The 60,948-nt window shown below is 47.6% G+C and overlaps 1 protein-coding gene and 1 long non-coding RNA gene across 8 annotated transcripts in view; one reads left to right on the top strand and one right to left on the bottom strand.

Annotated features, from left to right (window-relative positions):
- LOC144155062 (putative phospholipid-transporting ATPase IIB) overlaps positions 1 to 28,458 on the top strand; it is a 64,726-nt gene extending 36,268 nt beyond the window's left edge. For all 7 annotated transcript variants that reach the window (XM_077686294.1, XM_077686291.1, XM_077686290.1 and 4 more), the window contains 12 exons: positions 2,638 to 2,799; positions 5,048 to 5,140; positions 5,424 to 5,507; positions 8,056 to 8,226; positions 10,051 to 10,239; positions 13,870 to 14,014; positions 16,545 to 16,698; positions 21,028 to 21,159; positions 23,678 to 23,786; positions 23,906 to 23,963; positions 24,058 to 24,261; positions 27,927 to 28,458. In XM_077686294.1, the coding sequence (XP_077542420.1) occupies positions 2,638 to 2,799; positions 5,048 to 5,140; positions 5,424 to 5,507; positions 8,056 to 8,226; positions 10,051 to 10,239; positions 13,870 to 14,014; positions 16,545 to 16,698; positions 21,028 to 21,159; positions 23,678 to 23,786; positions 23,906 to 23,963; positions 24,058 to 24,261; positions 27,927 to 28,060 (1,635 nt within the window). In that variant the 3' untranslated portion in view covers positions 28,061 to 28,458. The remainder of the gene's footprint in view (positions 1 to 2,637; positions 2,800 to 5,047; positions 5,141 to 5,423; positions 5,508 to 8,055; positions 8,227 to 10,050; positions 10,240 to 13,869; positions 14,015 to 16,544; positions 16,699 to 21,027; positions 21,160 to 23,677; positions 23,787 to 23,905; positions 23,964 to 24,057; positions 24,262 to 27,926) is intronic.
- Positions 28,459 to 33,330: 4,872 nt separating this feature from the next.
- LOC144155063 (uncharacterized) lies at positions 33,331 to 37,851 on the bottom strand. The gene is made up of 3 exons (XR_013319498.1): positions 37,529 to 37,851; positions 36,527 to 36,655; positions 33,331 to 33,920 (listed from the first exon to the last, which is right to left on the bottom strand). It is a non-coding gene; the product is annotated as an uncharacterized LOC144155063 (long non-coding RNA).
- Positions 37,852 to 60,948: the final 23,097 nt, after the last annotated feature.

The following is a 60,948-nucleotide window of genomic DNA, read 5'->3' on the forward strand; positions in this document are numbered from 1 at the left end:
TTGCCACCTGACCAGTTTTGGACCGGCCCGACCGGTTTTTAGGCAGTGGGCCGGTTGCCGGTCTGTTCCTAAAACCGGCCGACCTTGGCCGGTTTTTTGGCCATGGTGCCGCAGTTATTTCTTTTTTGGCCTTTTGTAAGCGTCAATACAGCAGCCATGACGATAATGCAAAGACACGCGAGCAGAGAAAATAGGTGGGCGAGCGTGATTCCCAAGATAGAAGTGGCCCAAAGGAAGGAACAACGCAACGAAATGCGGTCGGCATGGTCCGCAAGTGTGGTTTAGTGAAGCACATTCAGAGCAATAGCCAAAATCTCAACCACTTTTAGTACAAAGGTTATGTTGATTTCTCTGTAGGAAAACACTACAGTAAATGGCATTGCATGGCAAAAAAAAAAAAAACATGGCTCCTTTTTTTTCAACAGAAATTCAGCCTTCTTTATACCATGCCCCCCACCCCCGAAAGGCCGGTTTTTTCTTTGGGGAAAGGTGGCAACCCTACGTCCATGCCCTACAAATTACTGTGCCATTCCTGTTCACTTCTTCTCAGTTGCCACACTGCTATCTACCCCGGTCAGCCATATGCCCTTACGCCGCTTGCAGTGTCACCCACTTGAGGCTTCTTGCTGTACTGGAAGTGTATGCGTTGAGCTGGACTGTTCCTCTTTCACTCATTTATGGCGTGACCACAGACTGCTCAACAGACCCTGCATCAGTGTGTACACACCTGTTGTACATAACTGTAGATATGTGTGTATGGCCCCATATTGTGCCTTTTGAAAATCTTGCATAGTTCTTTTTGCACGTTTTCCTTGCACATCACATAGCTCCATCTCCATGCCTTTCTTTATTGTTATGTGCCCTTCACACAGCGCTCACCTAATTTATTAGCTGCGTGCTGTGAGGGGAGCCCTGTAGTGGCATCATGTCAGCACCCCATCAATGCGATCACTCATCGCACATGATCTCGACGTGGATGCCCTAGCCACAAGAAGAATATAATATTCACCGTTCACTGTGCTGTGGGGCCACATAATAAAGGGGCTGTCCTACTCGCGAACCCATGTCACTGTAATGACCATCCTATGAAGAAAACCCGCCGCGGTGGCTCAGTGGCTAAGGCATTGCGCTGCTGAGCACGAGGTCGCGGGTTCGATTCCCGGCCGCGGCGGCCGCTTTTCTGATGGAGGCGAAAAGCAAAAACGCCCGTGTGCACGAGATTTCGGCGCACGTTAAAGATCCCCAGGTGGTCAAAATTAATCCGGAGCCCTCCACTACGGCGCGCCTCATCGCCTGCGTTGCGTCGGCGCGTTAAACCTACAATCAATCAATCAAATCAATCCTATGAAGAAATCCACATTGACACATTGATTCATGACCTTGCACCTCATGTGAGGCAGTGGTGGGTCATCCCTCCCCTCATGACACATCCCACTCCTCATGGCATACTTGTGGATCATCTCGATCCTCATGACAGTTGTGAGGTCATCCCACCCCTGACGACACAGTGGTGGGTCATTCTGAGGCAGCTTTGAGTTCACCCAACCCCTCACGAGCATGAGAAACAAAAGTAGCGGGATTGGCATCTCACTCCTCTCAACAGACAGTGGGCCATGCATGCTCATGGGCAGACGATTCACGTTCTTTGACAAGTGCTACTATAACAGCGGCCCTTCTCAATGTACCAGTCTTCAATTCTCCGCGAGCAGTCTAAGGACTCGTCTTAGGCAGGAATTCGTGTAGAAGATGCATGGGAAAATCATGTGCAGCATTGCGTCTTGGACCGGCCACGGAAAGCTCGGGACTCATAATTGAGGTGGCCCAGTGCTTCCAGCTTTCAAACACCCTAGCTTCACATTCAGTGTTTCACCCCATTCCTTTCAAAGAAAAGGAATTCAAGTTTTTGAGTAGTGCATTAGTGCATGTATTACAGTGACATTTGAAAAATTGCATGTTGGTGAATTCAATGACAAACTAGTATTATCTGCACTGCAAAACAGGTTCTCCCAGCAAACCTAAATGCTTGAGCAATGATGTCAAGGCTACCTGCACACCAATTTGAAATTTCACTGAATCACAGTTCAGTCTGTGTTGATCTCCCCCTTTACATTTGGTTACGATTACAGTAGGGCACGCCCATGGGCATTTCACCTGTATAGTGTGGCTGTGATTCAGATCTCTGTTATGACTTCTCTGCACAATCAGAGCTGAAAGTCTGCTAATTCTTTATTTCAAAACAAACCTTATGCACATTTGAGGCAGAACATGGGTGCTCAACATAGGTAAGCAAAGATTCGTTGGTTAGATATACAAAGCAGTGGTGCATGCATGGGATACTTATGGGTGTAATTATTGTTAATCACACTATGCTGACTCCCTTTATTTGAAATGAGACAAATTAACGATGATTGCTCGCGGTGAGTACTGTCTATGCATTTGAGCCAATCTGTGTTTCGCATCACTTGTGCAATCACCAGAAGGATTTTGTGGGGGGTGGTTTTACTGCTTATATTGCAGGTCTATTTTCTGACACAACAGTATCTGAAATGCCGCTTTAATGGCACACAAGTAGTAGGAAATTATTGCAGTTCCCCATATTAAACAAATAACAGTCTGCTTTTATGGCACTTTTTTCAGGTGGCATTAGTGACCTGGACTGAGGACGTTGGCCTGGAGCTTGTCTACAGAGATCTCAGTACAATGAAATTGCGCACTCCAAATGGCAGCATCCTGCATTACACCATACTGCAAACATTTCCCTTCACGTCGGAGAGAAAGCGCATGGGCATAGTGGTCAAGGTGCATTGCATTTGCTCTCTGCTTTTCTGTTGTCTATGGGATGGCAGTGTATATCTAGGTGTTTGAATTATAGGTGTGTTGATATTTGAAACTTCGAATACTTGACAAATGGGGTTTGGTGTTCCATGTGGTGCACTGCTCATTTTCATCGTTTAAAGTATTCGGTTATTTTGGACTGTTTGAAAAATTGTGAATAACAATGAAAACTGGGCAGGGCGAGTGAGGCAATCACGTGATGTTACGTGAAATGATGGTGCAGTTATGGGGAGGGTGAAATTTTGAAACCAGAAATGGTCAAACAGGGCACAGGCCGAAAGAACCAAATATATTCTCAAACACACAATGCATGAACCTCTTCATGGTGCCACTAGTTTTGGCATGTGTGCGCCGTGATGTTCTCGAGCTAAAGCAGTTTCACGACATGCCACTGGTCCTTCACGGTAATGGCGTTTCCCCATGGCATACTGTCAGTCCATTCTCGCAGATTTTTCGGTGCTTTTGTTCGGTCCGGATCCCACGAGAGTTCGGTCCGGATCCCATGAGACAATCCTTGTAATGTTCAGTTCTCTCTTCTCTCTCGGTGCTTTTTATGATCATTAACACGTCAGTGCTTCTGGTATGTCTTTTCTTGCTTGGACATCCTCTTCAGTCGCCAAATTTTGTTGCCACAATAAGAAATACGTGGTGCAGTTTAAACGAAGGATTCCTTGGATGAGCACCTGCCATAATGCAAGTATGCTTTCCTGGAGGCAGCTGGGTGGGGGCATAAGGAAAAGGTATGGTGGTGCAGCCAAGCAGTGTTACTTGACTGAACACCAATTGTCACCGGAAGTGCACCATTGGAATCGCATCTCTTGGGGAGGCGCCCTAGTGAGGAGACGGGAAAGAGCACTTTCACATTCTACTCGAAGGGGCAACTGCGAGAATAGGTGCGACAAGTTTTTGGACACACCTTCACCATCAACACTAACAATAACTTAACAGCTCCACTGTAAAGGTTGATTTTGCTTCAAGATACTAATTTTTTGTTAAAGGAGGGGCTAGCTTTTTGCAGGTGCAGGGCAATTCAGTGTGCTTGAAAAAGGATTGTTAGGCGGCATAGCACTGGCTTCCAAAAATTCCTAAGAAGAAGGCTGTGTGTCTCCAAGTACAAACCACAGCCTTGCCTGAAGTGCTTGCAGTCATGTCCATTATGGATGGATTAGAAACTGTGAATTTTTTTCTCGCCTTTGTCTTGCAAATGCTGTGTGATGTTTTCTTCATGCGAGTATCTAATACCATGAATGAAGTGTCGGCATAGTTCTCTCTGGAAAGCGTAGTTCTGCATTGTGTTCAGACTGATGCAGCTGACGCTGTAAAGCAGCTTCTGTCTCCTGTGGAGGCAAATGAAGGAAGAAGAAAATAATTGTGCTTCCGCAAACAAAAACTAATAATTGAAAAAATAGGCTGCGCTCTCAGATGCAGTTGTTAACTTCCGAGGAAATTGGTCTGTCCCGCGGTTACCCGGAGTGTGGAGCCTTTACATGCACTAGCTGGACCATGGACCAGGCCATCACACAGTTGAGCCTGTGTAGCGCACCATGATTACGTTTTATTGTTAGATCTTTTTAACATTAAGCTTGCCAAAGTTATCTGACAAATCATTAGGCAGTAGACAGAATTCTGTGGTCAGTGATATTCCGTATTCTGTTTCACTTGCTCACTGTTCCACCGAGACAAGGAGCAGGTAACATTTGCGTTGCACCCACGCAGAATGCACCCCACAACATATGGTGCTGCCATCGCTGTCAGAGTTGGGCTTAGGTGTCAAATGAAAATGTTACATATTCAGGTATTGAGGTACCTAGAAAAAACAAAAACAAGGAGTAATGGCCTGACGGTAATGGTGGAAATCAACATTCCCACCCTGATTCATTAAATCACGTGCTGATGCATGCATTGATGTAACTTTTGTTTTGTGTCTTGATGACATTTTTCATCACCTACATGTTGAGGCCGTCACGTCCTCTCATGTCCAATACCATTGATGTTTATTGATGTTATGCTACGTTAATTGTTTAATAGTTGGATAGTACCAAATGCCTAAATGTTGGAAACTTTTATGGGAAACAACAAATCCTGTTTTTATTGGGAGCAATATTTCTCCTTGGCCACTGTTTTATTAACCACTGCAGAAGCATTTTTAAGTAACACATGTGAATAGTGTCACGAGACTTGGGGTTTATTTTAGAACTGATATTATTTTCAGGATGAAGGCACTGGGGAGATTTTATTTTTCATGAAAGGAGCCGATGCCGTTATGAGTGGAATCGTCCAGTATAATGACTGGCTGGATGAAGAGGTGAGCAGTTTAGGTGCCCTAATTAAGTGGTGCAGTAAAACCTCATTACAAGAAACACTGTTACAAAAGACACTTGAATATTATAGTTATTTGAATGAAAGTGGTTTGGTTGGTTTTTCTATGTTTGCCATGTTATCAACATTGCATACAAGAGATATTGGTTACAAGAAACACGTTTCCCGGGTCCCTTAAGTGTCTCTTGTGATGAGGTTTTACTGTATATGCACCATCTAACAAGTGCCCGTGCTGTCAAATTGCCCGACACTTGTCTGATTGTTTTCAGTGTGGGAACATGGCACGAGAAGGACTGCGGACCCTTGTCGTGGCGAAAAAGAATCTCACCGAAGAACAGTATCTCGAATTTGAGGTATGGGCTGACACCAATCTCACTCCAAGCAAGCTGTGCTGTGTGCCATGTAAAATCGGGTTCCGCAACCACAGTTACGACATGGATGTGATGCAATGGTGTACACACCTGCCATGCTAAGAATAAAGCACCCTCACACATAGCCGTGCCTGCATGACCAGCACAGAAGCAAGGAATGGGTGGCCAGAGCAACGTGTCTTTGTTTTGCGTGACCTCACTGCGCAGTGCCTTCCCTTCGCTGGTAGCGACACGTGTGATCAAGTCTCCTGCTGATGCATGTAGGAGAATAAATAAGTGCTTGCCAATGCACTTTATTTGCTTTGACCATGAAGCCCTCCATGTGTCCCTCTGATGCTCTTTCTTGTATGATCTCTGCCGCAGTTTGTTTTACCTGAGATGCAGCATCATTGCCTTACTGCGCGTTGGGGAGGCTGGACACTTTAAAGAGGCCCCAAAGAGCAAGAGCAAGCTTACCCAAGCCAGTAGATTGCAGTGCTGAGTATGCAAATAACATCATTCATAGCGGCGCTAGTAGTTGCTTAGTACATAATGAAGAAAATGCCAAAGCCTGAAAACATTTGTAATTGCCTCATACATTTTTGGACACTACAGTTTGTTACATTAGAAATTGCAAGGGGTGAAGTGGGATTGGCAGAGCTTGTGAGGCATTTTTCTGAAAAGAAGAGGTATGTAGGAACATTTTAATGTAAAGAAAATGTCTGGCAGCTTTTGCTGAACTAATGCCATCAGCGAGAGCCAAACTTCAGCCAGTAAACGTTATCAAACGGGCTGTCTCACTACTGTAAGGCTTTATTTTAGTTTTGATTTAGGTTAAATACTCTGCTGTTAGTAACGAGTGCAGCCAAAAAAATTTATGTGAGACCAATAGTCTTTTTGTACTGCCAGTGCTTTTTGCATGAGAGCTATAGTCCCCTCTTACTGCCCATGCGTGCATGCTTGCGTGTGTGTGTAAGGGGGTGGGGGTGCATGTATGTGTAATATGCTGTTGTTAACCTGGACCAAGATCTTTTAAGAGGCCAAGTGCTCCAGCAAAGTCTGACCTCCTGCATATTACAGGTTGTCACATGTAGTTACAGCCAGTACTTTTTGCATTGCTAAAAATTAGTCACCGTATTATTTTTAATTAGTCAGCCTTTTATTTATTTGCTACAGTGTGAATATAAAGTTGTAGAGCACTTCGAAAAACCCACAAATCAGGCATTTTTATGGTAATTTTGTTTGCATGGTGGTTTTTTTGGGGGAGAAAAAAGGAAAGCCCGCAGAATATAAATGGATGCACACTTGCGCACTGCTACCCAAGCGTGCTTCTAAGCAAGCTTTGACGGTAAACAGCTGCTTTCCTTTATGAGTGCTCAGGGAGGGTGTGACTTGAAAGGGGGAAATCACAACAGGGCACTTACAACCATTATTTCGCACTCCTCTTGTTTGTGCAATAACTGCACTGGGAATGTACTTTTTTTTTCTCTTATAATTTTGGCGTATTAGATGCTCTCAAAATTTTTTTCGGACGCACATCCCTTCTAATTTGCTCTGGCTGAGATGTATGACAGGTGGGTATTGTCGATGCAGTTAATGGTTTTTGGTTGGTGTTTTGATGAGTCAGTCAACCCATCCTAAATGGCGTGGCCTTATGCATCACGAACAGCCTTATCCATTGGTGATGCAAATAGCTGTTCAGCACAATGTTCTGGTTGGGACTATCCAGAGGTGTGTGTGGCAAGGGAAGAGGTGGTTGTGGTTATCTCATTACTTCATATGGCTTAACACAAATGCATGAACAAAAAATCACCTTATTTTTTTCTGTCCTGTGGCCAAGTTAGAGGGGAGCACCATGCCTGTTGAATGGCTGATCCCCCCCCCCCCCCCCTTTTTTTTCTGACCTTGAAACAACGCCTCAGCTGTTCCAGTTGGTCAGTGGGCATCCCAAGGAACTGCACTATAACTGGTGTCATGCTTGAAGAGACTGTGTTTGAAGAAGTGTGCCTTTACATGGTGTCCACTGATCCACTGACATACAAACAATCTACATTGGTGGCAAAAGTGAGAATAGTGTTAGGACAGTCATTTGTGCAGCCAATCTGGCAGTCAGCTTCACTGATGACCACTGTGGGCAATTGTGCTTTCTACAATTTTTTCTGCACCTAGAAGGTGTTTTCTACACCTTCTTCGAAGCGGCATCACTGCAGTGGCTTGGTCGGACTAGTAGGTGGTTGCTTGGCTTTGTTTGTGCCGTGGTCTTTTATGACACAAATGAAGGAATTGAAACGGGGTGGAGCTGTGATTGTTATTTCTAGCTAAACAAAGCATCGTTTCATGATTGAGACGTAAACTTTTTTGCCGAACAAAAGCTTGAAAGAGCCATGAAAGATGTTAAACAAAAAGTTGTTCAGCCGTTCAGCCTTTACTGTGTCTTTAATGTGTAATAATTTGCTCACTACGTTGCCTGGTATGGTAGATTGATCCTAAAGGTCAAACCGCTTGCTTGCTGTGATGAGATTCATGTACACTTCCTTCGCTTGTGTTTCAGGCTCGTTACAACCAGGCCAAGGTGTCCATTCAAGACAGGACTGCCCGGACAACCGCTGTCATCGAGACACTGGAGCGAGACCTTGAACTGCTTTGCCTCACTGGAGTCGAAGACAAACTGCAGGACAAAGTCAGACCCACCCTTGAGCTCCTTCGCAATGCTGGAATCAAGGTTGTGCCCACTTTCTTGACACCAATGTGTGACGTGTCACACTGGGTGGTGCAAGGGTAAAAAATTAGCAGGCTTAAAATAGAGTGAATACCTGTTCAATTTGCTATACAACCAAATCAATAATGCTTGGATTTTTATTATGGTTGTAAATGGTTAACTACTGGTAACTAATAAAGAACCATTGAAAACAGATGTCATTTTCAAAGGAAAAATATGTAGCTTAATTTTATACCGCTTTAAAGTAATGCAGCTGTGAAAATCTGCATTATAAGCAGCACCACACCATAACCAAAACAGGCACTAAGCTATATATATATGTACAACCTACCTTTTGAGCATTCTTTACTTGTCTACTCGAACAATGGCCATATATATATATATATTCAGGCATGGTGTTAATTTAACTTTTTTTTTTTTTCGCATCAGCTGCTGCTGCACATTTTTTCAAAATCACGGACACAGCGTTAACTTTATTTTTTAATTTTTTAAAAGAGCGTGTTTGCCATGTCGTGGCGCTTGGAAGAACAGATGCCATAGTAGCGGAAGCCCTGGTGATATTTAACGCCGGTGAAGTGTGATCAGGACACAAGCCTTTGTTACTTTTTTTGCATGCTACCTTGTTTGCTGGAAATGCGAAAGGTGGTGTCTTATTGGCACACTGTTCCAGTAGAGATAACTTGCTGCTTAGCGTTCATTGTAGCAGCGGCTAGCTACTCCCAAGGGGCGAAAAAGGAAAGAGTCGTTGTGGATTGAGCAGGGTGTTCTGGTGCAGAGATTGTGACATGGCAGTTGACAGTCACCCGTGTTGTGCAAGGGGAAAGGGCGGCTAGTTATCATGTGACTCCAAACGTAATGCACAAGCAAAAGCGCGTTTTATTTTTTTCCTGTTGTGGTATCAAGAAAGAGGGGAACATATGCCGAGTCCGATGGCCTATTCCTCTTTTCTGGTATTGGGCTTCTGGCGGCCGTGTTTGAAGTTGCATGTGCTTATGTGTAGAGTTTTTTGGGAGGTGAACGGCATATGCCTGGCCCCTTACTGTAAGCGGTGACTTTATAAATGGTTCGCGTTATATTTCGACGCAGGAATTCAGTGCAAATAAAAGCCGTGCCCTACTGTGTGCGCACGCAGGCATGTAGCTTTTGTTTGAGCATGAACAAAATGTGAAGGGCACAACAAACTGATTGTGACAGTAGCTTGTATTAAGTAAGCGTGGCACTGCGTTGTGTTGTTTTATTCATGCTCAAGCCAGTTCTCATTCAAGGCTATTTATATTACATTCAAGAACTGTCGCTGCTGCATTTTTATTTTATTTCTATAAAGTGCTATTGGTGTGCCCTCTCTGCATGGGTACAACGGTAATGCAGAAAATCACAGTTGATAGCGTCTGCCCACTTTCGTTTCCCGCGACCTGTTTTCAAAATTGTTCAGCTGTCGCGCATGAAGGGTTGCAATAGTTACCTGTCAGCCTTATGGAGGGCAACTAGGTTGTATTCCAGTTAGTCACATTCATGATTTTATGCAGTTCGCAACTGTTCATGTCTGGTTTTTCACTTTGTCACGTTACAGCAATTTGCCGATTTTTAATTTTTTTAAGTACTTTAATTTTTTTAAGTTTACTCAGGGAGAATGCAACAAAATAGAAATGGGTTTTCGTCTTCTAATCTGAAGACAGTGATAATATGGCACACATTGGGGTATTTGTTGTCTTGTCAACGTTTGTCATGTTCTTTTTTTGTCCTTTATTTATTAGTTTGACAGTTTGGCTATTTTGCATTTCTGCTTGTCATGGTTCTTTTCTTCTTTTTTTTCTTTCTCACCTTTAGGTGTGGATGCTCACAGGGGACAAACTGGAAACTGCAACGAGCATTGCAAAATCGTCGCGTCTTGTTTCGAGATCCCAGGAACTGCATGTCTTCGAATCCGTTGTGAATCGAACGGAAGCACGATGCGAACTGAACAAGTTCAGGCGTCGTAACGACTATGCCCTTATCATTCGTGGTGATGCTCTTGAGGTGACTATTTTTTACAATCTGTCAAAGTGAAAAGTCGAATGTTTTTTACACTTTGTTCTTTGTAAAAGTTTTTTTTTTGTGTCGTTTGGAACTTATAACCTACGGTACTTGGGCAGATTAAAACACGATTAGCATAGTATCCTGGATTGTTTTTTTACGCCAGTTTTTCAGGAGCATTTTTCTGTCCTAATGGGATTTTCAACAGCCACATGCCATGTTTTTGTTGCTGCTACACTGCATAGAAACAAGGAGGGAAGAGGGGGGGGGGGGGTCTATGTGAATAATTAAAGTTAATAACCATATTTGATTTTCTTTCAAATTTAATAGCCGTATAGGAACACTGTTTTCAAAGTACATTTCAAAGTTTGAAAAATGAATGCTTTCTTAACCATTTCCTTACGGCGCCATAGGCCATCGGACACGGAGTTCTAATGGTTTCAAACGTCCCGCGAAAGCTAAAAACAGCGCCTTGCGGGCAGCTAACGCCATGTGGAATATTTATTGGCAACTCATTTTTTGATTTCATTATCGTTTGTTTACATTTCACGTGCGGAGACGGCATCGAGAGAGAAATTTTGACCCGCTGTAGCGGCGAGTCACGTAAAAACGGCGTCCACCTCACGGCACGCTTCGCAAAAGCGGACAGCTGTGGCAGGGACTTCGGCAGCTGCAGCTGCTGATATTTCTTACCCCAGCAGCAGTGATGATTCCAGCAATGATGTGGATTCGCCATATGTTAGTTCTGATAAAGACGCTCCCATTCAATGGACAAAGCGTGCTTCTTATCTGATGAATGCGGTTTTACTTTCATGTGTAGGGTCTGGACAACCTAGGGTGCTGCTTCTCAAGAGCGCTGGATTTTTTTCTTGTTTTTTACCACTGAAGTGATAAGGATTTTTGTGTGAGAACACAAACAAGTATATTTTTAGAGAGACCGACCTACTCTTGAGTGGCTTCACAGAGTGGCACAGCCATCAGGGCCACTAGGTTGGCAGGCCCGAAAAAATCCACAGCTTGGTGTACAGCATTGATATATATGTTGAATCATGGCTTAGGAACGTAGAAACAACTTTTATATCTTAGAATTCCTAAAATAATTTTTAGGCTCAGTACAAACGCCTATATGTATTGTGTGTGTACTTCTTTGTGCATTTTTTTTTCTGTTTATTTGACCAGTAAACTAAATAATTGTATCTTTCACACAACTGTTGCTCTGTGTTTGAAAGAGCAATCTGTAAGCTTCAATTTCATGCATAGCAATGCTAAATGTGTCCAGTAGCTCAAGAGAAATAAAATGTTTTGTGGAGGCACTCATAATCGGCCATTTTTCTGCCATAAAGAAAAAGTTAAGCAAACTTGCGTCTTTTGGAACATGTCAGGCATCAGATATATATTGTGCTTTGAGCGCTTGTGACTGTTTCCCGGTGCCCCGGCGTCCTTTAGTATTGCATCATGCTTAGCCATAATGCACCATCAAAGTGCGACTAGAAGACAAGAAGAAGGGGCTTTTGAAGTGCTTATTGTCTACTTGGCTTTACTATAGGCCACCACCACCCTCATGCTTCTGTTTTTGTGCCCTGATAGCGTAATTGTGCACAAGCAGGTTCTCTCAACACTTTCTGAATGAGAAACCTTACCTGCACACTGTTTCATAGTCGCCGTTTTTCTCCAGTTGGTCCTTTTGTAACAAATCTGTTATGTTCCGTTTTTTACGCCTCGGACATACGAAGAATGGCATGTCTATCTTTGTGCCCTTACCCTGGTATTTTGAGTCCCTCCTCCTCCCGATACTCCAGTGGAAGAAATCGATTTCCCCATGCATAAGCATTGCAGAATCCTCCCCTCAGTTGAGTGGAAGGGAGTAAATGGAGTGGAAAAGGGACTCAGAATAGGGCCTTTAGACTTTTTTTCTTGCCCCTTCCCCACATTTTTTTAACAGCGTAACAGCAATAGTACAAAACATGGCATTTTGTTTGCTGAAAATACCATTAGAGCAGATCAGTGCTGAAAAGCTTGCCTTAAACTGGCGATGCTAGCTTGCTGAATGCGTGCACTGGACACTGGAGGAAAAATATATATTTTTTTTTGCTTAAATTTAAAGATTACAGATTCATAGCTCTGTTAGAGGTTATTGATGATAAATGGTGCTCCGTTTCTTTTTCTTTAAATAAATTGTGAAAGCTGGCATTTATCTATCCCCGTTATTTTTTCGCAGCATAAACGGAAAAGACCAGGCAGAGCCCACACACTGATCAGGCTATGAGCTGCTACCGCCTAGCAGAAGAAGTAGAAAGTATGAAGAGCAAGCTGACAACCGGCTTCTTTGCCTCGGAACTTCCGTTAATAATAGCCCGTTTTGACCACTGTGTCTACTACTATATATGTACGCTGGATGTGGAAACGAATGGTTGTGTTCACTTCTAGCTTCCTAAATTTCTCGCTTGAAAAGTATTTGACTGAAACTGAAACAAAGCCTTTCCTTTCTAAGTTGAGGTTTTTAGAACTATGTTCATCTAAAGCTAAGCTGCCAGGTACATTGTCTATACATTGTCCTATGTTACCGTATTTTTTTAACCTTTGAAAAAACACCTAAGCAAGCTCAACTGGTCCGATTTCGCCATTCACGATTCATGTTGCCAATCATAGTGCAAAGAAATGTATGGGGCGACGGCACCGGTTGTCAAGTTTTTGGCATTTCCTGCATCATTTAGGCGGCGGCGAGTGGTGTGTTTGTGTTCATGACACTGCCATCTGCTGACACAGGACAACTTGTTTTCACACTTCAATGTCCCTTTAAAGTGGCCTTAACATGGAGGAGAAAACCACTACCCTCCCCCTCGGTGCCGCCTGTCAAACAACTGCATGTTATCAGGACAAGTGGCAGCAGCAACAGTGGTGGTTGCATGGGATCCTGGAGGATGGTTTATACAAGCTGCACAAATAGTGGCGGTCCTTGGCAGGGTTTGAGGGGCAGATAGAGGACATGACCTCTCTCTCTCCTGGCTGGTAATGTCGTGCATGTGCATCTTCGGCAGGGTTCACGGTGCAGCTAATGCCTTTTTGTACATTTAGTATATGCTAGGCACGAAAGGCTCTTGCGTCAGCAGCAGGGCGCAGGTGTGCTGCACTGGCTCAGGAGCCTCTGAACAGAAGTGACCCGTGTACAGAAGCATGTTGTTCTGAGGCTGCATGCCGTTATGCATTCCTCATGCCAACGTAAAAGGGCATAAAATTAAGCATCTGCTTCATGGAGCAGTGTCTCAGACAAAGTGTCTAAAGCAAATGAAGGTGTCTTATCAGAACTCAAACAAGCGTCATAAAACATCTCAACAGAACTCCAAAAACGGATCTGTGCTTATGCACTTATAATGGACGTGCCACAAAGTCAGCCTTCAATTTTTTGTTCCAATTAATGAAGCTTATCCGCAATATTATGTTTCAGTTTTCTTATTGGCAATTTCAAAGTATCACTTCAACACTATTCGAACAAAGCCATTATTCCATTCATGCTCACCTCAAAAGCAGAACTCACTGTTAACGCATGCCAAGAAAAAACATCTTAAGAATATGTACCATCATGCCCTTGCTCCATTAATAACCTACTGTGTTTTATTTGCCAATTTCTCGCAGGTGTGTCTCAAGTTCTATCCACGAGAATTTATGGAGCTTGCGTGCCAGTGCCCAGCTGTGGTGTGCTGTCGCTGCTCTCCGACGCAAAAGGCTGAAGTGGTCCACTTGATTAAGCAGTACACAGAGAAAACTACTTGTGCTGTTGGTAAGGTTTTGGCTGACTTGGGTTGGCCTTGCCTTAACTGCATGCCAAGAGCAGCCATTATGACCTGCAAAAGAATGATAGTTTCTACGGGGTATCAAATTAACAAAAAAAGAGGAAAAGCATCTTCTAGCATAGTATTAGTGCCTTTATAGCATTCCTTAGCTTTGGAGGCTTTTCCCTTTCTCTTAGTGCAGCTTGGTTTGGGAAAATGTGACCTCCAGGATGGGCTCTAGAAATTAGGCACGCAGTAGATCAAAGTTATGATGACAGTACAAGGAAGGAAGTTTGAGACGTTTTTGAGATTTAAGGGCAGGTTCTTTGTGAAGTGAAGACAGTCAGAAACAAGATTTGTGTATGGGTTAGGCCAAAAACATTATTACTTCTGTTTTTTCTTCTGCCAGTAGTGGCTTGAAGGGGGAAAAAAAGAGAAAAATAAATTGCTTACAAGCAAAAACAATTTAAGATGCCAGCCAATCACAAAGAGCAGCTTTAGGACACTAGCGGGAGCATAATGTTTCTGTCTTACAAGGGCATACGACCCTTCTGTGCACATAGCGTGTCCATATGTATGGAAGTATGCAAAATTTGGGCAGCAATTGGGAGGAAGTTGAAGGTGAAAGATGGGCGTGCACAAAATTTGTGAAAGTGAACCCCCCGAGCTGTGTAAAGGGACTGATAGTTTGTGTAGTATCGTGTGTGCATGCATGCCTAACTTATGCAGACTCCATCGCCCACACTCTAGTGTATTCATTTGTTTGATAGGGATTAATGATTTGTTGCTGAGGGGTTTGTGACTCTCCCATACTTTCACTTCAAGAATTGTCTATTAATGCATAAAAATTCTTTTGAGGTTCAGGCATTAAATGCCTAAACACAGACAGCCTATCACGTGAGAGTGCGGTATCAGAATACACGATTTTGTCAGTTTATTCTCAGTTCTCTTTTTTGTGTGTGTTTAGAAACGTATGAAAGCACACAATTGCATAGAACTGTGATTTATTAATTCATTTTCAACATATTTTTTATTTGTTGTGTTTCCTGTAACAGACAGGGATTGCCAGATTCGGCTGTCACTGACGAAATTGGGCAGTTTTTGTTTCGTTTGGTTATATTTTTTTATTTCAATGCTTTACATTTACTCTCATAACGATAAATGTATTGACAAGGCATTACAAGGTTTGCATTGACATACTCGACAAAGAATGCTTATGCATTAGACAACACAGGTTGACGTTAACACTCTGCCGCATTTTTTAACGCCTTGGCCGTCTATCGTTGCCAGCTATTGTTTCACACAGGGGATAAAATGGGGAGGGGAGGGGAGGGGAGGGGAGGGGAGGGGAGGGGAGGGGAGGGGAGGGGAGGGGAGGGGGGGGAGGGTTTGTAGCTTGGGTATTGGGGTGGTTGAATTACTTTGACTCTCGATAAAATGACCGCTACAAACGCGGGAGTTCCGCTTCAGCTCTCCGGCTCCCATGCTGTCACTTATGGAAACAGAAGGCCCAAAGCTTACGGTAACAGAAAAATAAAATTGTAAACCGCCCTAACGTTTCCACGGCCACACGGTAATCGGACACGCACATGAGTGCGTTTCTCTTGAAGGCACATGTATCCAGGTATCCCACCTTAACATTAAGGCTGGTGTGGAAACCATAGTGATTGAAACCAGTGGAAATAATTTACACTGGTGGAAATGAATACTAACACTAATAATTCTATTCGTATTCAAATCCGATTAAGCCATGAGTACAGCACCGCAAAAAGCGCCCATATCAAAGAGGCCCATACCCGGCCTAAGAAGCGTTCGATGAGTTTATGTAGCTTTTAGTGCTTAAAAACCCGACACATATGCCTAGACTGTTTCACCGCACGTATCTGCTCACAATACCACCTAAACATTAAAAGCACCAAAGCAAGCATGACGAAAATAACGGAACGCTGCGTAGTTCGATGCGCTGGCCCATTCCAGCAACGAGGGGAGCTCCTAGTGGTGGCACCACCCGTCCAGCTGCCCAGTCTGGAAGGCCTAGACGAGTTGCAAAGCTTCCAAAAAGATTCATGGTGAATGTGTGGACAAAATTTGGGAATTCGTTCTAGTTGGCTTCCCTCTAGTTGGTTGTGAGTAGGGCGAGTTGTGTAGGTTCATACCTTATCACAGCTCAGCAGATGGGACAGCCCTAATCACATCCTGACAGAGGCTCTGCCACAACTCCTCTCCCCAATAGGGGAAAAAAAAATGTTGCAGCAGGGAAGGGGAAATTTCCAGATACCTGCAGATTGAATGATTCAAAATTTTAAATTTAATCTGTTGCAAATAAAATTACAAGTAATTTTTGTTGTTTAGTAAGTTGTAGTTGCTGAACAGCAGGCTGAACAGCGTTCGCTTTAATTCAAGCACCGTCTAGTTTAGTCCGCATTCCAAATCCCACCGTCTGCCTTGTTTCGTGCATCGTTTGCCTCTATTTTTGTCTACATTGGCGTATATTGCGGCGAGAGCTTGACTGGCTTTGTGTGGGCACTCCAATCACAGGGGACGGTGGCAACGATGTGAGCATGATCCAGGAGGCCGATGCAGGCATTGGCATTGTCGGCCGAGAGGGCAACCAGGCCTCGCTTGCAGCCGACTTCTCCGTCACCCAGTTCCACCACATTGCCCAGCTGCTGCTAGTCCATGGCCGCTACAGGTGCGTGTGCGCTCCGGCTCTGTGGGGGCACTGTTCCGTTCTCATTTCCCTGGATGGCTGTCTCGGGTCGTGCTTCTAGCCGTTGACGACATACATGAGACGAGTTCCTTTTCCAGTGTTGAGCACTTGCATTCCTTGCCGCGGAATGCCTTTCTGCTTCTATGCGGTTTTCATCCACATCAAACTTTTATCCAGCTACTTGTTTACTGTACTCTTTGGCGTATCTGATTACCGTACTTACACGATTGTAAGTCGACCTTTTTTTTTTTTTTTTTTTTTCCGTTTGACAATTTAATTTTAGTCAACTTAGAACCGAAATCGAACTTAGTGCCGCTTGTAACAGAAAGAGAAATGAGAAATCAGGGGAGGGGGCTATGAGCTGGTGAAAGCGAACACCCTCGTTTCTACGGTTACGGTCGAAGCGTAGCGTTTACCATCGCATACATTCCGGCATCAATAAAGGTGATGCCGATTTTGAAAGTTGGCGTTCCTGATCTGTGCCGTTTGTCCACCGTACCTAGAGCGGCTAACCTTCCACCAGTGCGTTTGGAAGTGTACTGAACGTGATATGATTCTGCCTACGTCAGCGCCATGCATTGATTCAAGGGATTCGGTAATACTCATTCTGTTTATTAGAGACAAACAAAACGCTTCTTAAATGCGAGTAACATACTCACGAATCAAAGGAAATCGCGCAGCAGTGGCCGGTGCCGGTAGTTTTGGTGGTTGTCGTCTCGCAGTGAATGTGTTCTCATGATTTGGAATAAAGTTTCCCGCTCAACCCACAATGCATGGTTATTCCGCGTGCTTATACAAAAGTTTTTCTTTTTTAAACATCTACTGCGCGCACCACGAGTGTACTGCTCTTGTGGGAGCATCGATCATTGATGGAAGAGCTGCCGTATGGGGGGTATTGTTAGTTGACGGAAGAGCTTCTCTTTGTGATACGATTTTCTAGGCGGCCGCGTTGCCACGTGCTTGTGTCACTTCTGTAATGTGCTGAATCGTCCCATCTGTCATGAGTGCCCTGGAGCCGAAGAACTCTCTCGGCTCTCTTTCACAGCAGCGTTCAAACAGGCTGCGGTTGACCTACATTTGAGTCGACTTACAATCGTGCAAATTGTGGGGAACCTAGTGTCCCTATGCCTTGTCCGCACACGTTTTGGGCGAGCTGGTAGCCGCCATTTCGGGTAGCCGGCGCGTCACGTAGGTCGTGTCCCCTTCGTGACCCCGCGCGACGCGCCGAACCGACTCGCCGCGAACGTGTGCGGAGGGCGAGGGGGAAAGAGGACCGGTTCGTCGCCTCCTCCCTCGCTGCCCTCTTCCCGATCGCCGGAGGAGACCTCCTCTCTTCTACCCGAGCTGACGTGCAGCCCGTGAGAGCGTTCTGCGGGGACTCTGCTGAGAGATTCTGCTCTGATCGGTCGCACGGGATGTCTCCCCTGCTCCTGCGGCCGTGATGACAGATATTGAGGTCTGAGTCCCAATAGGGCTCGGTTCTTTGGAGGTGAAATGCCACCGATCTAACTTAAAACACTGTCAGCACGGCTGTGGTTGTGCATCTCACAAAGAAATAGTGGTGCCGGCCTGATTGGCGCTGACAGTATGGTTAGCGGAGAAGCAGCTAGCATCACCTAGTGGCAACAGACCTAACATCACTTTTTAGTAGGATCTTTTAAATTACTTTCCAAATTTTTTTTTCTCCAAGTGGAGCCCTTACACTAGCTTGGCCCTTGCATGATTATACAGAGTGTTACATTGACAAATGGAAGTCTTAAGAATTTTTCCTGAGTGAATTGCTGCTCCGTTCAGGCTCAAACTTTGCATGAAGGTTGCATTGTCTATTTTGTTTGACACTGGGAACAACGATGGTACTTACCTGCTTATTCAGAAAATAAGTAAAAATGCGCTGACGATTGCTATACTCCCTAATGCAAAATTTGTAAAATGTCGCAAAAAAATATCAGCACCGCATTTGCACAATTCTAATGTGCTCCCGATTGTAATGCGCAGTAGAATTCAGCACCCGGAAACTACAAAAACGGTTGCAGCTTAGCTCAACTAACCTTGGATATGCAAAGCAAACCCTTGGCTTAGTCCGGTTGAGTCTTGGTTTTGCGTAGTTAACCTTTGATTTAGCTGTATTGCCGACCATGTCTCAAAGCCGTTCGGGTGCATGCAACACTCACAGAAAGAGGCCGGGCGAACGCGGCACTCATTCACAGCGAACGCATCGTTCCTCTTCACCGGGCGTGAGACGAGTCACGTTGCCCGAGACAACCCAGGGCCTCATGCATGGGAGGCTGCGGGTTTGGCCGGCTGCCCATCAGCTGAGCGGCTGCTCCCATCACGGCGGCTGCCACAGAACTTGAAACGGAGCCTTGTGTGCAGCGCCGACAGCGGGCCCCGCGAATCATGCAATGCGCTTCGAGGGGTGTGTCGTCGGGGTTGTGTCTCTGGTCAAAAGGTCACCTTGCGCATCCTCTGTGAAATCGCTGGACGAAAGTAGTGAAGCTTTGCTTTAAAAACAACTTGGCACCAATTCTACCAAATATTGCCATTAACTGGTGCCTAAAAAGTGCTCAAAACATTTTATTCAACACAGACCTGCACAAACTGTGGGCAGCTAAACCCCTTCTGTGAAGCTTTGCACTTAAGAATGTGGTCCCTTTGTTTATGCCAATTGCAAACACACAACTCTGGGACGCCTTATGCACAGCACACCGCCCGGTTGTCTTCCGTTTCCGCCAAGATGATTACTTTGCATTTAAACGAAGCCTCCTTCATTCATTGAGCCGCTTCATTTCGGTTTAGAGTTGGCCGTTTCGGTTTTGAGTTTTTCTTTTTTTTTAGTTTTCAGTCCGGTGGTGACACACAGGTATTTTTAAATGCCTATTCTCATTAAAAAAAGGTTCGCGTTAGAATCGTGCAAATACGGTGCATGGCTTTATTGCCGGCAGGTACAGTCAAGTTATCAAACAACAGTACGACTGTTATGGCGGGGGGCTGTGCTCGCTGTATGCAGGCTCAACTCTGATATCTGTGTTCGTGGCCGTGAGGAGAAGGTACCCGCTAAACCAACACGGACAGAACATCCAAGCGGAGTCCCTGACGAAATGGCGCATGTGTCTAAACTGTTGCTGCTTGGTTTAACCCTTTGAGGGTCGAATTTTTTCACCAAATGCGACCCCCCAGGGTCAATTTTTTTTATTGCTGATTTAAATTCTTCGGATGAATCTATTTCGTGAAAAAATTATCGTAATTTTTTTTAGGGTGACCATAAAGTGACAAAAAAAAATCGTTTGTGTTGTTACATATATGTGGTTCATTCATGAGTAACACAAGAAAAATTCTAAATAAAAACGAGAGAGTAACAAGCCGGCACTTTTTGAGTGAATCGAAATCAGACAGACATCAGTTTCGCGGGCGCAAAAAGCGGGAAGCACCCGGAGGACAATACCAAAACCAGCCGCTGTGCGCGCGCGGGCGAGCCAGGCGGCCGGATGCAGGAGCGGTAGACGGCGCACCGCCCATAAAATAAAAAAAAAAGGGGGGGGAGAAAAGAGCCTCATCAGTTTCGCAGGCGACCTGGTCTGTGGCAGGCGCAAGAAGCGAGAGGCGCCCGGGTGCCCGGTGGGCGATACCTAGCGTGCCCCCTCGTTAGCGGATGCGTAAGCGATAACCAGCGCGCCGCTAAAGTAAATCATAAAAAAATAAAAAGAAGAGCCATCGGTGCAAGAAAAAAATTTGGCGTATTTCCGAAGTGTGGCAGCACATGCCAAGCAAGAGAAGTTGGCGAAAAAGGTGCGCTTTTTAAAGATACAAGCAATGCCGTACATGTACGGCCGTGACCCTCAAAGGGTTAAAGGGGGTTCCTCTGGGAGAAAAGGTACCAATGGGTGGCCTGTGGGCACGTGCCATTCGGTGTCCTCGTTTGCAAGTCGCGTGATATCATTTGATCAAATGTTAAAAAAAAAATATTTACACATGCCTTGTTCAAAGAGCAGAACACAGCTCACTGTTCTAATGCACCGAGTTTCCCAACAACTTTGCCGTTTCTCATTGAATGTATTTTATTGACTACTGTTACCTGTAGAAGTGTAAAAATTAAGACATAGTAACAGATTCTTGCTGCCGGTGTACATTCTTTTCTTTGAGGAAGATTAATTCTGTACTCTCCGCAAGGTTCTACTATGTGCTGATTTTCAGTTGTGTGTGTACAATTTTGAGGATACTTTAATTCCATCTTTAAAAAGACTTTACTGGCAGTATGAAAGCTTAGTTTCTGTGAAATTAACTATTTTAACTTGTGTTTGCATGTTTTTGCAGCTACAAGCGATCAGCTGCTCTAAGCCAGTTTGTTATCCATCGAGGACTGATCATCTCAACAATGCAGGCAGTGTTCTCATCTGTTTTCTACTTTGCTTCTGTGGCACTCTACCAAGGCCTGTTAATGGTTGGGTAAGTGTACCAGTGCATTGCATGGCTCATTGTACGCGGGCATCTTTACAAACTGAGTTACCCTCCATGACCAAAGTAATACAGATACTTAAAAGTGTACTGTATTTACACGATTGTAGGTCGACCCATTTTTTCAAGTTTGACAATCCAATGTTGGGAGGTCGACTTAGAATCGAAATCGAACTTTGTGCTTTGAGCGTAGTGTTTACCATTGCATACATTCTAGCGTCAATGAAGCTGATGCCAACTTTGAAAGTTGGCGTTCCTGATCTGCATGCTTTGTCCACCATACCTAGGGTGAGCGGTTAACCTTCCACCAGTGTGTTCGTAAATGTGCTGAACGTGATGTGATTGTGCCTATGTCAGCGCCGTGCATTGATTCAAGGGATTCGGTAATACTCATTTTATTTATTAGATATGAACAAAACGCTTCTTAAATGCGAGTAACGTACTCACGAATTAAAGGAAATCGCAAGCGGTCGCTAGTGTCAGCCGCCATGTTGCTTGTTTTGATATCGCGCGGCAGTGCCACTGCCGGTAACTTCGATGGGTGTCATCTCGCAGCGAATGTGTTCTCATGATTGGGAATAAAGTTTCCCGCTCAACCCCCAGCGCATGGTTATTCCGCGTGCTTACACAAAAGCTCTTCTTTTTTTACATCTACAGCGCGCACTGCGAGCGTACGGCTCTTGAGGGAGCATCGATCATTCATGGGAGAGCTGCCGTATGGGGGGTATTGGTAGTTGACGGCAGAGCTTCTCTTTGTGATACGATTTTCTAGGCGGCCGCGTTGCCACAAAGCGAGCGCAGAAAGCAGCCCAGGCACCACGTTTCGGCATGTTGGGATCTTTTGGCTGTCGCTGCAGGCTTGACTCACCCGATAGAGGGGCACCCACGCGGAAGGCTTGCATAATGGTGGCTCTGCCACGAAGCAGAAGAGCGCTGCACAAAGCTTGCAGCACAGTGGCGCACTGAATCGTCTAGGCCCTAGTCTTACCAGCACCTGCCGTGCCTGCCCATGCATGCCGTGCTTTGGTTCTTCCATGTGTCGCATTTGTCAGTTGCCATTGCAACTTTGCCTACTTCTCGACGGTCACAGTTCACTGTAGCCCCGCTTTACGTCATGTCGGGACTACAAAAGCAGTATTCATCTGCTTTTTATTAAAAGAGCAATCCTAGCTGCCTAAATCATTGGAAGCAGTCCTGTGGGGCAGCAGTTCGGCGTGGACGAGCACCGCATTTGCGGTTGGCGAAAACAGGAGGAAGTCCTCTTTGCATGCAGCGGCATGAGGTGTTTCCGGGAGCCAAAAAATGGGGCATTTCCCAATGTTGAACCTGACTTTACAGACTTCGTTCAAGAGCAAAAAGCTGCACATCTCACTGTCAACATCGAGCCGCTGCAAGCTCAGGCAAGGGAGATTGCTAGAGAGAAAGGCATTCAATAGGTGGACTCCAAGGCATGAAAGCGTTGAGTGTCTTGTTTTATGTGCTGCACTGGGTTTTCTTAATGTCGGTAGACTTCGATATCACAGAAGCTTCCAGAAATCTACGAAGAGCTGCTTGTGGGATTTTAGTGGCATGTTATTTCTCTGTGAAAGGTAGTCAACTTTCAATTGGATGAGATCAGCAATGCTGATCAAGCTCCTGTATACCTTCACATGCCCTCAGCTCTGACAGTGCAGCGGAAAGGCTCCAGGCAAGTTCCCTTCAGGTCAACTGGAAAAAATAAAACGCAGGTGACGGCTGCAAGCTACTGCCCTTCGTTGTGTTCAAATGGAAGCCGTTGCTGAAAGGACACGTTTCCAAAAAGTGTTGTCATCCGCTGTCAGGAAAATGGGTGGATGGACAAAACACTGGAGCTTGACTAGATATTGCTTTTCACGTGTATCTGTCTGTTTACTCACCGATATACATTGTGAGCACGTATGTTACGCCACCATGCCCTGGGCATCGACGAACACTTGCAGGGACCAGTTTATACATTATGGGCGATCTCCCGTATTTCGTCCCTGACACAACATGATCATCTTCATCAATATTATCCCATCCTCTTCGATTATACATCATCATCATCATCATCATCGCTTCTGAAATCGGTGTTCGGAGCTGGTTTCATCGCCGAATAAGCGACCTGGTTCACCTGTTGTTCAAGAGCCTTACAATACACACACACACATACACACGCGCCTGCAGGCATGCGCACAGCATGTGTGTGTGTGTGTGTGTGTGTGTGTGTGCGTCACAGCCCAAAATGATGATACTGTACAAATGATGGGCATGTACATGTGAGGGATTTGCCCCACTGACAGATGGCAATTTGTACACTTCGTGATGGTTTTGTGATGCAACAATAAATCGTCGGTTACACAAATAAGCACTCACAATATATGTAACCTATAGCGACTTTTCTTACGGGGTAAACCCTGCGAAACCTTCGATTGGGTACGATCTGGGGTATAGCAGCATTGTGTCATTTCTACAGCCCACTGAGGGTTATTACACATTTAACGTTTTTCAGATATGCCACAGTGTACACAATGTTTCCTGTCTTCTCCCTTGTTTTGGACCAAGATGTGGAGCCAAAAACAGCCCTCACATACCCAGAACTGTACAAGGAATTGTCTAAGGTGACTACCCATTCTTGCTTCTCACATTTTGTGTACCCACAATTCCTTAAATTTGTATGTTCTTTAGTAGCAATTAATGGATGGTATTTCTAAACAGCTGTGCTTATGCTTTCTTGCAGGGAAGGTCCTTGTCTTTCAAGACTTTTTTCGTGTGGGTGTTGATAAGCATTTATCAAGGTAACTTGCCACTGTGTGATCTCAAATTGTGATGCTTGTTTGTTTGTGGCTACATTATGTGGTGTGACATGATTGTGACTTGTTTTTATCACAGGTGGAATCATTATGTATGGGGCCCTGCTGCTGTTTGAAGATGAGTTCATTCACATTGTGTCCATCAGCTTCACATCGTTGATTCTGACCGAGTTGTTGATGGTTGCCCTGACGATACGCACGTGGCACTGGTTAATGATTGCAGCTGAAATGCTGAGCCTTGGCATATATGTAGCATCACTCTTTGCCCTCAACGAGTTTTTTGGTGAGTCTTCTTTTTTTCAAAGCCTGCACATTCCATTTATAAAGAAATGATGTGTGGTCTGCAAAGCAGTCAAGGGGGGCACTGGTTTTGAGAGCAAAAAATTTGTCAAAAAATTAATTTTCTGCATTAATATTGTTTGCAGTATAAATTTCCAAAGAATGCATATGCACAATATTGTGACTGCACCATAATTTCTACAGAGATGTTGCAATTTGAAATGCCTAAAATTACCGTTATTGCCTATGTTTCAAACATTCATGCTTTGTTTTCTTTGGCCCAGGAAGCCCTGGGTCTAATTTATTATTTTTTTAACCTTCTGAAGACTGCTAAAATGCACCCGCATCTTTTGGTGGAGGCAGCAGGCTTCCCCGCAATGCATCAGCAGCTTCACTGGAGGATGAAAGAAAGGAGCCTATGTCATTCATTTCGGCCATGGAGAAAGAATTATTTGAGTAGGGGAATCAGCTAGGTCGCGACAGTGTGGGCGGACAGCGCGATAAAGCCACCATCTGGCGAGGAGCAAATCCAGTTTTCACCGCAGCATGACAGATGACGCATAGGGCGTGTTGCCATTATTTCCATGTTCTTCTATGGATGCGGTGCACAAAAATCACACTAATGTTGCCTGTATTGTAAATATTCATGTTTTTCTTTCTGTAAAGTTATTAAATATAAGTTCCAGTCACTTTAGAAGCAGTGAATAAATACTGCCCGAATGACATGCAGTAATGCTCTTGAAACGAGCTACTAGTACGAATCCTGGAGCAGACGACGTCTGTGGACGCCGCCACGTCAGAGTTCACTCTCGCCTCTCGCAATCTTCCACAACGTGCCAGCGGTGCTGGCTTTGCATACTTTGCATGTGCTTTTCATGTTGCAACAAAGGCCAGCACTTTACATGCGGGCTTTTTTAAGGGCGAGGCAAAAATGTGTTGGGCCAAACTGCAACTTAAGTAGGTATCCTGCAAGGAAAAGGTAATTACCTTTAAAGTTCTGAGTGACGTGGTATGGTTGTAAGTGTGGGCTTGTGCGATTCTAAAGAAAGATCGAGAGCTCACGTTTCGATCGTGACTATGTGTGCAAATAGCGACATAGAGAGGCAGCAACATTATGGCAAACTTAGTGACAAAGTCCTTCTGGACAACTAAACGGCCTGTCCTGTTACCAGACGCCGTGTCATCAGCACTTTCGCACTGTGCCAGCTACATACCTGTATTCTGTTCGCGAAAAGAGAAAGCCAACTGGATCTGTCGTGAGCAAGTGACGCGTTTTTTTTCGTTAGTTTTTGAGGGCATTAGGAGCCAGTGAAGAGGCTCAAGAAACCATGCACGAAACATTCATTCGTGTGTAAGGCGCTAGGGAATCACCACCAGGGGTGAGACAGCTGCGCATATTGCGCAGTTTTGATACAAATTTGTTTTCCTGCGCCGGGCTGCTCCAAACGCTTGAAAATTGCAAAAATTGCGCGAAACTGCTCCAAAACAGTCTAAGAGCCAAGGCTTTTAACTCTTCTTCAGTTTCAGTGGAGAAAAATGCTTACTGACGACATAACTTTACCGAGGTGATGCTGTTTGTAAAGGTTTAATTGATTGATCATTCAATAACACACCCACATTGTCCCCGAGATAGCTCTTTTCAAAGTCACAGTGTCGGTTTGCACATCTTATATTCTGTGCGTTTTCAAAGTTTTCCCATCAAAAAACATTGCAAAGTCCTGTAGAAAAAATAACATGTACTAAGGTGACAAACTACTTGTGCAAGTAGATGAAATAACGACAATTTTCGGAGCGCCGTATCTCCGGAACCACATTAGTGGGCGCCGCCATCTTGGTGTGGTGAAGATTCGAAAACGGCCTCCTGGCGAAGAAGTTGCTCGTGGTTCAGGCAGAGTGCCCTTTGCCGATTTCTACCATGGTTGCGGTTACGGGGTGGCTGGGTCTACATTCAATCGTCTGATCTGTTGCGGAAAGTTGCGTGACTCGGCGGACGGAGTTATCTAAAACAACGTGCTGCCCCCGAATTCACCATGTTTCGGCATTGAGTGTGAGGCGCACTGCGTGCTTTAAGTGAAATTTCGGACTCATTGCGCTCTCATAAAATGCTGAGTTACGGCTGCCTTTGACAGCGAGCTTGCGAGCGGGGGAATTGGACGATCGCCACTGCAGAAGCGGCGGTGCAGGCTACATCGCCGCAAATTGTCCAAACGGGCTATTATTGCACGCTAGTAATAATGCTTCATATATCTGAAGTGATATTTAATGTCAAAAGGGAGGTGGCTAAACATACCAATGTTACTCAAATTACGATCGTAGTGAATGTGCACTTTGGGGATTGAAATGGGAGAGCTGGGGAAGGGGGGAGGAGGGGTGTGCCGATTGTCACGTCGCTTTGCGCAAGCTTTGCCTTGGCTCAACACCTGTGCGTAAAGCCGAGTCTGGGATTGCAAAAATAATAATTTCAACATTCACATGATAATAAAAATGCTTTCCGATTGCTTAGTTTTTCAATTCGATGTTTACAATGGAGCTCCACGCTATCTATACATAGAGCCAAAGAATATAAAAATGTTTTGTAAAAAGGTATTGCAGTTCGTACCTTGTGGTACTCTCGTAAAAAATCTTTATTGAAAGGCTTTTCCAGTGTTATGTACGTTCAAAACTGATTAAAAGTGCACTCCCCCTCCCCCCCCCCCACCCCCGCATTGCCAAAAATTTGATTTTTTTAGGTTCATAAGATGGCATAATAAATGTCGTTAACTGCTCCAAATGAAGGTTCTTCTGCTCCAAAATCGAGATTTCGCTGCTCCAAAAACTGCTCCCAAATCTAATTCAGCTGTCTCACCCCTGCACCACCGACAGGCCTTGAATCGGCCAGCCTCTTCAGAAAGCACACCGGGCGCATTTTTCCTTTGCCTACTCATGACAGATGGCCCGTTGGTGCCGTGCTGACACCGTGACTTTACTGGGGCACCAAAGCAAGCCCTTTTTCGTCTCTTCAATAATTCTTGCTCCGTGCTCTAGGCAGGTGCTGGTCATCACCTCCTCGATGAGAAAGCCTGTGTATCACAGACGCACTTTTTCTCATAGGTATAATTATAGGGGCACCGTCATCATATCTTAAAAATATAATCCTTTATTTTTGTACATAGAACTTGCCAAAGTTCACATTTCTCTGACTCCAGGAAACAGTTTTAATCTTGATCCGGAAGGGCGACGTCTGAGTGAACAGCAGTGCTTTATACCTTAGGCATTACATTGTCCTTAATAGAGCCAGTCTGAATTTTTTGGGCCTTAAATGATAGACGTGAAATGTCAGGCACAAAATGTTAGGCATGAAATATTCGGCATTAAGTGCCCTCAACAAATCCTGCTTTGAGATTTTTGTCCGAGTACGCATGCGCGGACATTTACGGCATGGGTGTTAAAGATAACATTTATGCATTGCCAGTACTAAGTTAGTTTGAAGGGATTGAAAAACATGGCTCAATTTTCATGCCTTGTGTTCACATCATGCATGCCAAATCTTCTTCATAGGGATCAAGTCAATGTTAATTGGTACTGACACTGTTGATTTTGGAAGTTTTGGCCTTTCTAAATGGACATGAAAACTGATTTTTTTCTTTTTTGCCTTTTTTTTTTCTCTCTCTCCCCCATGCCTACCCCAAGATACCGAGTTTATCCAGACACCTGCCTTCCTGTGGAAAGTGACGGTCATCACGCTGGTTAGCTGCCTGCCGCTGTACATTCTCAAGTATCTCCATCGGAAGGTTGCACCCTCAATCTACTCCAAGCTCACGTGACGGCCACGCTGCCGTGGACAATCGTGCAAAGTGCTGTGCACTGGGAATATTTTGGCGCATTGCAGTTTTGAGTGCTCCTTTCAAGTTTTTTTTTCCTACTAGATTCTCAGGCTGTGTTTAACGGGCTCTGTAACCACCTATTCATCTCTGTGAATTATGGCTCAGTGCCACCATAATTGCCAAATTCAACTGTACGTGGTTGAAATAAGTTAAGGAAGGATGCCTTTGTTTTACTTTTTTTTTGCATGGTACATATTTCGCGGGTTTTGTTATGTTCTTGCTGTCAAATGTGGGCAGTTATGAAATAATGTAATAAAATGAATGCTGCCTATTGCTTGTTAATGATTCCATTGTATGAGATAGGACGTTGTTAAATAAACCCCCCATGTTTAAGCCAGTATGTATGTCTGTCTTTCTCCTGAGCAGTTCTTCTTCAATGTGCATTTGTTCTTTCTTAAACTAGGCTGTTGCTTGTAGCCTCACAAGCACTCGAGAGCTGTAGAAAATGGAAAAGTGTTTGTATGGCAGTGTTGTCATACGAGGGATGTGCGCTCACCACCTTTCCTAATGCTTTTGGTAGCAGTAATATGTACGCTCTTTCTTATTTTTCTCTGCGGTCATCGGACTGCTTTGTAAAGGCCTTAAAAATTTAGTCAGGATGTGTTCTCTGTTGGCCAGCTACTTGGCAAACTAAAGAAGGTGGAAGATGGATGGATGGGCTAAAACACCGGTAAAGAATGAGAAGACAAAAATTACATCCTTTGGCTCGTCACAAGTCTGATACTGTTTTATTATATCACCAGCTTGAAATTCTTTACAGTCTATTTGCAGAAGCAAGCAGTACAACTGGACAATTAAGCTGCCCTGTGTGTCCATTATTGCCAATACTCCAAGGTGCCATTAGAAAAATCGAATCTTCAAATGCCAGTTTGCTAGAGTGAACCTCCCTTAGCGGCACACTGAGCCAAAACTTGTACAGTGTAGTAACATAAGGTTGTGGCAAATTTGGGAAATGGCCGACAGCGCAAATACATAGAACAAAAGCAAAGGAAACAAAAGTAAGTGGATCTGGGATTCAAACCCATTTCCTACAGAGCGTGAGTTCAACACTCATCCCCTGCACCATCGCTGAGCTTTGACTCTAGGGGCCGTATTCTGAGTCCCACCTCCACTCCATTTGCTCCCTCCACTCAGATGAGAAGAGGATCCCGGCAATGTTTATGGACGGGAAAATCGAATTCAAGGCTTTCCTCCACTGGGGGCTTGAGTGGAGGAAGGACTGAGAATACCAGGGTAGGTAACAAAAGGTGGGCCCAGTGAATGTGTTGTAGCCTTCGACTTAAAAAGGCATGTTAGAGACTTGTATTAAAACCTACAGGAGCATTTGGAGCATTCTAATTGCTGAAGTAACGCAGCTCATTTATGCTAACAGCGAATATGTAAGGCCTACAAGGGCGGAGAAGGAAGAAACAAGAAGGCTAAGGCGTTGTGCTGCTGAGCACGAGGACGCGGGTTTGATTCCTGGTCGCAGCAGCCGCTTTTCTGATGGAGGCGAAAAGGAAAAACGCCTGTGTGTACAAGATTTTGGTGCACGTTAAAGATCCCCAGGTGGTCAAAATTAATCCGGAGCCCTCCACTACGGCACGCCTCATCGCCTGTGTTGCGTCGGCGCATTAAACCCCTACAATCAATCAAGAAAGAAACAAGAAAAGAGCGATGCACAAAAAAATGACCATGAGGATTTATATATGGTATTGAGAAGAGACAATCATACCACTAGAGGCTTGCAGGAGTATTTTGAGCATGCTAGTTACAAGGCGCGTTTACACTGATAGCGTATATCTTGGGCTAACCAGGGTGATTGGCCAAGCCTTTCAGTCATAACAGACAGAAGAAGCAAATGACACAAAACTGATAAGGAACGGGCAGTTGTGGCCCAATGCTGCGTGTGTGGGTACGATCAGTGATGGTTCAAAGGTGAGGGGGAATGCTCCGTTGTGACGAAGCTCGCCCTCACTAAGTGGAGTGGTTCGTACTCAGGGGGACAGCATTGTTCAAATTATCGAAAAACGGCACTGTCGTGAGGGAAAGCATTGGCTGCTGTTATGGAACGTGCTTGTAGTTTCTCAGAAGTTTCGCTCCAACTCTTTGCACTAGTTAGAGAAGTTGCGTCCAGACAGACTTCTTTCACTGAGTCGGCTTTCCAAACCAAGGTGGGCAAGGGTGCAAAGAATGCAGTAGCATTACATGTGGAGCCACTTCTTCTCACCCTGTCTCCGAGTCTCTGCAGGATGCAGCTGTTGACAACGAAGCCAAGTTTTTCTCCTATTCTGCTAGACCCGTTTTCCTCATGCCCTCCGACTCTAAGGGTCAATTCAAATTCATTGCCCTTCACAACTTCTGCCACATCTTTATTCTGTTGAAGCCATGCCACTGAACTTTCTGATGCAAGTCCCTCCTGGGCTTCTGACGTGACAGGTAAACTGCCCAGCTTCTCTCTCTTCTTGTGCCCCCTTGTTATGTCCCATAGATGTCTCCATCCTCTGATGTCATTTTTTCGATCAGACGTGTAACTTGGTATTCCCCCCCACCCTCATCGCTGATACAAGAGGGTTCCCTCTCCTCGGTATGTTAAAACAGACCCGATGCCCACGTCTAAAATGAAAAAACGATCCAGCTTTTGTACTTCACAGCGTCGAGACATCTTGGGATGAGCAGTTGCTTCACAAGAGCTCGGTTTGCCATAGGGCAGAGGCGCACTTTGCTTTAAAATTGTAACTCCTCTGAGTCTCCTGATCTATCTTACATTACTGAGCACTCTCCAGATATCATTCTTCTGCAGGGAATATGGCTCTCATGCACAAAATCTTTTGCTGTCCATAACTATTGACCCTACCATCCAGATTGATGTCGGCAGCAGGTTCTCAATATTAATGTTGGCAGCATTTTGCCAGTGCCTCTGTGTCATTTGCATCCTTGTCAAGTGGACGAGAAATTTTCCAAGGGTGGACTTTGTGGGCTAACGTACGGGATAGCAGAGGACCCCAGCTAGCTTCGCTAGAGAACGCTATGTGCCGTACACTAGCCCTGCGGAATCCGAAGACTCACGCACGGGTTCGGGTACTCAGATGCAGTAGACAGGCTCCGGCAATTCAAAGTGGGGCTTTATTGCCTGGCAGATACAGGGCATATACCATACCAGACAACACGACTATCGCTTGCGGGGAGACAGTGGCTTCTGTCACTCGCTCAAGCCGCGGGGCTCGGACCTCGATATCCACCATCACGGCCGTGGGTGCAGGGGAGGCATCGCATTGACCGATCAGGGCAGGATCTCCCGGCAGAGTCCGTGGAGCCAACTGGGTTCACCGTCATCGGGGCATTCGGAGTAGGCACTGACGAGCCAACCGATTCCGACCAAATCGCCCAGTCGACTCCCCGGAGGAATCCGCGCACGTCCCGCAGGTGAGCTCAGGAGGAAGGGGGGGGGAGAGAGAGAGAGAGAGAGAGAGAGAGAGAGATAGAGAGAGAGAGAGAGAGAGAGAGAGAGAGAGAGAGAGAGAGAGAGAGAGAGAGAGAGAGAGAGAGAGAGAGAGAGAGAGAGAGAGAGAGGGGAGGTCTTTCCCTGGTTGGGGAGAGGGTGGCGCAAAGGAAGGCGACAAACTGGTCCTCACTCCCCCACGCTCTTGTGCACACGTTCGCGGCGAGCCGGTTCGGCGTGTAGCGTGGAGTCACAAAGAGGTCACGGCTTGCGTGACGCGCCGGCTGCCCAAAATGGCGGCTCCCAACTCGTGAAAACGAGCAGGCGAGGCGTAGGGAAACAAGGGTCCCCACAACTTCTGTCATCTAAGTTGTGCTCGGTCCAACTGAAAGGTGGACATAGTGAATACGCTGTGCCTTCGAATTTGAAACATGTGTTAGAGACGTGCACTGAGGCCGCCTGAATGAGTCGTTTGAGCATGCCGACTGCAAATGTAGCAGTGGAAGGAGCAGGAGCGTACGTTCCCGCTAAATGTCCCTCTCTGGTTAATGATGCAAATGTGCGTAGGTGCTGAGCCGTAGTGACGGAGAGAAAAGAAGAAAAAGACGCCAAGGGAAAAGGATGATAGTAATAGAGGACAAGTTTGGCGATCAGACACTAATGCTTCTCAATGACTAGTACATCATAACGAGAGCTTAACAAGGCCAAGAGGTCTATTTTTTGGGGACTGCTCACAGAAGGTATTGAATGAATGAATGACTTTAATTAATACAGCGAGGAGGCTAAAAACCTTGTGGGTGGGGGAGGGAAAAGAGATTGGGAAAGGTGTCTCAGATCAGTTAGAACAAATGTAACTATGTTCGTGTTCAAGTGTCTTGTTCAATGTTCTTGTTCTTGCTCAATGTTCATGTTCAAGTGTCAAGATGTCTGCCAAGGTCCTATTGGTGCCACACATACTTTACTTTGGCTTTCCCCTGTGGGTGGGGGGAGTCCAGCATAGTTATTGGAGGTACATTATGGTTGGTGTAGCTAGATGGAAGCGCACCGGTGGTCATTTGTGGCTGAATGACTGGAAGAATAGATGGTCAGCCATTACACCATTTCATAAAGACCATCTTTTAGAGCAAAGTCTGCGATTATTTCCAATATTTGGGGGTTGTCCTTAACACACTGGACATGCTGTAAGTCTACATCAGAGCCATGGTGCTTGCGAGTAGCTGCACAGCCGACTGAGAAGGTTGAGCATGACAAAATAAGGTGAAACGAGTTGGGTGTCTTGTTGTTGCCAAAGTGGGGGCACCTGAGTAAAAATAAAATGCCAGGAAACCTGCGTAAAGACATGGATGAAAGTGCACTGGAATAAACAGTGAAACCTTTTCTGTGCATAACCAGAAAAGTGATTAAGTGACTGGCCTTGGTGCCACCAGCTACCAAATGACACCACTCTAAGTGGATATGTATGAACCAGGGGTCATCTTCATGGCACCCATATGAGAAGCCAAGGTGCGTTATGGTGGTTAAATGCCGTTGTAACGTAACCCATAAAACCCGTTGTTAAATTTTGAGTCTTGCTAAGGAATGCTGTAGTGCTTCATGGCAAAGCAAATGTTTTAAAAAACAACTTGTCAGACTGCACAGCAAGTGTCACGTCCAGCATTTAGCAGCAGCCCACATGGGGCAGCCGTGGCTTGGAGGACGTAGAGGAGTTTTACGGGCACGTCATTGTGGTTCTGGTTAAGAATAACGGCACTTTGTTTTTGAGACTAACTCCAACTTCTGTGGGTGATACTCAACACCTCTTTATTAACAATTGCCCAAGTACTGTGCCTTAAATAAGCCTTTGATGAGCTAGAAAACAGGCTGACCCCCACATCTCCGTCCCATCCCGGACTTGCAGGCATGGTTGTACGAGAGCGTACAAGTATGGTCGACACCATCCAATCCCACTCAGTGCCTGTTAATTCATCTGAACACTCCGTCCACTTCTTTCCATGAGTTGGTCATGTATTGATATAATCAAGCATATTTTTGGAAAGCTATGTGCTTTTAATCAATCATCGCAAGTATTTACTCAATAAAATCAGTACACCAAGTTTGAAGCCAAATCAAAAATAGATATCTAAAATGTTTATTAAATATTGTTTATCACAAATCAAAACTGTAAACACTGATTCTATTAAGTATTTTTTCATATATGTAATTAAACTTGCAAACATTTTTCAAATAAGATGTTTCATGAAATATAATATTATAATATGAAATATAATATAGGTGATGTATCAGCTTTAGCTGTTCTGTTAGTCCAGCCAGCATAATGAACAGAGCTGAATGGGGGACACGGTGGTGACTGATGAGGGACTTCTGCTGCCTTCACTGATGCTGCAAGAAATAAATAAAGGCAGTCAGTAAAGCAATCAAGAAATCAATCATTACAGTGTTGTTGACAGGGCACACAACAGCCGCGCTTGATAGAGCATACGTGCATACTTTGATCTGGAAGTGACTCAGACTCAAGCTGGTCTCCTGAACACGCATTTTTCTTTTTGGGAACACAACCTTATGTCGACACTGTACATACCTCAAATGGGCAAACAAGGACTGGTTTATGTATGTAAAAACTTCCATTCTCCAACATCCACCAAAGCATACCTTGATTGCCACTACTTCATAATTTATAATACCCATAAGGTAATGTCATTGCCTAATCTCACTGCCATATCGTAATTCTGGTCTTTATTCGTTGTAAAACCCACAAGCTCACACACACTGTTCCATTATGCCTTTAAGTTTACAAATTGCACAGTATAGAAGAACTTCGAAGGCCCTGAGTAAATTTGAGATTGTGTATGCGTGAATAGTACTTTTCAAAACCAATACCAATTCCCTGTCTCTCTTCTTTTGAGGTTTTGAAGGAAGGGAGGGGAAAGGGCCCGAAACTGCAGATATATGTCAGCTCTCTGTTTCCCCGTCTCTTCTTTTTTGAGGTTTTGAAAGAAGGGAAGAGAAAGGGCCCAAAACTGTCTGACAGTTTCGGGCCCTTTCCCCTCCCTTCCTTCAAAACCTCAAAAGAAGGAGAGAGACGGGGAAACAGTGAGCATCGTGAAAGGAAGAAACTTGGATCGAGCGGGCGAGAAAATGTGGGTGTTCCGCTGTCGCCATAAAATTGTGTCGTATGTGTTTTCGCGTTCGTCGGCTTGATAGGAGCTTCAAATTCGCGTTCCGCCGGCAACCTGGACTTCGACTTCTGGCGGTTGGCGCATTGGCATTCTGCTGCCGCGCGCGGCCGTCGAATCACACCTGCCTGCTTGCGTCTGTTCAGCAAGTGGTCTCTCTGCTTATCAGTGTCTGTCAAAGCCGCATTGTAACTCAGCTCCTTTCTTTGCCCCCATTTCAGAAATCCATTGCCGTTCGTTTCACTTGGCCTTGAGTTTCACACTGTCGCCTGTTCCTTCTCAACCTGCTCGACCCTATCGGCTTTATCTCGCGCTCGCAAGGCACCGAGCTGGCGAGCTATAAATAGCGCGGGACAGTATGGGGGTCGCATAGCGCGCGGTGCATGGCTGGCAGGCTAGTGCAGATGCCATGGAAGGGAGGAGGGTACAAAATGGGCGTTTTCATTTTAGACACTTCACATTTCAGTGAGGGGTTCGCAAATTATGCGAGAACACGCTAAATATAGTAGTGTGAATAAATTCTTAGCCCACCTGTCGTGTGAGGTCATCTACGAGGCCGGCATTTACCCGTACCCCGATAATACGACACCCCGGTCATACGACGCTTTCACGCGGTCCCTTGATGATAGTTTTTTTTCTTTCCCACTTTATAAAATAATTACTGACTTAACCGGATAAACGATGTAAAGTGTGGTAATTTGAGCCAGTCTACGCAGTGCAAGCAAAACCGGGAGCTTGACAAATTTACTTCAGTGTCCCTTTAAAGTAGGACATCTGTTAGGCATTAAGGGTAGGTATCTTTCAAGTTGAGACGACGGGACGTCAAGCTGCAGGTACAGGTGAATGACGTTAGACGTCACAGTGCGACGTCAAGCTTATAACATCGAACTATCGCATGCCTACAACGCCACCTATTCCTCCACCCACCCCCTTCCTCGCACCAACCTTTGCAGGGAGTTATAAACTGAATATAGGATACGTGAAAAAATTAGGCTACACAATTAAGCTTCACAAAATAGGCTTCATGAAACAGCCAGTCTGTTTCCTGAAGCTTCATGAAACATCCTTCACGAATTTCCTGCAAAACCAGCAGACAACGTAAGTGCTTTCACACTAGAATGTTGCAGAGGCCAGAAGCCCCCTACGCTTGTGCAGCTTAGTGTGGGTGCAGAAGTGGTTGTTCCATGCTAGTACTCGTAGCGCTTGACACAGGGCTAAATGTGCCAGCGTGTGCCCAAAGCAGCTTGGATCGCTGGTGCATGTTTGCGAAGGTCGACTGCAGAGGAGCGAGGTTGGGCCAGTGGCGACACACTGCTGAACTGCACAGGCGTGGTTCATGCTAAAATCACACATCCCCTCTTTCTTCGGCAAGCTCTGCGGTCGCGGTTAAATCTTTGTGCTCTGAGGCCGTGACGACCGTGCGGACGCCTGAAGGCAACTTTTGCAAAAAAAGTTCTCGAAGCAATGCTCCGTCTAGCGTGGCTGATATCTCGCCGAGCAACTGTTGCATGTGCCGCAAAAGCTGGCTAGGAGTACGGTCACCGAGTTCCGTGCCGCGAAGCAATTGCTGCAGTCGTCGTGGTTCGGAGGGCGTAACTCGGCAAACAAGGGTTTCTTTTCGCGTTGCATATGCATTTTCGACAGGTGGTGTGAGCAAAAGATCCCTTACTTCACTGGCTATGGCGGGCGGCAGACTGCTGACTACGCAGTGGTATTTCGTAAGGTCTGCGGTGATGCGTCTGGCTGCGAACTGAGTTTACACTTGTATGAACCAAAGTGTGGGGTCCGCAGTCCAAAAGGGGAGCAGCTTACCGTCAACTGAGGATACTGTCGGAGGGGCATCGTTTGTGGACGTTGAAGCCATATTGGGGCTGGTTCGACACTCCGGTGGCTGTGTCTGAATTCCGGGTCACCAATGTTGGCACGCGCTGCTTGGCAGAGCTGCGCAAGTGAACAACCCGTGTCCCAAACAACAACTGACCGTTTATTATCAGCCTTCCTCTCGAAGATAACTTTCTCTTGTGTGTGCATGCGCGCTCTTTGCACCACACACGGAAGTGCCGCTTTGCGTCGCCACACAGTAAAAACCAGAGTAAAAAGAGCATTAACAAAATCACGAAGACCAAGAAATTCCGAAAGCTAAAAAAAAAAAAAACATCGCAATGTCGGACTCGAACCTGAGCCTTCTTGTTTAACTACAGGGGCAGCTGCAAACACGGGTTTTTAGTGATTATATATCCCATAGAATCTCCGGGTAGCGTTCTCAGCCAATGAGGCGACTGCCGTGAGAAATTTCTGGCGGTAATTCTCACGGTTGCCGTGATAACCGACACTAGGAACGGAAAAGGCACTTCGCCCAGCGCGTGCGCGAAATGTGCGCCCGCTTCCGTGGCCCCCACGTGAGGAAGGGTGACACGTGGATGGGCGAACACGAGGAAGTTTGTGCACGTGTTTTTCGACTGCAAGATCTTCGGGGACCGTTTTTAGTACGGGCGCCGCTAGGCGCGACCGGTACTGTAAAAAGGTTCATTGCACGACTACCGATGAGGCTACGCCCGCCTAAATAATCTTGCTTTTACCAAACCTAACCCAACACCAAAGTTGTATTTGGCCCTCATGTGGCTAGGCTTGATTAGGTTAGGTAGCAGACGCGGCTTCGTCGGGAATTGTAAAATTCAAGAGCCAAGCATTCGGAAACGACTTTTAGTTTGTTACGCGCACGAAAAAGTGCACATCGATGTGACTGAACAGCGTTTACAAACCCAAGCATGATACCTCTGGCGTTTGTAGCCAAAGTTTGAGCATGGTTCTCACCTTTTCGGCAATGGCTTCTCAGTTTTTCCACCACGTACAACGTCTCTCCAAAACGCCGATTCGCCAGACGATCCGGACGATGAAGTTTGCTGGTGGGCCCATTTTGACAGCGGGTGCATTTCCGCTTGGGCTGTTGAGGGCCTCTTGCCAGCACCTTTGCGGGATGGCATGATACAATTTGGCGGTTACGTTCGCACCATTTAAACACGGCCACAGCACGCACCTAAAAAACGGCGCGAAAAGAACGCGGTACAATGCGACGGTGCTGGCACAACAACGCGCATTTCTAATTTAGGCAGCGTCTGGGAACTTCTAGCAACCCGCGCCACAGAACCGACAGAACAGGGAGGATTTTCCCGCGCGGGGCACGAGATTGAGCATGATGATGATGATGATTAAAGGCCTCCCCTTTGAATCATGGAATCGGGGTGATGGCGTGCGCCATCTAGCCTATCTTAGTAGTTTGAATTTAAATTTAGTCCCTCAACTCGGATTTCTTTTTACTTCCGCCCTGCCGCTACCCCTGGCCGGGCTGTTATTTTATCGACTTCCCTGCTTTTTTTCCACCAATACTCTAGCCGCTGCTTAGTAATACCTACTGTTGACCAGAAGGAGTACTGACACGAAATTTCAAAGCTGAGATAACTATGTAAAACGCTTCCTTTTTATCAGGAGATATCTCCCAGCAAGTTTCAACAGCAACCGTTCAGCGAAACATATTTAAAATCCATTTTAATCTTCGCCCGCACGAGAAAGGCCAGAGCGGGTCGACGTGACATCATCTGCTACGTGCCCCAAACTGTCGACGTCGGGGCTCCCGTGACGAAGCCGACGCGCTGGCTGTGGTTGGCGCGCGCTGCTCGGGCGTGTGTACACGTCATGGTTTTAGGACTGACGTCATGCTGCCAGGGCCTGTGGGGACGGCGAAGACCTCGGCCGGTCTGGGCGCGCGCGTGCGCTCGCTCGCGCGCGCTTCCAGAGAGGCAGCGATACGGCAAGAATGGTGACGCCATGTGATACATGCTGTCATGGCGGCCGCTCGGCGTTTTTTTTGTCGAAACCGAAACTGGCACGAATAAACGACGCCGTAAATGAATGTTTACGCTGCGCTCGACCGCCTAATCTGTCATTCTATGATTAGTGGGCTGGTAGGCACGCATAGCAGCGAAAAAAACGTAACATAAAAATTTCGTGTCAGTACTCCTTTAAGCCCAGTGCCTCAGGCAGTAGGACTTTTCCCCCAATTCTATCCGGCTGAATCTTTTGGCATCATATTACTATGTGGTCGATTGTTTCTTTATCCCTGCCACATACAACACATGTCTCATCCTGGGACGAATATTTGCTCATGTAAGTTCGAGTTCTCAAGCAGCCAGCCCGCGCCTCAAAGAGCAACGCACTACCTTTATTGTTGTCATAAAAGTTCTCTTTCCGGATCTCTTTTTTGCTTGCTTTGTAGATTCGCAGCGATCCCTTCTTTTCCGTCCTCTCTTTCCACATGAGCGTCTCTGTTTCCTTCACTTGCTTTTTTAACTGCCCCCCCTTGTTTATTTGCCGCGGTCAAGGTATATTTAGTCGCCAGCTTTCGCGTCCTCTTCCGCCATTGACTGAGCTAGAGTGAACTAGTTCACTCTAACTGAGCTTATGATTGATAGCGTCCTCGATAAACACGCACCGGTGTTGCCCCCAAAACCGGCACGGTGCACAGTGCCCCACGACGGTGCGTACCGGCACGGAGCGTTGATCGAGGACAAACGGGGCGGTTCTACCCAGGCGCCATCTCTTAATCTAAGAAATCAACTCATAAAAACGTTCACAAGTAACAATACAGCACTGTAATGAGACACAGCGCTATTTGAAAGTGGTATTTATTGAAGGCCAATGATTATATGTACGCACAACTTAAAGGCCAACTGCACTCAAAATTTCGACTTCTTGAAAACCCTATTTCCGTATAGTCTGCTTAAAAAGAAAGCAACATGCAAAATACAACAGCTGAAATACGCACGTGGACGCCGCAAGCGGCCAGCAAAAATCGGCGATTTTGAAACCGAAACCGAGGAGAGCGCGGCCATTGCAGTGACGTTGCAGCCGTCCAGCGAGCGGCCGGACGGTCACCAGTTCGGGAGAATTTCTGCGCGCAAGCTCTACGCGCGCACGGGGCAGCAGAGCTCGACCGGTTCTCCCGCTGCGTGGCTGGCCAGAGGAAAAAGCCACCGTCGGCTGGAACGTCACAGGCGCGTCATGGCTGTTTACGCTATCCGCCGGCAGGTGCAGAGTGGTCTGCGGCGGAGCCTTTTTAAACGCTTCTGACTGATTAACGAGGCGTTTCACGGGGCTACCACTTGTGTCTCAGCTTATTTGGGGGTACTTACTACGCATTAAAAACAAATTTGGCCGAGGTGAAATTTGAGTGCAGTTGGCCTTTAAATCCGTCACACATGCGGAACAACGTACCGCCACCGCTTCCACTAAACAGCTACATACAAGCTGCTTCTAATCTTCGTTTGAGCCATAATGCGAGTGCCTGTTTTGTTCCGCCCTTCCGTTACAAGGTCTTCATCGTCTAGGCACTCCGGTAACAGTTCATGATAATTCGATCGAACGAAACGAATGTCAATCCCCAACTTTCTGGCAATGCATGCAGCCGTCTTTGAAGTACACAAAGTTCGCGTCCTCATTTACAACCACTGGCCGTTGTTACCGCCCGTTAGGAGACTGTCGCATCGTTGCCCGATGAATTCACAAGCACGCCATCCTTGTCAGCAACAATACACAACTCCCTCCGCCCACAGTCCGCCTTGACACGAGTGCGGCGATGCACCGTCGCTGCAGCAGACGGCGGAGGAAGCTCCTTCGCCGGCATCGTCCGCGATGCATCTCGGGACTGCACGCCGGCGCACCGTCGACTCTCTCGGTGCGCGGCGGTGCAACCAAAAATTGCCCCGCGACGGTGCACCCCGGTTTATCGAGGACGGACGGTGCACACCGGTGCGGTTTATCGAGGATGAAAAGGCGCACCGGTGTGCCCCGGTGTGCACCGGTGCGGTTAATCGAGGATGCTATGAGCCATTGAGCCCCCTCGCGCCCTCGCGGTGACTCCTGCCCCGCGTGACGTCATAATGACGTCATATTAACAACAATTATTATATTACGTAGTATAATACAAAAAGCAGTTTTTTTACGTTTTAAGAAAAATTAAAAAGCTTTTCATTAGCTAAAAGTTGTCTAAATAAAGCATTTTCGGTTCGTTATTGCGGGAGCCGCCGGCTGTATGGCCGGCTGTATGGCGTATCCCTCCATGGCGTATCCGAAAGCCCTGATTACATGGAGGAAAGAAAAGGTTAGGAGAGGCCCTGACGTCACATTTGTGAAGCCGAGTCCCGCCATGACTTGAGCCCACGGAGCCCAGCACTCTATCCCATCATCCTTTGCTGTCTCCGGTTTGATTTGACTAATATGGCGTCGCCCTGCCCTCCCGCTTCGAAGCGAAAACAGCTTCGTCGCTAATTCCTCGGTACGATGTCATCTTCTAAGCTGTTGATTTCGCCTTCAATTTGCCCCTTCTAACCCCCACCCAAAGTTTCAATCGAAAAACGGCCTTCGTTTTTGAGATACAAGGACGATTTTTCAGCTCTTAAGCCTGGCAAAGTAGCGTTTGTCGTCGTCATAGCAACAGGCTGGCGGGATGGCGAACGCAAACGCCTCCGACGGCAGAGTTTTCAAACTGGCCTAATTTAAAAACGTTTCTCGTAGCGACTGCGCTGGTTTGCAAGCGTAGCGAGGCAGCCACATACCAAGCGCCTTAAAAATTTGTCCGTTCTATTCGCCCAAATTTGGCCGCCGCAGTTGTAAACAAGTAAGCAACATTGTCTATGGGCTCAAGAAAATTCACGTGACTTCCTCCACACTTTTCGCAATGCATTGGGGTGCTAGGGGCCTCTCCTGAGTATTCTTTCCTCCATGCCTGATTATCTCGAATCGACAACGTAGATAAAGCAGAGTTCAGTTAGAAGCACTATCAGAAAGTGTGAGAACGTTGCCTTGTGCGGGGACAAAGCCAGCCTTTCCACACGGTAGCTAAATAACCGCTATCGAGTAATGCTGACCTGTGACTGCCTGATGTATGCCGATGGTACCGGTGTATATCGCGCAGCCGAGTGGCCCCGTTCGAACAACCCACGTCCCACGCAAGAAAAGGCACCGTCCGAGCGTGATTATGTGAGCATGTTGCGGCATGTCCGCGCGGCGGCATCTGCTGTCAATAGTTTTCACCACTGAATCGCGGTGTGTTTTCAAGATGACATATCTTAGCAGCGCCAAACTAACGACGGAACGTACAGTGCTCAGGACGAAGGTTAAACGCGGCAACTGATATTTTAGTGGTCGCATGTGCGCATTACAAGTGCAAAACACGAACAGCTAGAAAAGGTAATCTTTGGTGTCCCCACACATGTACCGCGTACAGCCCCGCACAGTAGTTTCCCCGTTAAAATTAAAAGAAGACTTAAAAAGCGGCAGTTTGTCGCACTCTTTGTATATATTTTCGAGTGGACAATTGTTGCTTAAAATTGTTCACCGGGATACGTTTTGTGCGCAGAAAAGTCTGGTAAGCATGCGCCTCTTGCATCATAAATGCATATATGTTCAGCGCTTAAAAAGATTTTTCAGAATAAATTATTGCAGCTGTAGTGGTGAGCCATTTCACTACAATAAAATGTGGCAAAAATACGTCTGCAATACAAAGGATGTGGAAGAGTGAGAACAGTGGCAGTCTCGCATCCCATGGCCCAGATTGTGGCTGGGTAGTTTCCGTCATGCATTCATCTCCTCAAATTGGCACATATATGATGCTACGACAAATTAGGACCTGGGTCCTTCAAAAGGTACACTAGCTAGGCGCTTCATGCCATAGCTGCTGCATTGGCATAACTTTCACGTCCCGCTGTATATCCGGCATTATATGCTATGTTGGCCAGATTTTGCCGAGTCCCCTCATGCAAATGGACTTAATTCAGGACACCCAGCCGATTGGGTCAGAGAAGCAGCTGTACAGATGGTAACAGGAAGGGTATACACTTGGCCGACCATCGTGTCTAACAAACATACATCGTGTATAACGACCATCGTGTATAACAAACATCGTGTCCAGCATATGAAATCCCATGGGTTCTACCCATGGGCCCCTCTTTCTTCACTTTTTTTTTTTTAATTTCTATTGCTTCCTCACTGGTAGCCAAGTGCTCGCTGCGTGGTCAACCTCAAACATTTTTGCCCCTTTTTTCTGAAGGCCTTTTTTTGTGTGCACGTATGAACTCACTGCGAACTGTACGAAAAAAGGAAATAAGAACGTGCCGCTCCCCGGCCAAGCAGCAAGCTGAGGGGGCGCCCTTTTGTTTATTTCACCCGAGGCTACTGCCAAGAATGGCGGACCGGCAGCCCGCGCATGCGCAGATCGCCACTGAAAAAAGGTCCATGAAATGAGACTGACTCGTCGTAAGTTGTCTTCGTGTCACACGCCGCAGCATGTTAAATCCATTTTACAGGAGAAAACCTAGCGTTTAAAACCAATTTCAGGACGGAATTTAAAGGAGCCATGAAGAGAAAATGCAAGTTGGTTTTATTCGAAAGATTTTGTGTTTTATAATGCCCACAGCACTTGTCCGGATACAAACGATGCTTTATTCACTGAGAAATTAAACAATTTAGGTTAAAATTTTGATTTTCCCGCTAAATCGTTTGTTTTCGGGGTCTGCAATGACATCACAGGAACCGACCGCTCTGCAGCCTAGAAGACCTTCAGTCACGCATCCGCCGTACAGGGTAGAGACACGTACGTATACGCTGGCGCCGCCATTTTGGGTCGCTCGCTCACCGCCGAAGCAAGTCATTGTGTCAAAACCGCGCTAAAATTATCGCCGCAACGTGGTTTACTGAAGAAGTTTGAATCATATTGTCTGTTTCGCGTTGCTAGGTCTCGTGGGAAACGAAAAAAACAACGCGTTGAGCCCGTTGGCCCAATTGCGGCGGCACGGGACCGTTCAAAGGTTGTCTCCACCCTGTACAGCGGTGTTGGTTTGTTCCCGCGTTTCTTTACGTTCCGTAACCTAGATGGCGCCACCATACCGTGGCAAGCGTTTGGTTTGTTTTTGCCCGCATTTAAACCTGGCTTGTTTTTGTTCTGGGAGAAAATATTCGTTCCCTGAAACAGTGCTCGCTCGACAAATGGGGTCACGTAAGACACCGTTGCTTGCGTCAATCGGCCAGTGTCGTCTGAGACAACCCCAAGCCCCGTAGCGCTGTGCAGCTAAACCAAGCATGCTGTGCGCAGTACGAACAGCAGTACGCATCAGTACTTCTATGTTTACATGTGCTTTCGTAACTTCCACTGTTTGTCCCATCATTCTTATTGCTTTGTAAAGAATGTGCCCTAAATTTGAGCGCAAATCGCTCGTTCGGCTAGTTTGTAGCTCTACCTAATTTGCGTCTGCTTCTGCCGGCCTCCGCCAATCGCAGAGCTGGCTCGAATTACATCATAGGTTCTGTTGCGGGAAATGAGCTGGTGGGTCGCATGGCCATTCCCTTTTTTCCTAATTATGTAGCTTATTTGAGCGAAGTTTACGTTAAAAGTGGTGTTAGTATGATTCTAACGAGGCAATCTTTTGAATGAACCAAACTTGTGTTTTCTCTTCATGGCTCCTTTAACAAATTTTAAATGCGAATGCATTTATTAGCCGGGGGTTGTCTCGCTCCGTTGGCCGGCGTGCGCCTGCATTCCTCCAGCGCGAGCGCACGTGAGCGCGCGCCTCGTAGTTCTGCCTTCGTCGTCGTCGTCGTCGTAAATGCGAATGCATTTCTTAGTCGGGGGTTCACACAATGCAACGTGAGCATTACGCCTCTCCCTGGCGGTGACGTCACTGCAGTTGCTTCCACGTCATCATCATCGGTTGGAGAAGAAGAAGACAAGTCTGCGAAGCGAAGAGCGCGTAATGCCGAACGCGTTACGCACTCGGGAACATCAAGAAGGAGTCTAGTCGTTTGAACGCGCTTCGGGTTCTTTGGAACGAGTTTGGAAGAGGAGGTGATGAGAACGGTGACGCCATCATCGCGGTCTGTGACGACAACCCTCGTCTGGCGCCGTTCAGGTCGTACCTGGTGTGTGCCTCGTGCCGCGAGTCTCTGGTCAACGGGCGCGTTCCTTCGATGAGCGTGAGTTTCGGCTACCGGTACCCTCCTCGTCCGGCGCACCTTCCCATTCGGCTTTACGCGAAACTGTGACGCGCGTATGCTTCTCAAAGACCCTTTGACCGTGCACTTTAGCGATCACAAGGCAGTGATTGTGGCCGTCAGGTACAACGATAACACAAACAGGTGCTGATGAATAAATGATTACGTTCACACTCTCGTCATTAATTACGCCATTACTCGCAACACACTCATCGGTGCACCCAATGCATTCGCATTTCTGCACGATTCCCTTCGGGGAGGTGCGGGAAAATTTTTTTGTTGTGATTACTGATACTAAATTTATCGCTTTCCGTTTTTGTGCTGTAAAGAATACGTATACGGGCCCAGTAATTACGAAAATCGAACCAAAAGCTGTACGTGGCCACAGCACAGGGGCTACCGTCAATCAAAAACCCGTGCCGTCAGCGACTTTTGCCGCATCGTCTGTTACGATTGCACATATGGTCCGCACTCACCCGCGTAGTCGACATGTCGTCTGAATCGCCAGACTTGGATGAGTCGCTGCCACACGAGTTTTACTGCGAAGCAGTTTGCAGGGGTTTATGCAGAATTTCGATTTTGGGGGGGTGTCGGTGGGATGTTTGGGGGGGTGTTGTATAAATCCCTAGGCAGGGTGCTTGTGGTTGTGGAATCTTTTTTTTTTTTGGGGGGGGGGTGCCGAAGTCCTTCTGGGGGGGGGGGGGTGTTAGGGGGGTGTGTATAAATCCCTGGCAGTTTGTCTAACACCCCAGTTTTTATTCCGATGAAGCCGCTTTAGTCGGCGCCGCACCGGCGCTCCTCCTCGCCACCGCCGACACCGCTTTCAGAGCTGTTATTCATTCGAAGTTATCTAAATCCACGGCACCCACTATGTAAACCCAGGAAAAATTAACATTAAGCTTGGAGATCACACAATACCTGAAAAAGATAGAATAAGAGTCCTGGGGATACAAAGTAATGGCAAGGCAAACTTCACCACCGTAGAAAAGATAAAGAAGTCAACTATGCAAATTGCAACAATAGTGAGAAGAATAACTAAAAACAGCCTCACGGAGGAAGAAACTCTGCGCATTATGCAGGCCTTGGTAGTCAGCCACCTGGCATTTAGCTTGATCAAGCCAACATCATACTCCGCACGGCTTACAAAGCTGCCCTGGGCCTCCCGAATTATACAGCAAATGAAAAGCTTATGAGCTTGGGTGTATCCAACACCTTCAAAGAAATCAGACTGGCACTCCTCATCTCGCAAAAACAATGCCTGCAAAAAGTAAAATCTGGCAGGGCTATCCATAGCCCCCGCGGACGTACACTCAGTTATTGATAAGGTAGAGATAAGCAGAGAAGTACGAACAAGACTGAAAGTGCTCTCCCCACCTCGAAACATGGACTTCTACCTGCACAAAGAGAGAAGAAGACGAGTAGCCTTTCTACAGAAACAACTCGAAAAAAAAAAAAAAACTTCTACACCGACGCTGCTTTCTACAACGGGAACAGTGCCACCCTCGTTATGCTCGATCACGAAGGAGCCATCAAAGATTGCCTCACGCTAACACACACCGCTGCCGACGAAGCTGACACTGGTGCTCCTGGCAGTAATTAAGGTATGGGGAGCACAAAAACGAAAGCCTCCAAATAGTCACACATTCCAAAAAGGCTACGGACTTACGACGACCCGCTTCTTACAACGGATCACCGCGGCCGCGGCAAACTCCCCATAGAAACAATGCATTAAAAACCCCGATATGACGCTCGGGTGCACGCGGTCGATCCGCTTCATACGACGGCTCCTGAGGCGGATAAACCGGCGTTTTTCCCATATTTTACACCGCTTCGCCGCCTCGTCGCGCCCTTTCTTTATTCTGAACCCCCGTTTGACGCTGCTTGATGTGCAAAGGCCCGCAGGGGGCCAGACCACTTGCTGAACAGACGCAAGCAAACATGCGGCTACTCGTGAGCGGGAGTTAACCTGCGACGGCCCCACGCACGCGGCAGCAGTACGCCAACCGCGAGAAGTCGAATTTCAGGTGGCAGGCGGACTGTGAATTTGAAGCTCCCATCGAGCCGCCGACGAATGCGAAAATATACGACGCAACCCCACGGCGATGACCGAACACCCGCTTTCCCCGCCCGCTCCATCCAAGTTTCTTCCTTTCACGACGCTCTCTCTCCCGATATCTCTGCTCATCAGTGTCTGCAAGTCACTGTAGCAAGACCACTGTAGCAAGGCCGCAAAGCGGTTTACTCGAGAACTTTGAATCATATCTATTTCGCATTGCTGGGTCTTGTAGGAAACGAAAACAGGTATGCGTTGAGGACTTTGACCCAATAGCGACGGCACTGCAGTGGAGCCACCCTCAAACCACGCTGCAAACAGATTTCAGTGGAAGAACAGAACACCGAGAAAATCAGAGCCGCCCCGCGCCGCTTTACAGGGCAGAGCTTTAAAAGAAGGCCGAAGTGTTAAAAGGAATAGCTGGGTTATCTACTTGCATAACGGAGTGCATATTGCAACTCGATTCTAGACGGCGCTGCACGCGGATGGTTCGTGCAAGACGTGAGCGGCCTCAACTGGGCGCGCTGATAATGCTAAGCGTGCTCCGAACGATATCGCCGGTATCGCTTGAGGTTTATCGTATGCTGCACTATCACTACTTTGTTAACTGGAGCAGCTGAAAACTCGGGACCGAGCTATCTCGGGCCTTCTGGAACAGCGCCCCAAATCAATGTGATCGCTAAAAAGAAGTTTCACATGCGAGAAAGTAGATGTTAGTGTGGTGAAAAATTGTGCTAGGAATTGTTTAAAAGCGGCGATCAGATATCTGCCGCAATGCTAAGCCTACGCTGACCGACCTCGGAGGTACGACCGGGTACCGCGGCGCGTGGTGCGGCGATCGGCCGAAGGATGGCGCTACCTGCGCGGAAGAATAAAAAAAAAAGGCCACGGCAAATGTCTTGGTCACCGATCGCTAAAATGGCAATTATCGCTAAAATAAAGTTCCACGTGCAAGAAAGGAGATGGTAGTGCGGTGAGGGGAAGGGTGTTACGAATCGGCCAGCGCCGCCGTACTTTCCCGCATCACTCCTCGGCTGTGCGGCGAAGCCACTACGTGCGCCTTTGAAAACAGGCACCATCGTGTCGGTGAATCATACTTTCACGTCTCGACAAGCCCGGGTCAGACGCTTCGCTTTCGGCGCATTTCAAAACTTCGGCGGCTGCCGGCGAGGCTCGTCTCAACGCTCTTCAAGGACACAGAGGCCCCGTCGATCGCAACGGAGTCCTCCTCTCTCCCCTCTCTCGGACTCAACGTGCGCCGAGGCTACCGACTGTCACGAACTCTGGAAAGAGCGTTGTGTGTGTCTGTGACGTTCGTGGCGTGTTGCCGCGTGTTGGCGTTTTGACCGTTACGGCTTTTGGGTATAAATAGAAGCCGCCCAAGCGCTGTAACTCATTCCTGTTAGAGCAGTGAATCGATGCTGTCGCTCTGCTCGAGTCCTGTATTGTAACCTCGCCCGTCGGGGCATTGTTCTTTGGCTTCGGCTCACCTCTCGCTATGAAGTAAACAGTTACGTTGGACTATCAGCTCTGGACCTCTTCCCGGCTTCGGCTCGGCCCGCCCGGTTGCAACAACTGGTTGGCAGCGGTGGGATGGCAACTTCGTAACACCTGGAGCCAGCGGTGCGAGATCCAACACCACGGACGTCGAGGCGGCTTCGGACTTCGCAGAATTCATGGCGGTCAATGGTGAGTTGGGGACTTTTCTTCACTGAGTTTTACCGGGCTTCTGAGGATAGCTGGTAGGGCGTGTGTTTTTGTCGCGTGGGTTATTCACGCAAAACATTTTTGGAGCAGTGGGAAATCAGTACTCTAGACCGGCCATGAATTAGAAAGCGTTGAAAAAACCGCAGTTGTTGGAGCTTGCAAAAGAGTTGCGCTTGGATGTTACGGACGCGCTGCGAAAGCCAGAGCTGATACAGGCTATACTCGCTGTCGGGGCTTACGATGAGGAGCTGTCGGAATGCATTGAGCTGGTCAATGGCAGGGAGACCGCGAAACGTCAGGCCGCCGAAGCGGAGGCAGAGCGCCAGCGTGAGGAACGCGAGGAAAGAAAACGACAGCACGAGGAAAAGATGCGATGGTACGACCTCGAGCTCAAGAAAATCCGACGGGAAAGAAGGAAGCTCGAGCGAGAGAGACTCCAACGGGAGAGTAAGGAACTAGAGCACAAGATTCAACTCTTGCGGGAAGAAGCGAAGTTGAGAAACCCAGAGTTAGAATTGTTGCTCGAAAAAGACCTCGTTGTCGAGGAAAGCACCGTGCCAGCGCTGCCAGTAGCAGACGCTCGGGAGCGCGAGTCGGAAGCGACCGTTGCGGCCCAGCAGCGCGACAAGGTTGCTGAGAGAGATAACGAAGGCAACGAAGGCGACGAAGGCGCATTAGCTCAGACTGTCGGCAGAGGCGGAAGGGGGCAGTGCGTGTCCACTGAGTGCGATAATGTGTCGGCGTTTGTTTTGGAGATCTCGGCGGAGTGTTCGGACGGTTCAAATTCGCGGGAGGCCTTGGGAACGGCTGCTGACGTGAACGTGAACACTTCGCGAGATAGCGACGTATCGCAGGAATGCGTAAGCGATGAGGTTACCGAGAGGCCGCACGAGTCCGCTGAAACGGGGGTTGTTCCTTCGGACGGTAGTGCAGAAACGAGCGACGTGGTGGGAAAGCCTGCAGTCGAGGCAGCAAACGCTTTGCACGGTTCAGTTGGGAGGAGTCATGACGATCTCGCCACTGAGCAAGCCGATTCCGTCCTGCCACTAGCTCAGGTAACTGACCTCGAGCAACAGCCAGCCCAGCTCGTAGAGATTCAGGTGTCTGGGGCGGCTGAGCCGCCTTTTGAGACAGGGCAGCCTGGATGTAGTGTAGTCCTGGCCGTGAGAAAAGAGAACGGGAACGCGCTTCGGTTATCGCGTGCTGAGGCTGTCGCCAAAAGCGCGAGGGGCGACGAGGTTGTGACTGTTCGAAGCTACCAGGTGTCTAATGAGCACGTCGTGCCCTTGTCACTCCCAGCTGATGCTCCTGACGAAAAGCCAACATCGGCTGATCTAGTTGAGGTTCCGGTGTCGCCTGTGGCTGAGCCGAAGTCGGGAACCGACCAGCCTGGAGGAGAGAACGTGAACGCGTTCCGGCGTTTGCTTGCCGAACGCGTTCGTAAAAAGGCGAGCAACGAGGAGTTAGCAAACAGCACATAATTAGGCTCTGTTTAAACACCCCCCCCCCCCGATGATGCAGCACAACTTCCTCATGGACTATATAAAAAATGCTTGCGAAGTTGTTAACTAACAAACTAACTAACTAACTGACTGACTGACTGACTGACTGACTGACTGCAACGGCTTACTTGCACGAATGCTTTGCTCTGTGGACAGCCAATGCACTCGCCATTTGTACAAGTGCGGCACGCACACACACAGCTGGCTGACGCCGCATCTTTTCAAAGTCCTACGAGTTGTGCCGCGCCTCCGCCAGATGGCGCCACGGGTCCCGCGACCGAGAGAAGTCGCAGTGAAACATCCCCCTCGCGAGGGGCACAATCAAATGCAGAGCATTTCCGGGGGCGCATGACGTTGAGTAGTTTGCGTTACGTTAATGTTGTTGCACTTGTGGCAACTGCTGACGAGAGAGCGCTCGTCAGCAGTAATTTGAATGAGTCAACGATATAAGGCGCGTTCGTAACGTCCCATTCTGTGTCGGCTTTGTGGCGCAGTGGGTAGAGCACCATGTACAGTGCGTTCCGCCCGCAGGGTCGAGGGATCGAAACCTGGCGCCGGATAGTATTTTCTTTTTTATATAGTAGGGAGGGGTGCGGTGCGGACTACGGACGTCAACGCGGGTGACATCGTGAGTTACTGAAATGCTCTGCATTTAAAACTTCCGCGGGTACTTGCGGCGCGTGTTTCAGTGCGGGCACGCCGAGGGCCAAAGCCGTGAGCTCGCATCGCGCCAAGGGAACGCCGCCTCCAAGAAGGAGTGGGCGCCTCTCGTTTGAACTCTAGAAAATGTCGCTCGCTCCTCCGCGCGCTCGGCCTTTGTCGAAAACAACGGCCGGTGTCCTTTCACGCGGTCGCAGCAGTCGCTTTCAGGAAGCAGGCGCACCTGAAGTGCGGTACAAAAAGGGAAAACTCAGGGCAATGATGAGAGCTCGAGTCGCAGCTCTCAGCGCGAGAAGTGGCTTGTAGACGCCTGACTTTCTCAATTTCATTGTTTTTCCTGAAGCAGGTTTCGCCCTTTACGATTACGTTTTTTTTGTGCGACATTTCCAATCATGCGAAATGTCACCTTTCAAGTTTGTGCACTTGTCTAAAGTACTGCTGGGCTAAAATATAACTAGAGTAGTTAGTTATTAGCGTATTTTTTCGCAACTACAAGCCTGGTAGATCTTCAGTGTGGATTTGTCTTCGCACTTGCCGGCGATGCGGTTGTGTCTTCCTGTGTTGTTCTGTTGCTCGCCTGACCAAGCCAGAGATGTTCTTAGGGAGCCACTACTCGTCCAGTAATCGGCCCTGTGAAGCTCCAGCACGGTGTCGTACAGCCCAGGTCTGGAGTCGAGCGTCAGCCGGGCACTTCACTTCGACAGCATCCCTCCGGACAACGGTTGAAGACCCTTATCCATCGGGATCTCGGACCCCCGGCGGAGAAGCTGTTACGAATCGGCCAGCGCTACCGTACTTTCCCGCATCACTCCTGGGCTGTGCGGCGAAGCCACTACGTGCGCCTTTGAAAACAGGCACCATCGTGTCGGTGAATCATACTTTCACGTCTCGACAAGCCCGGGTCAGACGCTTCGCTTTCGGCGCATTTCAAAACTTCGGCGGCTGCCGGCGAGGCTCGTCTCAACGCTCTTCAAGGACACAGAGGCCCCGTCGATCGCAACGGAGTCCTCCTCTCTCCCCTCTCTCGGACTCAACGTGCGCCGAGGCTACCGACTGCCACGAACTCTGGAAAGAGCGTTGTGTGTGTCTGTGACGTTCGTGGCGTGTTGCCGCTTGTTGGCGTTTTGACCGTTACGGCTTTTGGGTATAAATAGAAGCCGCCCAAGCGCTGTAACTAATTCCTGTTAGAGCAGTGAATCGATGCTGTCGCTCTGCTCGAGTCCTGTATTGTAACCTCGCCCGTCGGGGCATTGTTCTTTGGCTTCGGCTCACCTCTCGCTATGAAGTAAACAATTACGTTGGCCTATCAGCTCTGGACCTCTTCCTGGCTGCGGCTCGGCCCGCCCGGTTGCAACAAGGGGCAGTGGTTCGTTTGAAAAGGAAAAGAAATGGACTGGGGATAATTTAGAGCCCATCTGGGGGCTCACCGGTATACAACCCAGTGGGGGGGGGGGGGGGGGGGAGTAGGGAATATAGAAGGGGGTGAATAGGATAGGGTAGAGAAAAAGGAGATAGGTAAAGAGAGAAAAGAGAAAAATTTAAGGCGCCGCCGAAGAAAAGAAGCGTTGCCACAGTCACTGGGGGCCACCGAGCACAGTACACACCACAAACACAGGTCCTGGCGTCATGCTGCGTCCGAGGGAAGTTCTCGACGGGAGCGGTGAAGCGTAGAGGCGAGGCTGTGCTGTGATGAGTCGTGCACGGTGGTCCGAAGTGAGGGGAGCTTGCTTTGTGAAATTCCAGGCAGACGAGCGGTTACTGGCGAGCGGGAGCAGGCGCTCGACGGCCCGGCGCAGCAGAGCGCGCGCCGCCCGAAATATCACCCATGGCTCGCGACGCGTGGACGGCATAATCGCGATACCGCCCCGGCCGCGCAGGAGCGAACGAAAAACACGTCCGCATACCACGATGACCGAGGCCAAACTCCCGCCGGTGCGGTGAAAAGTTGTGTTAGGGATTGGCCATAGAGAAAGAAATACTAATTTTTTTATTTCTCTATGGATTGGCGGTGAGATGTTTTAGTCGTTTGAGTGGCGCCCGCTGGCTCTGACGTCGGCTTAGGGACTCGCGCCGCTGTCGTCTGCCACACTGCGCTTGTGGGAGGAAGCAGTGCCTGAGCTAGAAATCCCCCGTTGAAAAGCGTATTTCTGTGCATTGAAAAGCGTATTTCTAGTAAATAATTTTTGCCCTTTTCTGACTAATCTGAATTTTAAGCTGTATCCCCCACAAGTTTGCAACACACGAAGAGAGAGACAACTTTCTTCAGAGTATCGGTCAGAAAATCGGGTTTAACTCGTCTTTTCTAGCTTATTCGCGAGGTTCAACGCTCAGAGCTCCTCGATAAGTATTCAAAATGCGTACGCTTCCCTTCAGTATTTTTGAGATGCTCTTATGTAGACTCAACAGTCTGTAATGCTACGCACCAAGCAGCGAGCCCCTATTCGCACATCGCACAAAAGCAAATAAAGCGGCTGCATGTCTTCTATTTCTTTCGTTGACTTGTATCAGATGAAGTTTTTTTTCTGTGCCCAACGCATTAATTTTCTGCACCGCCACGAACGTCTTATTAGTAGGTTTGGGGTTTTGGGAGGCTCACAAAGATCATGTGGATATATTTTTTTTTCAGGCTGTATGGCATACATTCCCTTCACAAATTGGCTTTCCTTATGGCTGCGTGCAAGAAGGTGTATACAAAGAGAAGGTTTTTGCTACGCCACCGCGGTCGCGCCTCGGACAACGTTGTCCAGAGTACTCGAAGGCGGCTTTTGTGCTCCGTATTTCTATCGTAACCATCGTTATCATAACGAACTGACTCTCAACCTGAGCTGTTACGACATTATTACGGTGTTGAAGGCTTGATATAGTCGCTAACGAACGCAGTAAATAGTATACGTGCATATATAACAAGAAACGAAACCGATGAATATTTCCAACCAGCTCTTTATTGTGTTCCAACTTTTATTTCCAGGCGTAAAGAACAAAATTACTCTCACTATCTTGTGCTGGGCTGAGGACTCGGACCCCTAATCTCGGTTTTACAGTTAAATAAAGTTTTCTCCTCCTGCTCCTCCTCCTCTTGAGTGCAGCTTTCCGGTAACGCATATCTGAATATTGGGAAGATATGGCTGTGGGAAATCTAACGAAATATCCCTCCAGCTCTGAACAAACCTAGTGTTACTGTATCTTTACCGTACACACATCTTTACCGCCTATACACACAGTAGGTTATTTGGAACTCAGTGCATGTCGGCTCATTTTCATACCATGACAACGTAAAGTGATGTGATACAATACTTTCGAGCGTTCGTCAAGGTTGCAAAAACTGATTTACCTTACATGCGATTACCGGGAATCGTGATGCCTTCTGCCAAAGCCGACAGCCGCGAATGCCTGGAATTTGTTTTGGTCTTGTATTTTCGCTGTTGTCGGCTACTAGCAGCTGGCTGTTCCCTTTGTTCGAAATATTGCTTACAACAGAAGCTGACGCCTAGCTCCAACTTTTCGCGCTGCGCACAAGACCGGCTTCGCAAAGAATGGGGTGGCGACGGCAATGTTTCTTCCGTAGCGGTATCGAAAACTATAAATCACACCTTGAGCTAGTGTAGGCGAGTTTAAGTCTATTCTTATGATAAAAAGTTACGCACACGGAAAATGTGGTGCGGAAAGGCATCAGACGTCAACCTAGCGCAAAGAAACAGCAGGGAGAGCGAGCCCGAGTGAAGCAGGCAACAAATGCGAGAATCTCTAAGCCGACGTCACGGAGGCGCGCTTCGCAGCGCCGCCTGTGGTCGCACTCAGCTGAAAGTTCCCACCACCCGAGCCGACCCGAGCAACGCAAGCCGGTTGCGCAAGACACATGGACGATTGGTGCATGCGAATCGCATGCGACTGATCGTTACGACTGTCGTGCCACGACTATCTCGGTGACAACTTAAGAACTTAACTTAATTCATAGCAAACCCCTTTCAAAACGTGCGCGCACTGACGTCACGGGTCCGGCGCTTTGGCGGAGTGATACACTACATGAGGTGGTGCCGTGCTTGAATTGTAACCGAGTATAGTCGTACGCATGAATTTGAGACACATGGCCCGAAGCGCGCGTGCGATGCGTCGTTGGCGCCCATGGAGGAAAGAATACTCAGGAGAGGCCCCTAGCATCCCAATGCATTGCGAAAAGTGTGGAGGAAGTCACATGATTTTTCTTGAGCCCATAGACAATGTTGCTTACTTGTTTACAACCGCGGCGGCCAAATTTCGGCAAATAGAACGGACAAATTTTTAAGGCGCTTGGTATGTGGCTGCCTTGCTACGCTTGCAAATCAGCGCAGTCGCCACGAAAAACGTTTTTAAATTAGGCCAGTTTGAAAACTCTGCCGTCGGAGGCGTCTGCGTTCGCCATCCCGCCAGCCTGTTGCTATGACGACGACAAACGCTACTTTGCCAGGCTTAAGAGCTGAAAAATCGTCCTTCTATCTCAAAAACGAAGTCCGTTTTTTGATTGAAACTTTGGGTGAGGGTTAGAATGGGCAAATTGAAGGCGAAATCAACAGCTTAGAACATGACATCGCACCGAGGAATTAGCGACGAAGCTGTTTTCGCTTCGAAGCGGGAGGGCAGGGCGACGCCATGTTAGTCAAATCAAACCGGAGGCAGCAAAGGATGATGGGATAGAGTGCTGGGCTCAGTGGGCTCAAGTCATGGCGGGAGTCGGCTTCACAAATGTGACGTCAGGGCCTCTCCTAACCTTTTCTTTCCTCCATGTTGGCGCCGCTCCGCCCACTGTTTTTGCTCCATGGTTGCCTCCTTGTTTAGGCGCACTCAGGCCGATTTAGATATGTTCAAGAGAAATCCGAGCAGGAAAAGATAACATTTATCAACTTGAAGTGATAATGAATAGTGCTATTACGTTATACATTGCATTTTTATATGTTCAGTACAGCGGTGTGGGAACATTTATTTAGCACCCATGAATCCGCTCGTCCGTGCTGTAGGTATACGGGTACTGGCACTGGCAGCATGTGCCTGCCATTTTGCCGAAATAGCGGGCGCCCCAAAGATGGAGTTTGCGTTCTTGCGTCGCTCTCGCAGCAAGCGAGACTGCGTGTGACCATGGCCGAAGCGAAACCTGCGGCTCGTTCCTCGACTCACCCGATCAACTACGATTATCGCTGAGCTGAATTTGTATATTCCGCGCGCCGTTCGCAAGAAATGGATAAAGCAGGCAATCGTGAAGCGTTTTCTGCCTTCGCAAACAGTCCGCGCACACGCCGGCCGCGCCTGCCAGCTCGGCACACTCAGCGACTCGAACCGGAGCAGACCACGGTAGCAACCGCTTGTCGCTGCTCTCCCGAATCAATCTGTTCGCTAAAAAGAAGTTTCACATGCGAGAAAGTAGGTGTTAGTGTGGTGAAAAATTGTGCTAGGGATTGTTATCAGGGCTTATTTTAAAAGCGGCGATCAGATATCTGCCGCGATTCTAAGCCTACGCTGACCGGCAGCGGAGGTTCGGCGGCCCGACCGGTCGCCGCGGCGAGCGGTGCGCGAAGCGGCAGAGAGATGGCGGTACCTGCGCGGAAGCATCGAAACGGGCTACGCAGATGTCTTGATCACCGATCGCTCAAACGGCAATTATAGCTGAAATAAAGTTCTACATGCGAGAAAGTTCTACATGCGAGTGTGGTGAAAAGTTATGTTACGGATTGTCATTCGCAGTTGCACAGATAGCGGCGATCAAATATCCGCCAGGATGCTAAGCCTAAAGTTCCCATAACCCGAGCAACGCAAGCCGGTTGCGGGCTGTTGGGGCTCAGTGGGCTCTCATTGGCTGTGGCCTCACGACGATCGCAACGATGGCACGACTGCATATGGCTTGCCAGTCGCACGTCGTGAGCCTCCTCCGACCAGCGAACGACGCCAAAACCGGTCCTAACGACCAATCGTAACGGTCATTCGCATGCCAATCGCGTGCACCAGTCGTCCATGTGTCTCGCGCTGAACTCGCGGCGCGCGAGCGCGTTGTGTTTAGTTTCCCCTAACTTCTTGGGGGCGCCCAACGCCGGGTTCCCCTATTCTAAAGCTGCCTAATCGTTTCCACTCCACTTGTACTGCAAGCTCCTCCATCAACTTCGGGCTCTGCTGCAGGTAGCAGTCATCCGAGTAGTGCAGCGAGCAAATTCTTCTCGCCGGCTTCGGCGACCACTTCTTGCGGCCGCCGCCGCGCACGAACTCGGCCTTCGTTTCGCGCTGCGCGTCGTCAGTTTTATCACTCCGATCCATCTGTGCCGTAGTTACCATGTTGATCGGGACCCGATGCGCCTGCGCGCGGGGGAAGGGTGAGGAGGTGCACCCCACCGTGACGAAAGCGCGGGCATGGCCATGGCTGGCCCGCGAAACTAATCCACCCGACCGCGACGAATGCTCAAGTGCCCAGACGGGTCCTGATCAACACGGTACTCAATAATCGACGATGGCATGAGACGACGACATGAGACGTCGACAGCCCGAGCCCCTAAGGGGCTTCGCCCCTAAAATTTCCAACTCTCAGTGCCGAACATTCAAAATGATCTGCCTCCATCAGCCGTACCAGAAATAAAGCTTTTCTAATGAACGGGAACCTACGACACCGCTAGATGCAACCGCCCAGGTTCACGGTACAGGGAAACGGGCCCTAAACATTGACTGGCACTTTAGAATTGAGGTGGTAGGACCTACCTAAAGGCAGATTAACTTCCCCATGCCCTCATCGGATATTGGGAGCGCCTCAGATTGTAGGGCTGTCTGAACCAGCTCAAGCAAGCCGTCATGAACGAGCCTAGTACAGCGTAGATCAGAGACATATACTACCGCTGGACTTCGAAAGCTTTCGACGATGGGCCTCAGCAGTTCATCCTGCATAACGTCGCCGAAACAACCGCGCGGGCAAGTGGTTGTCCTGTGTATTCTTGTCTGGTGTCCCGCCGCGTAAAGCTCGTTATATGTCTCTTTTACCCGAGAAGTCGAGTAGAATGACAATACATAGTAAGCAATTGGGATGCGCTTATGAAAGGGGGGGGGGGGGAAGGGTACTTTGGACTGAGTGGCTTATAAATTCTTTTCGCGCACACTGCCTTCTCTCCCATGTATCGCATTAATAACTGCCTCGAGACATTCAGTTTAGGTTCATCCAGGAAGGGAGTTTGATGTTGCTTGTGCCTGATAAGTCGACAGTGACCTCCAAGGCACAATTTTAATCAAGAAGATGAAGCAATGTGTCCCAGAACTACTATTATAAAAGAAAAATACAGAGAGATACAGGGATAGCGATAGCTTTGATTTGGGAAGGAGCACTCTAGGTCAAGTAACGAAAGTTGGAGTAGAAGGTATGGCCTGGGACGTTTCGAATGTCGACATTTCTAATACAGAAACAGGTGGGCCCCTTGAGAAGGTGAGATAGGCCGTGGAGGGTGAAGAGAGCACAATCACAGCTCTACACTGCTCACGCTAGACTGCTTTCTATAGACTTTTGCGCAATAAGAGTAAGCGTGGAGGGTTCCAATGTATGAAGGTTGATATGTGAGGAGGAGGCATTTGAAGGATTGTTGAAGGTTCTGAAGCGCGTGAATTTCGGACAGTGCCATATTTGGTGCTGCAGATTGACGGGTATTGGGATGCGCAGTAGGGACATTGAGGTGACAAGGATAGGGTGTACCACTGATCAGTGGGTGTACTATTCACTGAAGGTCTCTGAGGTGCGTAAGGCTAGTGTTGGCAAAATATTTATGCATGAAAATTTTGGCTGCCGGAGCGGGGCAGAGGGGATACAAACGTCTATTTATAAAGAAGCCCGTTAATTGGAACTGGAGTATGTTCCGCCACGGAAACTTTTTTGCACCGCCACGGCGGCGCTTTGGCGCCCGGCGCACGGTCACAGAAACGCACCCACTGCGTATGCACGTGAGGCTGCGTAGAACGCAGAAGAAAAATAGGGTAAACCTAATTCAATTGCCACAAAGCGGACCTTTTGGAAGACCCATTCTTTGCGAACTACGTCGAGTCGATGAGAACGCGAGTACAGTGCTGCGTGGGGTGCGCTGACAGATGAGGACATCATATCTCAGGTCAGAAGCGCATGACCTGTCGCTGCCAATGACGACAAGGTGCATGAGGACAGGGCGTATAGTGTGGCCGTTAGTTCAGAAGTCATGGCCGATGGAATTCCGCCCGCCTCTTCAGTTTTGGAGAAGGCAAAGGTGGGGCGGGACAAAAGTCAGCCGACAATCACGTAACATCCTTAAAGTGATGGCATGCCCTACTGCTTCCCAAATTCAGTGTACTGTTGTTATTGCTCACTTTCATTAGTTCGAAATTCCATTAATTCGAACCGAGACAGCGTCCCCTGCCAGTTAGAATTAACGAGCTTTTAGATGCCTTATTCGATTCGCTCGGGAAATCGACTAGGAGGATATTTGATCGATGTACTGGAAAATCGAATTTTGAGAAGCCTATACAAATATGGCTATTAGTAACCCCCACTTGGACATCTAAGCCTTCGGCTGTACCTCTAAAAGAAACAAAATAATCGCTTCCGCAGCAATACTTTCCTATTATTTCCGCAGCGGATCAATGTGGTAAACGTCTCCCCCTGAGCTAAGCGCCAGGAATCTGCTACCGCCATCATACAGCCCCAGTTAAGTGTCATTCTAAGTAAGTAAGGATCGCTTTGACGCTCACCATGACCAATAAACAAGCCTGCAATGGAGTGGGAAAACCCAGAAACACCCTCTACAAATCGCCAAACTCAATCCCTGTGGCCGCAACACATTCTAACCTATTTTGTGGAAGCAAGGAAACTTCGAGTGTTTTTTTTTTTAATTGTGAAGTCGACCATCACTCACCCAGCCACCTTCGTCAAGGCCTTCACGGTGGTGAGCCGTGTGATATCGTTCCGCAGCCGGTCAAGGAATATGGGCAAGCAGACTGCCAGTTCCGCCTGAAGGCGTTCGCCGAGGATTCACAGGAACTGGTCCACGCAGGCGGTATGTGGCGACTAGAGGCAGAAAAAAAAAAAAAAAACATAAGATGGTGTTCACTGAGGTGACCCCACCTCCCACAAACGGCAGCGGCCACAAAAAGACATCAGGCGCAGTGTTAAGCCTCTTCGCGAGCGAAACAAGCCAACCCGATACGGTTTGCATCCATATCCCTCCTTCATTACTACGCCGCCCGTTAATCAACAGTTCTTAACAATTCTAATCCAAATATTCCAATTCCAAATATTCCATTTAACGATTCCTACTAGCCAGTGTCTGACTACGTTGTTCGTCCATCAACTTATTCTTATTTACCCCATCAAATACTTTTCTCCCTTGTGCGTCTTTAAAATGGTGTTGATAGTGAAACACCAACAAGTGATGCTAAGGCGTTTCTAGTCGCCAAGATTTGGCACTCTAAACATCTCTGGAAAAGTGTAATTAGTAAGGGCCCGGTCAAAATTATTTAAATACAAATGACGGTTCCGTCTAAACAAGACGACGGCATTTACCTCCCCCTCCCCCCTCCACCAAGTAAGCGCCTAACGAACGCAGCTCGCAGGTGGCTGTGACGAAACCTACCGCTCTGCCTGTAGGTGGAAACAACACTTCTTGGCGTTATTTTATATTTTATATTGATCTCTTAAAGGAGCACTGACACCAATTTTCGGAGTTAGTATTATTGCACAGTTCGCTTGCTTCACTCAACAGAATACCCTGGCTGAAATATGAGCGGCCTGCGACGCGAAGAACATGGTTTAATTGGATCTCATTTATCGCGCCGACGGAGCAGCGCGCGGAGCGGCACTCAGCAAATGGACATCAGCGTGACATCATCCAGTGAGAGCCAAAAGAAGTGACGCGGCAGCGCTCGTCAAAAGCTCGTGACGTCACTTCATGCGCGCGGCCCCATGAGCGGCGAGCGGGCGCAACACCCTCTCAAGCGGGCGCCGGTGACGTTCGCACAAAGCGGTGAGGACAGGCAGGGAGTCTGTCATATGCGCCGTTCGGGATGAAAGCGCGGGAATTTGAAACAAACGATTTCCAGGCCGTTCAATGTAATTAACTATCGCGCGCTGATGTATTTGAAGTGCTGTTTCAGGTTCGCCAGGCCATTAAGCATCGATAAAAGCAATAAAAGTATAACAAAATTTTCGTGCCAGTGCTCCTTTAAGGGCTCGATCGCGTGCTTGGTAGTGGCGTGGCCGTCACGTGACCGAGCGAACGGCTCAGAGCGAGCGCGAAGCGTAGCGTAGCACTGAA

The sequence above is a fragment of the Haemaphysalis longicornis genome, unplaced genomic scaffold (assembly GCF_048455015.1).
Source record: "Haemaphysalis longicornis isolate Haplotype H1 unplaced genomic scaffold, Haemaphysalis longicornis Haplotype H1 scaffold_1, whole genome shotgun sequence".
NCBI lineage: Eukaryota > Metazoa > Arthropoda > Arachnida > Ixodida > Ixodidae > Haemaphysalis > Haemaphysalis longicornis.